The 60,948-nt window shown below is 44.2% G+C and overlaps 1 long non-coding RNA gene across 1 annotated transcript; it reads right to left on the bottom strand.

The window, feature by feature from the left end:
• Positions 1–4,213: 4,213 nt before the first annotated feature.
• Positions 4,214–49,790, bottom strand: LOC310884211. The gene is made up of 3 exons (XR_014574079.1): positions 49,494–49,790; positions 32,964–33,064; positions 4,214–4,790 (listed from the first exon to the last, which is right to left on the bottom strand). It is a non-coding gene; the product is annotated as an uncharacterized lncRNA (long non-coding RNA).
• Between the last annotated feature and the right edge of the window lie 11,158 nt (positions 49,791–60,948).

Here is a 60,948-nt window from a genome sequence, read left to right as displayed (position 1 = left end):
ATTTAAAAAAAAAAAAAATCAGCTATTTAACATGGCTCGTTATTTGGCCTTTACCTTTTTCTGTATAGGGACCTTTTTAACAAGTGTCACATTGGTAGTCAAAAAGCACCGTCTGCTCATATGGGAGACTGAGACTCAGCCAGTGGGAGCCTTTGAATCAAGTCCTATGTGATCTGGCAAATTTACAGAAATTTGATTTTGAGTGACAAAGCAGGAGCTGTTCAGAGATGTGCTCCCAGTTGCTTGAGCTTTCCTACCAGCAAAGATGTCTCTCCACTCATCTACATCTCTGTTCACTCCTTCACTGCTCTGATAGTATAATTTTGCATGCACACATAATACGTTATCATTTCACATTTCTTTAAAAATAAAATCAAACTTTAGAAGAGAAAAAGCACCATAGACCACACTACTTAGGTATATTCCTAAGAAATTCAGGGCCTTCGTGTTTGAAAAAGAAAAGCACAAACTACCATGAATTTAAAATCCCACGAATAACTTGGAAGCTGATCATTCATCTTCAACAAGGAGCCTTCTGCCTCTGGGTTGGGAAAATCCACTTTCTCCCATCCCTTCTGCCCAGCCAGCGAGCACAACAGTTCTCTACTCATCCAGCAAGCAGTGGATGGGATCTTCTCCAGAGCCCAGCACTGCTTGGCTGCATGCAGCAGTGAGGAACACTATAGGAAAGTAATGAAAGCTGTCACAGGAACAAATGAAGGCCACAGTGCTCCTCTTGCTCACCGTGGTCTGCCTTCGCTGCTGCCTGAAAGCCCTGAGGGGACAACAAAAGTCTGTCCACTGGCTTAAGTGCAAGCATTCAGGCAGTGCAGGGGCTTTAAAGTGGATCTAGGTACAGAAGTGGATCCTATCCTAAGCCTTCCTCACTCAGCTTCCACATCATTAAGAAAATGGCAGCAAATTAAACCTACAGGAGCAGAACAAAGGGCTCTGTACCAAGCGTGCGCTCGGCATAGACCTGGCACAGGAGCTTAACAGGCACACGTCTCCTGCCAGGCTTCCTACTCGCCTGGCATCATCCCCTGCTCTGGCGCCACGCATCGGGAACAGGGAAATTGCTGCAGTCATAATCTGAAGGACAACTGGGGGAAACCCTGTGGCCGAGACCAAAATCATGAATGTGTATCCTGGAGAAGCCTTTGGCACGAAGAAAGGGACCCACACCCTGTGGCTACCCCAGTCAAATCTGGATGTCTGGCCATCCTAAAATAATTCCCTCTTCGCCTCACGCCATATATTTAAAATACTTGGAAAGCAAACGCTGCTTAGCATTAACAACTGCAGATAAGGGAAAAGCTGAGGCAGCAACAGATACAGCCTGAAGCATCTGATGAGTGGAAGAAAGATGCTATTGTGCAACAACACTGCCTGTGCCAGTACTTCTGACACCACAGCTTTCTTAAAAATCTCACATCACCTCGCAATACAAGTAGCAGATGCACACACCAAGCTACGGCACGTACATACACCCAGAGGCATCTATATTCCTTTATCAGCTATTTAATAAAGAACAGCTTTTCCTTTGCTACTCCCAGTTGGAACAGATCAAACGCACAGGAAAAAGCAGCCTTTGAGACAATCAAAACATAAGGTGTAATCATCTGTGTTCCCCAACATATATTTAGCTAGCTGGGTGTAGGGCTCACTTGAAAAGCAGAAGGGAGCTGTACTTCTCAGGCAGAAGTACTAAAGCCACCAGACACACTGTTCCCTCTCACGATCTTCCCCAAATCGATTCATCTGCACTATGAAACAGTACACAAAGTCATTAAACCATAAGCATAATGCATTTGCCCCCCAACACTTTTTGCCCCTCAGTTAATGAGTATGGGGAAGAAGAAAGGACCGATACGGGAAGAGCTCACTGGCACCACGATGGAGACAGCAGTCACCTTCACGCTCTGGGCAACTGATGTATTAATGGTGCATTAGGAGTGACAAGTTCAAAGAAACCATGCGATGGCAACAGCCCTCATTTGCCATAATAAGACCAGGAAAATATCCGCTATGATGTTATTAACTGGATCCTGAATCCAATTCTCCATCCTGTGACATGGCTTTTCTGCACCCAGAAGAGCTGTGGGCACCGGGACCCTAACATAGCTTCAATCAGCCAGTGCAAGGTGGCCACAGCCATCTCACAGAGCGAGGCAAAATTTCCACCGTGTCTCCAACTTGTCTTTCATGATTTACAAAAAAAAAAAATCCAGTTATAATTTTCACAACTGGATTAGTTTCAAGCATGTATTTCTTTGAAGTATGCCTCGCCTAACAAGCTACTTCATGGTGAGGATTCAGCATGTAAGCTCTGATTTTCGGTGCTCGGTTAAAGTGGACACTAGTATCAGACGGGATTGCTGTTGGTCCCAGACTGGATGAAACTTCACTTGCAAGTGAAACACGCTTGATTTCTGATGAACATTTTCACACTTGCAAATTGACACGTTTGCTTCCTGCAAGTGATCTCTCACATTAGCTTTTCCCCAAAGGCATTCTTACCAGAAAATGCATTAGCTGAAGCATTTGGGGATTAGACCACAAAGAGGATCACACACAAAAAAAAACCAGCAGAAGCAAACGCAAAATTTAATTTGACAAATATTTACCCAAAAAATGGCACCCAGCCTCAGTGGCAGACATCACACAGCAATTACACTCCTTGCATCCGTGTCTGATTTAGAAAGCTTGCACGGAAGGAAAACGTCCGTATTCTTTTAGGGAAAAAATTGACCTTGTATAAAATCAAACTCATGTAACCAGCCAGCAAAAGCCCAGCAGAGCTCAAGGATGAATTTTGGCAGTTGTGGACTAGAGAAGACCATGTTTAATAAGCACTGACTTGTTAAGTAAGCCTCTGGAAGCAGTCTGAAGGAGAAGTGTGGCATTTTGTTAAAGCCACCAGTCTGAGGGAGCTCACAGATTTATACTTGTCACTACTGACAGCGAAGAACTTCTCAAAGGGTACTTTGAGAAAACTGCTTTATATAATTATAGAGATTTATATCTCCTACAGTTCCAGGAGGTTCATCGCTGTCCTGGAGCTCTCAGCGCAGAGGATTGAACGGAAGAAAAATGTAATGTCTTCCTTGGATGAGGACTGGATGATTATACCCATGCGGTAAATAAGTGACCGGCTTCAGAGTTTGGTTAGGTGAGAAAAAAGCAACCACGCTCTTGAAGGAGGCAGACACTGAGCAAGAGGCTCCCGCCAGCCCATCACCCTGGGGTGCAGGAAAAGCAGCTGAAGTTGGCAACCAGCAGCCAGGTTTTATTTCCAGAGGGCAGATAAAAGAAACTCTTTATAGAAGGCAACGAGCTTGCCAGGACTTCTCATTAATGGTGCACATTTGTGCGGTTAGTCTGCAATAATTTTTATGGTTTGAAAGTATTAAATGTAGTGCGTTGAGGTTTCATGTAGGGGTAAGGGCATCTATAGAAAAGGTCTGCAGCTATAAATCGCAGGAGTCCTAGTCATGGCCATGAATTTCCCCAGTGTTGCATAACATTAATTTTATCATATAAATACCACCCCAACTGAGCTTTCAATGAATCAAATACATGGAAAATAAATGTCAAAGCCCATCTATGTTACTTAGTGCTTACACAGGGCAGAAATAATGAATCCACAGAGACGTAAATCAAGGACTTTTAAAACCAGATTTCTCACTGCCCTATCAGGACTATAAGATGCTGTGTCACTAGCTCCCACAATTTTCTACCAAGTGACAGATATAAGTGTCAGAAATAGAGTGATTTTATTTTTATTTAAAACGCTCTGGTTCCTGAAATCCCCTAGCTGCTGGAAAATTTCATCTTTCTTTAAATATATACTATGTACTATTAAGTTACTAGCTCCTAGGGTTGTGTTGTACAGGTTAGCTCATAAGCACGACAAAGGAGAAGAGAAATACAAGGCTATTTTCTCATAGTCCCATGCTACCCAAGCCAGCCCCAGGACAGCCTCAGCTCACAGCAAACGCTTCACTGCCTGCCCTCAAGCCCAAGACGCACATACGTCTCAGGAAAGCCTTGCACCAAGGACAAGGGCAGGATAAAAGAAACAAGCAAGCTAATGAAAAAGAAAACTGAAAAGGCTGTTTGGGTCTTCCTGATGCAGTGGTTACTCAGAAACATGGCAAGTTCTTGGAGAAAGCCCCATCAGAATGGACCCAAATCAAAACCCTACAAGAAGAAGCTCACTGACTGCAAGGAATTTGAAATACTGGCTTTCAATTACTCTATGTTGATTATGAAATATAGCTGCATACACTAAATTAGTAACACTTTGAATTTAATGTCCGTGCTCTGCCAGAGCAGCAGCTCCTTCCCTGGACAAGGAGCTTTGCTCCAGCTGCAGGGCTTGGTCCCTGCCCCTGCTGGAGGAGGGAGACTGGATAGGTGTCGCATAGGCACACTGGTGAGGTTTCCTCTAACTGGAAATGTTCCTTCTTTTATTCTGAACAGTCTGTCCACGCTTGATGGCATAAACTGCTTTAGAAATTACAGCCTTGGAATGTAAAAGCAGGGCCGGCTGGCTGCTCGCCCTGGCTTTTCCTTGCAGCCTCTTTGCCAAAGGGTATCTGGTGTCAGCAGCAGAAAGAGGGACAGAAGCACAAAGCAGGGACCTTGCTCCAGCAGCCATCCACATGAGCAGGCCCATCTGCTTTGTGCTTCAGGAGGGACAAAGCAGGCGAAGTCCTCCAGTGATTCTTCTGTAACACATACTGCCATCAAATTTCCACTCTACATCTGGATTTCGACCTGACATCCTGTAACAGAGCAACCTGAACTCATTTCTTGATCCATCAGCATATTGAGGTAGACAGCCCGTGGGGTGATTGTGTGTAAGCAACACTCGGAGCTGCTGCCACGGAGAGGGCCTGAAGGAGGGCAGCTCGGACCACAAGCTCGCTCACCACAGCCTGAGCTGCAAGAACGAGCAGGATGCGTGTCGATCCACCCCAAACGGGAACACGGCCAAATGAAGCAGTCTGATCCGAGGCCTGGCCTCCAGATGTTGTCGTGTAAGATAAACAGCTTCACACCAAGATCCAAAAGGCTCCTACAGATCAGCATTTTCCTCCCCTCTGGTCGCTCTGAACCCAGCAAGGGTTAAGAGGGCTAAAACTGCATCCACTTCAATAGTGTTCAAATGCAGTTATCTACTCCATAGTAAGGCCAAAAAAAATTAGCATAGTCCAACTAAATCATGACAAATGGCTGCACTCCTCAGCCCCTGCCAACGGCCCCTCTTTTATGAGCATACCAGCCAGAAAAGAGGTTTTGGCCCCAAACGATATGCAATAATGATCTTGACAGCAGTCCTTGAAGGACATATCTTCTACCTCGCTCCCTATGTTTTTAACATTAAACTTTCTACCAACGTATTTAAGGCCAACAAAGGCTTTAATGGACAAATGCCAAATAAGTTTAAAAGGTTTCATCACATAAAATTACTTCTTAGGCACTAAAGGGAACATACGAGAGATTGGGTGAAGGCAGATGCCAGTGACAAAGCTAGTACTGGAGCTCCATCGTCACAGAAAAATGACCGGGTAGCTGCTGATTTGATGTGTAGCAATTAAAGAGTAATTTACACAGTGCCACTTAGTGACAAGCATAATTATGTTCTGCTCAGGGTACATATCAGATAATAATTGCCTCCAGCTGAGATGGAGTTTGTAACCCACTAAAAGGGACCTCAATGATATAACAAAATGTGGATTTCAGCTGGAAAGTTTATGGCTGACCGGAAGAACACAGGATGTTGCTCACAGCTTGTTGAAGAAAATTGCAATAGCAGCTTGATCCCTTCTTTATAAGTAACTGCATTGATCTATACACAGATCTATAACAAAGATAAAAAGAAACAGAAAATGCATGAAGTTTCTAGGACAGATTATACAGGAGACTGTTCAATTCACAAGGTTCTGTTGCCTAAAGCTCAAAAAAAATAAAAATAAAATCAGCAGTGACAGATATAGTCAGTAGCCAAAGTTTGGTGATGAAGGATGCCACTAACACAGTGGGCATCCTCCACAAAGTTGAGGAACAGCTATGAGAACTGCCTGGAACACACAGGGACACCCCCATTTAGACTTCGCAGTGTCTTGTCTAGGCTATGGCTGCTCCAAATGGTACCAGCTACCACTCCCAGGAGGCTGCTAGAATTAACCTTTATTGGCCCACGTTGAAACAAAGTCCCAGAGTACAAAAACCAGCTCCGTAACCTGGTCTACAGTATTTGCATGAACGCTGAAGTCGTGTATTAAGCTGTGGACAGACCTGAGCGGTAGAGCAAAAGCTCTCAGCTTCTGTGACAAAAACTAGACCATCAAAGTGGCTGTAGCTCTGAACCTATCCCCAAACCTTCTAAATAAAGAGGAGGAATTACAAAATTTAGCAATGTTTTTGAGCACAATGTTTTTCTGTCCCTGACTCCACTGACATCTGGACAGCCCTCAGCTGGGAACTGCTGTGTAGAAGGGCATGGGACTAGGGGTTAGGAACAGAAGTGCCTGTAGCAACATCAGTGGAAGCCAAGAAAGTTTATAATTTGTTGCTGTTTAGTTTAGGAAAGGTTTTTACGGTGTGGACTGCACAACTTAAAGCTAAGTAGGAGCTAGGCCACCCACAGCAATTTGCAGAGGTACCAGGGTCAGTCTGGCTCTGTCACCCAGGACAAGCCCAAGCTTGGAGAAGCATGCAGGGTGGACTGACTACAGAACCTGCTCAGCTCACGGTTGAGCAGATTTCTCCACCCCTCCCCATCAGGAAGCCAGCCAGTCCATTTTTCTGTAAGCATACTGATGTTAAATTCTTACGCCATGGGGTGTACCTGTACAACTGCCAGCTAAGTTGCACCGAGCAGCAAGAAGCATTAAAATAAAGCACAGGTCGTAAAAGCTGAGCTCAGTAGCATTTTGCGTTGCAAGCTAAGCAGCCATATGGCTTCTCTTAGATTTTATCAGCCTGATCAGGGGAACAGCAGTAGTAATAGAGGTAGTTGTGATTAACTACCATGACTCAAATATGCAGTGCAGAAGTGCATCAGTGTGGGATGATAGCTCAATGGCACAGTCAACGTCACGTTAAATGAAAGCTCAAGGAATGTTCTCACACTTATTTATCCTCCTCCTGTGACGTGAGGATGAGATGGCATGAGTCAAATTTTTTCTCCCATTAGTTCTCGTTTTTATCTGGAAAAAGACTCAAAAAAAACTCACTAGACCAACAGGTGGCCCAGTAGGTTATCCCACCAACTCATTCCTCACCATGCCCCTATGCCACAGACCACCCCATAGAGGAGAACAGGACCTGGGGCCATAACTCCTCAGCACCGCCCATGTGGGCAGGGACTGTCCCTTGTCTCCCCTCGCTGGGGGGCTGCTCCAGACAGACAGACAGCCAGCCAGCCAGTCTCCCTCTGCAGGCAGGACCTTGCTGACCCAAGGCAGCCAAACCTCCCCTGCTGGAGATCTTCTGTCTGAGCCTTTCATGTAAATAGCCCTGTCAGGGCAGCCAGATATCACAGCACTCTGCTGGGGCTTGGTAACTCGATGAGGGTACAGTAGGTACTGTGGCGAGACGAGAGGCTTCACCTGGCACTTAAGTTTTGCTTTCCACTTATTTTTGCAAGTAAAGGTCTGCAGAGGTTAGGCTGGGGTGAGGAATTCCTCTGTGGTGGTGGTGATTTCAGGAGGAGTGCAATGACCGCTATAATTAGACCAAGGCTGGTTTGGCAAGGGCGAATATAACGTCCTGTGACCCTTTGTACACTGTACCCATTGTAAAAATAACTTCACGTGTGATTGTAGTTCCAGGAAAAAGTCCTGGTAATGTGCACAGCTCAGTCCCATCCCCAAGCTCTGTGGGGATGAACATCCTGTCCCTGCTTTTCACAATCCTGTCTCCTATCTCTGCTCTCCAGGTCAAATCCCCCAGCCCAACAGATGCTCTCCCTCAGCCATCTGCCCAAGGCAGGCTAACAAGGCTGGCTGGGGAGCTAACCAGGCTTGTCAGCCCACCGTGGGCTCCTCTTCCCTTTCACAATTCCCCCGAGGCAGTCAGAACACTCATCCTCATCCCTCGTGTGCCCAGCCAAGGCAAACCCTTCATCACACACCACCTCAGCTTTTTCCCCAGTTCCAGCCTGATCCAGGAGATGGTAACACACGAGGTCCTAGCATGAGCTCTGGGACCGCTGTGTTTGCTCTTACAGGCATACCCAGACAAAGCACCTTGTTAGCAGTGCTTCAATGCACCAGAAATCCTGTGCACTCTCCACGGAGTGTAATTAATGCATTGCATGAGCTTCCCAGAAGGCATTTATAATTAACCTTTTTTTTTCCCCCTGCTGTATAATGCAAAAATTGACTGTTATTCTCATACGAGCCCAGGAATGCTTATGAAGCCTCCTCAGCCAAAGCAGGGCAGAAGTAATTTAGAAGACAATACAGGCAAGAAGGGTGAACTCTGTTCTCCTTACCCTGAGATACCACACCAAAAGAAAAAAAAAGCCTCAATTTCCAAGCACTACTCAAAGGGTAAGCAGCATGCCAAACCCCCTCCAGCCCACGATGCCAGGACATACAAAAGTAACTGGGAAAAAAATACCTAGGACTGACTGTACTTGTAATTGTTTGTTTCCAAGTTTATAGTGAAAACCTCAAGTTCTTCATGCTTTTACCTCACTACAGAAAATCTTAACTTGATGTCTTGTGAGCCTTCCCTTGCACTTCAGGACACCTGAGGAGTTAAGGGTAAACTGCTGAGCATTTCTTGGAGAACGCATGGATGGAAAGCACACGGTGCCTACTAAGGCTGGAAAAAACCCTTGTGCCAGCCTGCAAAAACGTTGTCAGCCAATTAAGTCTGTGCTACCCACTGCAGGCTTTGAGGACTCTATGACCTGCGGTACATGCACAAATCCCTTTGCTTTGGGTGGATGTGGCAGAGAAGCTGTTCCTACACCCAGTGCAGAGTCCCGAGCCATCACAGGAGGTGAGGGGACATGCCAGGACACAGATCTGCAGTAGGCAAGAAAACACACAGTTCCTTCAGATAAAGTAAAAAATAAGAGCATATAGCAGCGGTGGTTAGAGACAGTATCAATATTGGCTGAAAGTCATGTGGAGAAACCCCCAGAGCAAACCAATATATTCAGCCAGTAAAAGCACTAACATCTGAGATCAAAATATAGCCAGCATACTTAGCAAGCATCTCGCTAGCAGCTATATGAGACTTTATCCCAGCCCCGTTGTATTAGGATAAAATAACATTAAGCATTTTCAGCAGTCCTGCTTCATATAATTTCTTCAAAATAAAAAATATTTAAAATGAACAGCACACAGCAGCCAGGCCAAGAGCCAGCCACAGACAAGGGTAATGTTTGATATCGCTCCAGAAAGCCAAGGGGACTGTGCCATGCTCACGCCTTGCTGCCCTCACTGCTGCTGCTTGCAAATGCCTCTGTGGCCTCAGGAGCCTGTTTGGAGCATCAGAAGTCACACGTGTTTTCTTCCTTGGTGTCTTATGGAAGGTGGTTTTATTCAGAGCCAATTTAGGGGTTAAATTAAACATGACTGATATCATAGTTGTCAGTCATACAGTGCATAGTGAAAGAAACACTGAAGAAAATGCAGAAAATAATCAGTAAGTGGGGCTCCCGGGCTGCTGTGGGACAGGGTTCCCCCTCCTCACGTGCACTCCTCTGAGCTTTGCTCCTGCTCAGGAATCAGGCTGTGCTTTGCCATGTTCCAGCCTGCCAAGGGAAACCCTAAGACCCAAAACCACCAAAAATGGCATGAAGAATAACAACTCCACCATCCATATTTTCTAAAACGAGTGTCCCATTATGCTCCCAGCACTGAAGACTTCTCCATCCCTGGAGCACAACCTCGCTCCCTCACGGAGCAATCCTTTGCCATCGTGTTTTCTACCAGCCAAAGCAACCCACAACGGTCGGTGACATCAGCACAGGAAAGCCAAGCAACTTTTCCAAATTCACTCAACAGGGCAGTGGCAAAGCTGAAATAGGATCCAAAGCCCCAAAACACAGTCCAACGCTCAACGTACAGAGCCACGTGTGCGACCCAGGGCCATAGGGCTGGTGGGGACACCGAGCACAGTACTGCCGAGCCAGGGGAGAGAGGCAGCATCAAGGTAAAGGGTTTAATATTTCATTATCACATCATTCCCCACAGTTTCTAATGTTAAATTAATCCCTGTCTATCCAGATCAGCTAAGATCATCCCCTAGATAAATTAGGTCAGCCATATCCTCCTGAATTAAGAGGGAAAAAAGGAAAAGATATCTGATTGAGTGTTGAACGTTTCTGCCATGACTGATTACTCTATGAATTATTCATCCCAGTGGCAGCTCTGTATTGCTCAACAGAAACATTCCTACAGTCAGGAAAGCACTTCACCAGCACAGCAGGGCAAAATAGGCCAAATCGGAACAAAACTACCGTTCCCCACACCCTGGCCTGCCACGCAGCATCCCTCACAGGGCTGCATCTCGCCTGCCCTTGCCCTGTTCAGCAAGCACTAAGGCATTTGCCTTTGGAAATCTGGCCCCCGGTTTTGAAAAACAGATAAGAAATTTCACTGTGGCTTTTTTTCTTAATGTTACCAAGAGTAGATTGCTGCAACGACCATTGATAAAATGACTCAAAGCCTCTGCATAGATGCAGACTGTCATTTTCTGTGCGTAATAACATGAAGTTCAGTTGACCCTACAAGACCTTAAATGCCTTCTGATATACTTATCTTAAAAAAAATAATTGAGGTTGCTAAGTAATTCTCCGCTGACAAATCTATGTGCCTCTATTGCAGAGAACCCTGAAAACACACACTAAAACTTAAAAGATACCTCTTCATACCCTAAAACTTAAGGAATACCTCTTTTGAATAACACAGACCTGGAGGTCTTACAGCTATCCAGCTTTAACCATTAAACCACCCTCCAGGGCCTGAAACCCAGAAGATTTAAAACAAAAGATTTTATTTAACTATTTGTCAGATGGAAGAGTTACAGATGCTGGATGATACATAAAACCCTTACAGAGAGAGGCTATTTTCTAGTTCTAGAAGATAATAAATTGTGCCATTGGTCTGCCGCTGGGCCTTGCTGGTAATAGATCACACATTTTCATGAAAGTTCAAATAACACAGAAAAACAGCCACACATTAGTCAGGTTGCCAAAATGCATCTTAAATAACACACCAAGAAGTGGCCACAAACTAGTCAGGATGCCAAAACGCATCAAATGTTAAGCGGCCTGTGGTCTTCAGGATGTCAGGGTGAGACAGACTGCTTTATGACAGCTTTTCAAGGGAAATTATAAGGTTTTGCATGCCATTCCTGAAACAGACATGCTGCTGCTAAAGGAAAACAGCATTCAGTTAATAGCGGTCATGATTTGTGGAGCCATTTTACCAAACTCTCTACAAAATAGCCATCTTGAAAAGAATACAAGCGATGTAAAAATTCAGAGTTATGTCTCAAAGGCAACGAAGGCAAGTGTAAAGCTTTATGTTCAGCAGGGAGTTGGCTTCAGTGGTGCTAGCTTATAGGTAACTGCTGCCCAGACCTCTACTCATGGGGAGAAGGTGCCCCAGGAGGAAATATGGGGAGGGGAAAAGGGAAGGGGATGACAAAAAAAAGAAGAGCAAGAAGGCATGGAAGGCCTGCAAGCAAGGTAGTGTTGGGGTCAGGGCACAGCCATATGGCCCTGAGGAACACAGTGGAAACCTAAGCAGACCTGGAGTTTGAACATCAGAGCGGTGACATTCGGCTGGTCCTCAAGGCACCACTTGTACACCAAAGCAAACCCTTTGCAATTGTGACACACCACGGCACATCCACGCTTCACCAGCTGTGATAACACTGCCCCACCAGTGCTCAGCGTGCAACAGGGTCTGTCCATCTGTAACCACGAATAAGTGGAAAGGAGTATGAATAAATGGAAAGGAGTACGGCTGCGCTCTCAGCTGAAAGATGAGTCAAAGGCAAAGAGAAGGATCCAGCTCCAAACACCACCGGTGAGTCAGCGCCGTCAGGATGCTCCAGGGAGCCTCAGCACCACACGCAGCCGGTGGCGATGACGGTGGCTGAGAGCGCCGGAGTGGGGCTCGTACCGCCGTGCTGACCTCCGCGAAATTTGTGATGCAGAGGAAGAGACGAAGGAACAGCTCGTGCCCTCGCCCGCTATTTGCAGCCATTTCACAGTGCCAGAGCAGGAACTTGGTACCCAGCCCATGAGCGCATCATAGGGCTATGCTGTCACTCGGAAGGACTCATGTTACTGTAATTCCTCTGTGTTGAGAAGAGATGGAAAATAAAACCCCATTTTCCCGAAATGATCCTCACTCTCCATACTTGCACAGCATCCGTGGCATGTGGGCACTGCACCAGCTCTAACAGGGTCAAGGATAGGGTCACTCTGGCTCCACAAAAGCCTTCCCCTCCTCCTGGTAAATCAATCCCAGCCTGAGCTGCCAGCAGAATTCAGCCGACACAAACACATGGAGCACCACGGGGGTGGGGGTTAGGGCAGACAAAGCATCGACAGATCGCTTCCAGCAGCCTGGACACACCAGCAGGCGATGGAAGCCCTCCCAACACTTTGCATTTTCCTTTCTGTCACACCTGGAATTTCTCCGGAACCCAAAGGAGGGAAGCAGCAGGCAGACGATCCCTCTGCTGACCTCTGCTGCTTGAACCTACCACAGCGCGCTCCACGGCACACCTTTCCTGCTTAAGTGAGCATCTCCCTTGAAAAAAATCAGAGATGTCATGAAAAGCAGCAAGCAGTAATGGCATGCAATTATCTCCCCCATTTTAGCACAGACACTAGGTAAGTGTACCAGTGTGCGCTGTATTCCTCAGCTCTGTTTTCACTCTTCTCCAAGCTTAGCATGCCCTGGAATTCGTAAAGCCAGAAAACTCTCCCTCTGCATACGTCTGGGCTGAGAATGAGGACCAGGGATAATGGATTTGTCTTGGAGGCTATCGAGCACCACAGGTTGGACACAGGCTCAGGCAGACCCAGACGCAGCAGCAGCAGGGCAGGCACTGAGGAAGAGGCAGAGCCACGGGGCAAAACAGCATTAAGTTGAGAGAGAAAATGAAAAAGTTTAAAGTGAAGAAAACAGGAGTCAGCTAGAGAAGGAAGGTGAGAGCAGTTAATGAGGAAGAAGATGCCCTAACAAGTTACCATAAAATATGGCCCTGTAGCCAGTGACCAATACTCAAGACATTTTCCCGAGGTGGCTGCAGCCCCATAAGGATGGGGTTACAGCTCTGACACACAGGACAGGGGGTCCTGGAGCAACTGAGAACTTCAGGAGAGCGTTATCTGCCGGAGAGATGAAAGCACACAAACCGACAGTGAAAAGGTACAGGAATTCCTGTCGATTTGACAACTCCCAAGCAATTTCAGGTCCATCCTCTACAAAAGCATAAATAAGCTAGAAAGAGAAAACCCATCCCTGATGTGTCTCCTTGAACACCCCAGAGACAGAGGAATAGATTTAGTCCTTTATGTTTATAACTGCCTTGGAATTTATATTCACAACTCTCTGATTCAGCTAATGCTAGGGGGACTGAAGACCACAGCTAAGCTGTAAATTAAGCTTCCCTCTACTGAGCTCCTCACCAACACAACTCCCAGCTGCCAGCCTTACCTAGGCTAGGTCTGCCAGCTCTGGGACATACTAACACTCAGTTTGACAAAAAGGAAAAATTAAAACAAGGATGATCTCATCCTTAATGGCTGCTTTGTGATTCATTCAGGTTATGGTCAGAGTTCCACCAAGCAAAAATGATTTGACAAAATTCTGTTCGCAGCCTTTGTGGCAGGGGCACCCGAAGAGTTCCAACACCATGAGCTGCTGCATGGATGCAGACACCTGAATTTCAGTGCCTCTATGTCCTCCAACACAGGCTGTCCTCTAAAGGGCAAACAAGCCCTCCCGGCAGGATGCACAGCTACTTTAATTCTCTCCAACGCAAAGCTTAATCAAAAAACTATCAAAAAATAATTCCCACTCCCAGCATGGGCTCCTCGCCGCCTCCCCCTGCACTAGGAGAGCCCGTCCTTCTCCAGCTGCAGGCCTCACAGTGCCTTAGTGCAGGGCTGGATAACTGAACAGCTTCAGCTCAGGCTCCTGTGTCCTCCACATAGGAGACCAGCCTCTCCCAACAGATAACCCACTGATGCTGCAGTGATGGTAAGACCTGAGACACCTTGGTGAGTCTCGCAGCGAGAACATGAGAAGTCCAAAACTTCTCCAACCTCCGGGAGCCCCTCCTCACCCAGACACCAGCACCTCCACCATCTGCAATGGCAGTGGTTTCCCCCTCTCTCAGCCCAGACTCTCCAACTTAGCAGGGCATCATATTTATTCATAAATGCAAATCCATTTTTCCCCAGCATGGAGCAAGCTGAGCGCCCTGTCGCCATGGGAACCATTCGGCTGCATTTATATGAATGGACAATTTCACAAGCCGCAGAAAAATCCTTGACATCATCACAGTCAAGGACAGACTCCGGGACTAAACAAACCAAGTTCTTAAACCTCGGTAACAGACACGGGGAGATAAATAGCCACACAGCAGCCACGGGCATACACAATGAACAGAGTCAGGATTTCTACTGATGCTGAGTTTGAGCATCCATAGTCAGATCAGTGGGACACAGCAGGCAGGAGGTTCGTAAGCACAGAAGTTGCCTAGAGAATTGCATTACCAATAGTTTCTTCTCCAGCTAATATCAGGTTTTGGACTATTGTAAGTGGAGGTTGAAATCTTGCCCATCACAGACCTACGCTATCCCACAAAAGCTCTCCGTCACCACAAATGCTTATGCAGTACAATGGGGGATCTTAGGCAGTTTATTTTCATTACTGGGTTGCAGACAGCACTGGACAGTGACCAGGAGAGTGGACCCCAAGCCAGTGAGCACTCGAGTCTGCAACACTGGTGAGAGCAGGGGAGAGCCTTTGGAGGAGAGCCTGACACCGCCGTTCACCTGCACTGGGTCCAGCACTCAGCCCAAATATGAACCCAGGGCCTCAACCCTCTGCACAGTCTGCAAAGAAATCAAGACTGAAAACAGCAAGCACATGCTTCTCTGTGCACATCGCTGGGTCACTAGAGCAGTATTCACCGGGCATGGCAGAACAGAGGTCTCAGTGCTGATGCCTAATGGTCTTGGCAACTAATACATCCAGGAGCTCTATTACAATGAACTCATCTTTAAGGTATCATTGGTAACGTGGTTTCTGCCACCTCAAAATGAGCATCCAGCTCAACCTGTCCTTGCTGGTTCCACAGGGGCCCCAGCTGCCAATTCCCATGGGAACGTAGCTTTACATGGCTGGATTAGGTGGGATGACTCTCACCCCAGCTCTCAGCAGAGCAGACACTGTTGTTATCACATGGCTGTGAAGGGAAGAGCCACACAGATAAATGGCTCACCAGCCAGAAATAAAGACACACCAGCTTTCTGCATTGAGACACTGTCCCATTCTCCTGCCCGGGACTTGAATGATCTTCATGCCAGAGAGAAGGCACTAAGCTTTTTGTAGCAAAGGCTGCTGAGCTTGCAAACTCAGCTGATGTTCTGGTCCTACAGCTGCAGTTAAAACTCTCTGCAGCTTGCACAGCCAGTCTTCACACAGGTGTTGATGTCAGTTAGGGCAAAGTCACCATGAAAGAGTTTACTAGATAGACCCAAAGATCATGCTTCTAGTTCCCAGCTAAACCCCTTCAAAATCCCTCATACTTCGAAATGCTTCTTAGGGTGGGATGCTTCAGGGAGGATGGGCTAAGGAGCCTGGCTGTAAGCAGATTTCAACTCAGTCTGCCAGCTGTTTTCCTCCTTTCACTGATATGTTTTATTGGGCAGCAAAACGATGAGGCTGCTACTTCCTTCAGCTGGGATCTCAACAGCAAGTCTGAAAATGCCATCTTCTGAAACAGAGAATCTCAATGCCACAGATTGCCAGGATTATCAGATTCAGACAGCACTTGCCAAAAAACACACGCAATTTTGGGAGATGTGACTGCTCTAAGCAGCAAAACAGGTTTTAATTCTCCACTAGGAAAAAAAATCCCTATTGAAGAATTTCTGATGGGCAGAGGAATGGGCTTTTTGTTTTCATTCACATCAGCTAAGGATCTTTTGACAGTCATTTTGAATCTGCTCTAGAAAGCTTTTTGTTGTGAGAGGTTTGAACTGGTTGCACTCCAAAGTGCACAAAGAGCAGGCTGCGGCTTTGCCTTGCCAACCAGCACCAACCAACAGGGATCCAAACTCCAGCATCGCTCACGTGCTGCTGCGCTGCTTTCCTCAGTTTACAAAAGAGAAGTTATTTTGTGAAATACTTTATCCTATATACAGGCATTAACAGATTTTAAACTGCTTGTGAATGATTCACTACATTGAAGAAAAGCAAGTCAATTTACAGGCAAAAGTGATTGCTTCCATGGATGTGCAAATACAGAGTAAAGTCACTAAAACTACTTGATACAGGGCAAATTTGCACTCTGAATTAGTACCAGCCTCAGCCACAGTATTGCACTGGTTGTACATCACCAGAAACCTTACATAAACAGAGAGAGCAATGATTTATAAACACAGAGAGCGATGATTTCCTAAACACTTGACCTGAGAGCTACCCTCAGAACTTGTCACAGATCACCACATGCACCAAGCACCGAGCTGATTTGCAGCCCCCTCTCTAGGATGAGACAGACCACAGCCCACACAGATTGGAAACTGCTAGTTCATACCAGAAAAGCTTTTCCTTCTCAAAAGTGAGGTGAAATGAGCAGCTGGTAGCACGCAGTTGCTGAGAGCCAGGCTTGGTGCTCATTCCCATTGCAGGGCATGAAGAGTTAAACTGCTCTCTCCCTGGAGCTTCTGAGCTATGCAAGTGCTGCACCTAACATCAAAATGTTTTCCATCTATATTCTGTACTGCTGTTGCTTGCCACTAGATCAGACCTTAAGGAGCAAAGTAGTCTTAATTTGTCAGGGGGAAAAAGGTGGAATTAACCGAAGGCTTTAATGCATGACGATAACAATTACCAAAACACAATAGCTAATAAACAGCCCTCCGGTAATGAGTTTGATTTGCAACTCCATAAGAGTTTGCCAGCTTAGATTTCCAAATTTTCATTGATTGATTTTTGCATATACCCAGAGACTCCTTCAGCTTCGCCACTGAAGCACAGCAATTTCCTGTCTCCAGCACTTCTGAAGCTCCAGGATTTTATGGAAACAGGGTTTGCAGGGCTTTGGTTTTTAAAGTTTTCCAGGTAGCAGACTGCCAGCTCCTGCAGAGGGGCAATGGAAGGATTTCTGCAGTGATAGCAGAGCCCAGCTTGCTGTCTCAGGGCTGTGATTCCCATTTATTTGAAGAAAAAGTGACAAAATACATCACCCAGTACAAATGGAGTTCAAGGGGATGCTTCACTGGACCAGATTGCCCAGAGAAGCTGTGGATGCCCCATCCCTGAAGGTGTTCAAGGCCAGGTTGCCCTCAGCAATCTGATCTAGTGAGAGGCAGCCCTGCCCATGGCAAGGGGGTTGGAACTAGAAGATCTCTAAGGTCCCTTCCAACCCAAGCCATTCTATCAATCTATGAAATTGTGCCTGTGGTAAATTTGATCTATACATAAGTCCATCTCCATCAAGCTGCAAGACAGATTTCTTTAGCCCACATCCACCATGTGCAGAGGAGAACAGTCAAGGCCAAACCCTGAGAAGAGGGGTCTGGGACTCCTCTGTGTTCCTTTGGGACCCTAGCTCAGAGGCTGTTTGCAATGATTGTTCCCTGCGATCCTGAATGCTAGACAGTCTAGCACTGCTGCCAGGACTGCCACTCTGCTGCTGACAGCACAAAAACATTTTTATGGTTACAATAAGCAGAGATCCTCTTAGTAAGTAGCATCAAATCCAAAGATTTTGAAGGGTTCACCAAGCAGCTTTAACCACTCTCTGCCTCTAACTATTTTATTCCTGCAGTGGAAAATACAACGGCCTCTGCACAGAGCTCCACAGCAGAACCAGACACTGCTAATCACAGATTTACTGCATGCTCACCAATATATGGTCTCAGCTAAGACAGTCTCACTGATCTACAGTTTATCTGTCCCAAACAGATGATACCGAGTCCAATAACGTGCATAAAAGCCTTTATTATCAGCATTTGTATAACAATGGAGTCGTGAGGCACCATTGTGTTCAGGCACTGCTCAATTACACTGAAATGATGACAGCAGCTGCCCTAGGAGGATGCGCAATCAGAGGGGAGGAGAAAAGGAGCTGGTGCGTGCCCAGGTGGGAGCCGCAGCACTGAGACTCACTGGCAAAGGACATTCATGGTGGAGAGATGATGCTCTCCCATGCTCCATCATAATGACCAGCCAGGATACACTCCATGTCCACAGAACCCTTGCTATCAAACAACGCATTCACACAGGTGAAAAGCCAAATGCATTGCACAATTATCTTGCAATAAGCTACACTGGAAGATTTCTTCGCTATTTGTTAAAAAGCATGCAGACAGCCTTTGAATGCAACTGGGTTCCTGTATTTCCCTTTCAGAGCTCCCTGCATCTGAAAGAAAAACCCAGAGAGAGGCAGGGGTAACCACAGAGCAGGTTGCAGCAACTGGAAATAGCAGTGCTACCCCACTGACCTGCTAAGTTCACTCCTCACCAATACCACAAACAGGAGCTGATTAGCAGCCTCAATCCCAACCAAGCCAAAAGCTAGACAGCATGTGAGAAATTCATGCTGTGTCTTTGCTTTTAGCAAACTTTTACACTGAGAGCTTTGAGATCACAGTAGTCTGACCTGCTTCTGCAACCACTTTGCTCCCACATGGGGACAGTCCCTGGGGAATCACTTTCTCGTAGCTCGGGCTCATAAATGACCCAGGGGCAGAGGAGAAGTCTCTCAAAAAATAACACTATACAAATGATGAAACAGCTGACATGAATCAGATCCCAGAACAGCCAGAGATCTTGAGAGGGGAAATGTGTAGGTTAAAGGGCTTTCCTTTGAAGACTACTTAAAACAGGGATGATTTCCTTCCAAATCATTCATCCATTATTTTCAACTACTACTTTGCATCTATTCCACTTAATAGGCCAATTCTTCCTCTCTCACACATCCCTTAGGGAAGTCATAACCTTCTGTCTGCAGTTTTGCAGTCTGCTTCCCTGCAAACAATAACAGCTACAAATCCAGATTTATGACTTGGCTAAGAGAAGGGAGCTAAAGAAAGCAGACAAGGAACAACTTGGTCAAACAAGATATAGCTTAATCAGTCAAAGTGCCAAGGGAAATACTGAGAAAGTGGAGAACAATGGGAGCAGGGAGGAAAGGAAGATTTAAGTGGGCCCTGCTCAGAACCATGTGCTGATCTGCAACGCTTCAGTAGCACTGGAGAGAGCTACAAACACATCCAGTGCACCTCTAATGTGGCCCAGTCCAATGGTTTAAATGCCACGTTGTGAAATTCCCCACCAGGAGAAAACACAGCAGTTTTGGGCAAGAGACCCACATACTTCTTACAAAAATCAATGCTCTTCCACCCAAAGCAGTGCTCTTCCACTGTGACTCTAGAAGACAGACAGACTTAGGAAGTTTCATTGCCCACGGTGTTTTTCCTATGCCATCTGTCTGTCCATCCTTTGGAGATTGGACCAACCTCCCTTCCTTGACTAGATAGATATGAAGCAGGCGTCTCGCATGCTTGAAACTACATGGGATAAGTTCAGCCTGCCATGGGAATTTGGGGCCTGGATAAAGCAAATCTAGTGCTTTCTGGCTAATGACATTGCCTGCCACGCTTCACAAGGTTACAGGAAGAGAAAAAACATTCCGCATTTTCATGCGGGGATGTCAGAATTCCTATGGTGGAAAAGGCCACAGGCACATTTAATCTTGTTGAGCAGCAAGATTGCAAACTCATATCTCATTTATGCAAAGTGCCTGGGAATGCTCCTCTGACCCCAGCTGACTTCTCTTGATTAACAGCCCATGTCACTTTTATTTTGGTTACTGTGAACACAGTTGTTATTCCATGCCCTGATGCAACATTCACCAAGATTCAAGGAATCAAACTAGCCTGGGAGGTCACGCACACTAGAAAAAAATAATAATACCAGTTTAACATTCACCAGATGAAGGATAAAAAAAGAAAAATTACTCGGGCGGCACTTTGGAGAGAGGGAAAAGAAAACCGTCATAACACATGACATAACCAAAACTCCAGACTGGACAGCATCAGCTTACCACAAGCTCCAGTTAGACTTTTCCAGTTAAACTAAGCACAGTGTGACATGAGCTGCTGGTGCCAGGAGGGCAGCGACTAGGCACAGAGCTGCGCAGCCCTGGCAGCTGCAATCTCTTTCTCTCAAAATAGCTCCTGGAGCAAGAGTTCCAAGATGATGTGGAGATGGTACACAAAGATAAAATGCAACGTTGGACTAGATCCCAGGGATCTTTTCAGCTCTGTGATTACAGCATGAATCCCATAGAATATTTATCATGGTTGAAAATGAATTACATCTGAAATTACTTAATTGGTTTTCCCCAGGGAATAAAAGTCTCATCCCTTTCCTGTGCTACACAAGGATCCAAAAATAGGACACATTCAGAGCTCTTCATTTCAGACTATTAGCCTGTAGAAGCCCACAGGGACATTGACTTAAATAACTGTCCCAATAAAAATAGTCCAGGCACTTGCAGCAGTGTGGAGGCTGAGCAGACCCAGAGCTTCCCTCTGCTGCAGGATGCTCTCCATCTCCACCGCCAGAACTTACACAGAGCAGTTTTAGCCTACTTGTGCCATTCGCGGCCGAGATGGACACAGCAGTATAGCATCAATCAGAGCATTAGAGGAGCAAAGCAATGCTCTGAATGCAAAGGAAACCAAAACCCACAACATTTCAGAGGGATAGGGGAACTCAAGCCAAGCTAAACCATATTTGCATTCCTGGAGTACAAGTTAGGTACAGGGCATTGAGAGCAAAGACAACTAACAAAAGATAATTAGTCCAGAGACTGGCAAAAAATATATCCACCTGTATGCGAGCTCTGGTTAAGCAGAGACCTCTGAACCATAATCTTTGATTGAGCATTAGTGGTTTGGGCTCAGACCCAGTATCTTCTGTCCAAGACCTGATTAAATATGAATCAGCAACAGCTCATGGCAAAGCCAGCCAACTCCAAAACCCTTCTGACAAGCTACCAGTCCAGGAGGAAAGCAGACTGGGGAGAGGTGCAGTACAACAGGCAGGGCTGGGGATCTCGGGAGGATACTTTCAAATTGTTTAATTACAGGAGGAACTGATGAAGATAGAAATTCATTTGCACTGAAGCTGCAAGGTTTCAGTCAGCAAGCTAAGCTGAAGTCCCATGCAGGGACAGAGCCTTACAAGAAACTTTCCTCTAGCATTTTTCTTGAATTCCCACCTTCTACCTACCTGTTGCTTTCTACCCTTCCTGCTTTCTGCTCTTTGCCTTGTTCTTCCTTTGTCCTGAAGTGACTTTCCAGGTGTCGGTTTGGCTGATTTGTAGCTGAGCTTTAACTGTGTTGTTTCTGCTTTGTGACTGCTCCCTGAATCACTACTCTAAGAAAGAGGAGCACTGGCCAGAGCCTTTCAGTGCCATTCATTTCTTAACACACAAGCTGAGATTTTGTACCCTGGGGAGATCTCGCTCTGTATGTCTCTGACCTTTAAAACTACATCACAGAGTATTTCTGCTGGGGTGGTCCGAGACGAGCACAGCCTCATGCCGTTGATCTGCCATGGAGCTGCATTTGGCAGCTCACCTCCAGTAGAGGTCACAGACCACAGAACAGCCTGTCCACACCTGCAGGCCCTCTGCTATGCAGGATTAAGCTCATTCCTTTCAGCAAGTCATTGTGTCAACCCTCCCAAAGAAACCCAGAGGCAGCCATGGCACGAGGCCTCCACCTCCCCCCAGGCCCAACCCTGCAGGTAGGCCAGGCCCAGCCTCAGCCCCTGCCACAGGCACCACTCCACAGCCATTTTCTGCGGAGCCCAAGTTTATTTTTCCAAGAGGCCTTACCCTGCAGGTGTATTTCTAGCAGACTATTTAACAGCTTAGTATCTTTCCTGCCCCACTGGCCTGTTGGTTCACCTCCTGAAGCCCAGCTTGGGACCCCTCTTCACACATGCTGTTAACTTTAACAGTTTTCTTAGCAAATTTTATGGTCGTGACCTTGAGCAGACTCATCACAGCTCCCAGCACTTTATCGCTCCTTGCTGCGCAAGCTATATGAGCCAGCTATGCAAGGGAGTATTTAACCAAGTAACTGGAGCCACAGTTCTCCGCATGGGCAACCTGGCAGAGCAAAGAGCATTTTTCTTGGTCACAAATACCTGGCTAACAAATCAGTTACCATCTTACAGCTCTGCCTTACCTCACTTACTGTCAGCAGCATCTGCTTTGTGTAAAGCTAGCAGAATGTGACCCTGTGTATTTCCCATTCCTGCCCTCTTCTTCTCATTTCCATTAAAGGCTCACATGGTACTTGGATTTATACTTTTTGCTATACTTCTGGTCTCGCAGTGCATCCTTCACATAAATGACAGACTCCATAGATCTACATCATCTGAAGCATATAACTATTTTCATAGCCTATTTCTTGATAAGCACTGCACATAAAGTCCAGAGGAGATTTTTCAGTCTATTCCTACCAGTTGTTTTTTGCCCGTAGATTTCCAAGCACTTTATAAACCAGCAATACAGAGCAGTCAGTGTGATTTTATGGCTGGGGTCAGTGAAACAAAAAGCAGTTACTTGCAGACTTTCAAGGTCTGAGAAGTCGCTTTCTGCATGCTGCATTAAGATATTTGATGTTAAATGTTACAATAGCTAAGACTACAAAAGCAAAGCACTCTGATTTGCTACCACTAGCACACACCTGGAGCCACTTGCTGCCCTCACCTCCATGCACAGTGTGGCATTCCAAGGTGGCTCCTCAGTCTCCTTGCTCTATACATCCCCAGTAAATCCATGTAGACTCATACAGCTCAGATGCCACACAATTCCTTCCGTCTAGGTGACTATTAAACTAACATTTCATCAGCATTCGAGACAGTTCTGAACCCTTCTTCTTCACATACTGTGCCTTCTCTAAAACCTCTCCAGCCACCTCCCCCTGATCTTCTACGCCTGACCTTGGCTGCTTGATCAGGGATTTCGAAGCAAGTTTCATCCTCCTGTACTCATGAATTAGCTGTTTGTTACACATGCCCTCCTGAGCCCTTCATTATTAGTATCCTTGCTTTTTTTGGCCTTGCAATTTTCTCTTTTTTTTTTCCTTCTCTTCTTCATTTCGCTTCCCTAGACTTTGATGTATTCCTCCTCCTCCTCCTCCTGGAGTATCCTATTGCAATCCACAGGGCTAGTGGTCAAAGAAGTTAAAATGCACCCTTTTTGCTACAGTACTGGGAACACTGCCCAGTATTTATGGGTATTTTTTTTGCTCCTAGGAGACACAAATACAGAGAAGCTAAACACACTGAGCTCTGCAAGGGAGGAAATCCATCACAGTTCAGAAAATATAGAAATGCAGCTCTCTCCAGAACTGTTATCCATGTTCCTAATTGGACTTAACGCTTATAATCACTGTGTGTGTTGAAGGGCCCCATTAACCTACCAGACGATAATTATGCCAAGTCACCTTCATCCTTTTCATTTATTACATCCTTAGAGATAACCAAGTAAATTAGAAAAAAAGTTACAAAGGACAATAAGAAAGCTGGAGACATACAATTGAGCTGACGACAGTCAAGGACTGCAGAAAAAGAAGTCGAACAATGCCAGAAGTCCCCCTGCTTCATGAGGGTTTGAGAAGGGGCTGGGAGCTGGGCTGAAACATCACATTCAACCACAGAGGCCAGCAAAGCCCATGCACACATGGCATGGGGACTCACGTGCTGTTCTCCGTGCACAAAAAGAGATGGCATATGTCAGTTCAGCCAAACTGGCCCAGCTCTACGCATGCAGGACACGATGCCAGTTCAGCTTAGAACAGTTTACTGAATTTTGACATAGCCAGTTATGACCTGGCACGAGTCCACAGCAGAGGATGGAGATAAAAACTGAGTTAAAGGGCAGAAGTGAGATATCAAGCTCGTCACAGACCAGCAACCTCCAGCTCTCAGATGAAATGTCTGATGCAAGTGGTCTTTTCTGGAAATAGGCCCAATCCAAAAACTCAGCAACAAGCTCCCTTTCTTCCATTAATTCTGTTGAAGTTGATTCATGGCTTTAATGTACGGGAGGCTGTGCAGAAGGCTGGGCTCTGCCTACACTGCACATACAGTAGACTCTACAGCACTCATGCTGCTGCTGCCCTGTCGACCCTCTGAACACAGTCTGTCCTGCCTAAACTTCTGTCTTAAAGAAAACTGTAAAAACAGTCGAGATTTTAACTTAATGTACCTGGGCACTGTAGGCTCAAAGCACCACAGAAAACACTTCCCTGCTTTTTGCTGCAGACCAATCTCCTGCAACACCCACTTGCTGTTCAGGTCCAAGGTCCTATTATGTCACTTCTCCCAGTTATATGTTCACACAAAATAAGATGGCACTATACATTGACATAGATGCACTGAACTGCTAAGTAATAGATGGGTGATGAGCAAAAACAGTTCAAACAACAGAAAACTAAAGGCAGGTAGAAAGAGAGAAATTTGCCTTTTTTAAAATATATGTGTATATATTATATATAAATATTTTATATATATATTATATATACACACACGCATATATATATGTATGCAAACACCGATGTGGCCATGAAAATTAAGTCTTAAGTGGAAGATTTTACAGGCCTCAATTATCTGGGCTCCCTAGCAGGGCACAGAGAGGCAAGAGGAATAGGCAGGTTATCAAAACCACTGAGATCACCGGCTGTTACACAAGGTTACACCAGGTACCTGGCAAGCTCAGGTTTCCTGCAACAGTTGCCAGTGATTTCTTAAGTTCCTTCTTAAGTGCCAATGAGGTGCAATAATCCTGTCTTGCTCGCATAGTTAATGCTTCTCTGGTATCCCAAACCTAGACAGCAGTGCTTATGTGGATAACTGAGGATGCAGTGCCAAAAGGGAGCAATTTCTCAGAATCAGAGGGGGTAGGGGGGCACAGAAGAGATCTGTTTTCTGTTTGCTTACAATTTCAATTGCATATTAAATCTAAGATTCAAAATTTCTGCCCAACTAAGGATGCTTTTTCTAATAGCTCCCAGATCTGCCTCCTCTTCCAGCTATCTGGGTCCCTTCCTAACAGACAATTCCTTCCATGAGGAAGGAATTTCTAGCAGCATCACTGACAACTAGCTGCAGTTTCTCCACACAGGAGAAGGCAATGTCATGCACAACTGTCATTTCCTATATCACACTCCACATTTCAATGAGGCATAAAAGTTGTCAGCAACATTATCAAATGCATTTCTAATCTCATGACTCTTAAAAAGATTAGAAAGTATTTGAATGACCAAAGAGAAAAATCCACCTTCTCTTCCTGCTTTTTTAGTCAAAAAAAAAAAGAGCACAATGAAAGCCTAGCCTACACATCCTTCTACTTTTAAATACTGACTTCAGGCACTCCTTGAAACCCAGAAGCCAGGCTTTCTCTGTGAGCAGTGATTTTCCCCATGTAAACCAAAGAAACAGTAAATTTCATGGATTTTCTTCCTTACCTGTAGACACATTGAGGCAAATCCCTTCACAAGGTGCCACCCTGTGACAATATGCATCATTCCAGCCTTCCCCTGCAGGCTCATGGGTTCTGGAGCTCCCGTGGGCTTTCTTAGAAAATTTCTTATTTGCACAATCAAAGCTGTTGACATTTGGCCTTCAGTTTCTTTGCTCTCTGATTAATATTAAACAGTGTTTTGTCTGCATTATAAAAGCAACCATTATGATAAGCTCATGAATGCACTTCCTGACTTCTTTTTTAATTAAAAGACTTATAGACACAGTTCTTTAATTTCACTGTAGTAAGTTTAATGGATGAGCACCATAAATGACTAAGAACGAAACAAACCACTCTAACTCAGCCACAGCCATTATAAGACAAAAATAGTCCTCTGATGTTTGGATAGAAAGGACACCAAATGATGTTAACACCTACACCTTACTTGGCTAACTAAGGGTCATAACAGTACTTATGTACAGCCTGACATTGCTTCCTTTAAAGAGAAAATAAACCAGTAAAACTCCATTCTCCCATGAGGTCACCTTCCAATTCAGTCTGATGTGCCAATCACTGTACACTGGAGCTAGATATATCCCAGAAATTTACCATATCTTAGCAACAGATTGAACTCTGCCATATCTTACAGTCTCAAGTTGCACCAGGGAGGATAACATTGGACATTGGGAAGAGTGTATTCATTGAGAGGGTGGTCAAGCATTGTAACGGGCTGCCCAAGGAAGTGGAACTCTCCATCCCTAAAGGTATTTAAGAGACGTGAATATGGCACTAAGGTACCTGGTTCAGCGATGGAACTCAATAGATCACATTGATGGTTGGGCTTGATGACCTTGAAAGTCTTTCCCAACCTCAGTGAATCTATGATTCTATTCTATCTTACTTCCCATCTAATGCCAAAGTTACATGCCTGTCTGCAGCATCAATTTCCTTCCTCCATGCACACCTTTGGGCAATATTGAGCAGCCAAGTGTAATTAACAATTGTTGAATGTTTTCCCTTCCCTCATAACCTCCAGCATTTTGAAGTCTTACAGTTAAGCTGGTTCCCTGAGTAGCACACAGTCTTCATCTCTCAGGGGGATAGCCATGATGATTGTGTAAAACTAGGCCAAATCTAGGTTAGCTAGGTTAGAAAGCAGAAGTGTAGGAGCCTGTCTGAAGCATTTGAGAACACTTAACTGCTACAACAGATAAATGAGACAATACTTTTTCTGAAATAACTGTTCACCTCAAATGGTGGCAGTCCCCCAGTGAGGGACCACTTCCATCTGGCAACCCAGAAAAATACATTTCTGTATAGCCTGAATGGCCACTGCAATCCCCCATTATTTCTAAGCAAAGGATTAGGAGGAGCTCTAACTGAAATGAAAGAAAAAACACTGCTCATCTCTTACCACAGATGGTACCCACAACTCCCATTTGAGCCATTCTGCAGTTCAAAAAAAAAAACACTCTGCAAAAGCCATTTAATGACTCAAATCTGCATGTGTCCAGCTGGGGGAAGGAAAGATTCACAGATCTCTCGGTTTACAACCAGGGGTACCTGCTGTTTGTGGGCACGTTATCAGAGCCAGGGCATTAGGACCATATGGCATGGGGAAGGCACTGCTGGAATGATTCATACTGAGCTAATGAAGTAGCAGGCCATCCGTGAGGACTCCGTTATAGGGAAACTTTCAAATGAAAAAAAATGACAATTTTTACAATGGAAAGTAATTCTTCAACCCGTAACTAAATGAAGTTGTCGTCACTTTGTGTCAAAGAGGGTGAACTCACCAGAGGAATGAAAAGACGCATGGAGCCAGAAGGTGTTGCTACATTACAGAAAAATTAGTCAAGGCCCATGTCCTAGCTATAGGCAGGTATCTTCTATAGCAGCTTTCCACAGCTGGGCTTTTGCTTCCTCCATTTCAAAGCCAGGACAGATGTGAGGTCATTTCAAACCTTTCAGTGGCTCAGGGCAGAGACCACAAGTGTTCCTGGGCCTCTGATCTCTCCCTCAGGAGGAATATTTTGGTACTGAAATAGCACATACTGTTTCTGTTCCACACCCCCGGTACTGTCAAGAACAAAATGATTTGACAATTATATATATTGGACCTTAAAGATCTTAATTTGTATTATTATCAAGGGCCTGTTAGTGCCTATTATTAAAAAAATAGTACCTCATTAAAGGCATAAATGAGAGTTGTGAAATAAAGCATTTCCATCAAACAGCTGAAAAATAGCACGCTCCTACAATAGGGGATTGATGCCTAGAATCTAACAGGCTAAAATGTATTTGTGAATGGCCACGTTTGTGGATGCAGTTTTTCAAAGCACAGGAAGGGACAGATGCCAACATCAGATCCAGATCTCAGCTGCTCAAGTCCTTACTGGAGGTGGATTTGAATCACTGTCCCATAGGTAAATACCACTCATTCCCACTGATTTTGCTCTTCAGTGTGGCTAACAGGTACCAGTGTTCACTGAGCAAGTGCAACAAATACCACACAGCATCAGACATACTGTAGTTCTCTAAGTGTTTAGTAACCACTACAAGACAAAAACATGGCTGGTATTTCTGGCTTGTAATTTTATGTCCTAACATCTAATTAGTGTCTGCTAAGAACACGTATAGTCAGGGAAGACTGATTTAAGTGCATAGCAAATGATTGCAATGTCCTAGACAAAAGTGATTTTATCATAAACCACAAGCAAATTACTTTTAAAATGTCGCTATTCTAGACTTTTTTTTACCGTTGGAGAATACATACAATGGGTGGAGCAGCTGCAGTGAGTGCATTTGCTCTGGACTTGCATCAGTTTCACCAAGACAAAAGTATTTCCCTGATGCCTGTTGTTGAAAACATCAAGCAATATCTATTGGTTTATTCTCCGGCCTGAATTTTGAATAGCAAGTGCATAAACTTTACATTAGGTGGTGACAGTGAATACCTAACAACAACCCAAAGCTCCTTGCAGGAAGGCCTTCATGGTTCACTTGAGTGACCACTGATGGACATCCAAGTTTAAGCAACGGTCTTAAAACCAACTTGCAGTGTGTGCTCTTCATTGTTCTTTCCCACTGCCTCCAATACCTTATTATTCATAGCAAGAACAAACCCTGGACTGTTCATGAGATTTTTTGAAATATGTTTTGATTTTTTCAATGATTTTAAGTCACCTGAAAGCCAGGGCTACTTTCCATAAGGAAGGATGCCCCAAGTCCCCATGTAATTTGCTGCCACCTTATATGCCAGGGACGCCTGCAAGGTGAGAGTGAGATGTGCTGAAAGCAGTTGAACACAGGTCAGGGACCTCACTGGGAGCAGATATGCCTCTTCCTGAAGTGAAAGCTGACAGCAAGACTTTTTATAGCTGGGATCCTCAGGCAACCAGGGCACAGGGTTGAACTTGGCTCAGATGCTTGCTGACTGCTTTTAACCAGGCTATTTGCTCAGCTTTCCAATGCCTGGAAGGGCCCTGTGCTCAGTTGGTAATTTCACACAGACTCACTACAGCAGAGTAAGGACTTGGGAAGCAGATGAAGTTTATGCTGCTCAACCAAGTAGTAAGAGGTGGAAAAACAACTCTTAAAACTGAATAATCTGAATAAAGTCCATTTACATGTAGATTCTGTGCTCCCATCCTCTGGAGAATTACTGGAGAAAGAAAGGAAATTTGCTTCTGTTTGTTTGAAAAGGCAGGTCTATTGACGGTGATAAAAAAATGCAATTGCCAGCATTTACCCAGGTAACTAATGCATTCATTGTAGAACAAGATTTTAGTTTAAAAGGCAGAGGGCTAATCTGCAGGATTCAAAATGAGAATGGGATGAGCCAGGACTCAGGCTGGCCCTAACTGTTTCAAAAGGGGCCATAGGACACTACAGCACGTTACCATCGCTACTACAGGGAGCTTGCATCATCTTTCGTGGTTTGCTGGTTTTCTAACCAAAACATGCTCAAACTGATATCTTTCAGAGTTCAGTCTAGTTCTGTATGAGTTTTCAAAGCTCTTGAATAGCTCTGAACTATTCCTCCAGCAGAGGAATGCTTAAGCCAGTTCTCGGTTTCCTACATCTCAGGAGAGATTAAATTTTATCCACAGCTTAGAGTTCATGGCCCCCAGACCCTCAGGGCAATTGTACCCTTTTGTTGCAATTCCTGTTTTCATGGATTGCCATACAGTTGCTTACTCCTGGACAAAAAGTACCCAATTTCTCTTTTGCTGCTCTCTAGCACTTGCCCTGGCTCTGCCTGCCTTGTCTCCAGGCAGCATTGACCTGATTTCTCACCTTGCCAGGGCTGCCATTCATCCCCCCAGTTGCAATGAAGTGGTCCTCAGACACCAGCTCAGATTTGGCAGGTGGAAGAAGATGCAGCAGCTTGCAAAGGCACCACAACAGATGTTTGGCAGAAGGACATCAGCAACTCCCTGGGAAAACAAGCTCTCCCCCCTCCATCTGCATAGCGTTGCTTAAGAATATTCACAGCAAAAGGGAAAAATAAAATTACCCTTCCAGAAAGAGGTGTGACCAGCGTGGACATTGGAGCACAGGCTCAGCTCACCCTCTTTCCCCAGGAGAATAACAAGCACGAGAATTGGCAGCCCTCACCCATACCCATCCTCTTCTGGCACTGAGTGAGCGAGCTCACTGCTAATTGCCTGCTGCAGATTACACTTGACAGAGGCTAGCAACGCACTTCATTCCTCACAAATATATTTCCCCAGTGCTTCCCTGTAGGACTTGGCACTTTCTGACTAAGGCAATGAGAAGTAAATACCTCAGTGTGCACTCTCCTCCCCTCACTGAGGAGCCTCAGCTCAGCACCTCACCTTCTGCAGCTCCCCCAAGTCCTTATCCAAAAACCCAAACACTTCCCTTCCTTAAGGATGCTGTCTCCAGGACATAGAAGCTGTTAACAGTGATGGGCTTCTTGCTTCTTTTTGCCTTTAATGTCAAAGACTTCCACATAAAGCTTCTCTCCAGCTACCACTGCAGAAGTCTCAGGTGTTGAACACCACATATAACTGCAAGTGTAATGCCAGCCTGTTAGTTCTGCTGCTGGTGGAAACAAATGGCCTAATAACACCCAGCTCTTTACCCAGAGTTATTTTCCTAAAAGGAAGCCTGGGGAAGACTCGTTCATTAGTGTTTGCTGACCATTTGGAAAACAAATGAGCTATTTGATAAGAAATGCTGCCTTTCCAATGTCTCATGTCATTATCAGATGCCTCATTGTCATTAGATCAGCCTGACTAATGGGAATCTAAATCCTAATTAGGGACTGGAGATGTGGCTTTCACACACACACAATCATAAAATTAACGCTAGTTAAAATGGTGTGAAAGCACTTTCCATGTGAAAGTGTAGTTCTTTTAGAAATTACATCAGACAGTATTCAGCAGGACAGGGCATCTTCTTGGTTCCTTGAGCCCCGTAAGTCAGCAGCCAAGGAGCTGCAGAGCTGTGTACAACTGGAAGAGGAGCGCTTAAACAAGCATTGCTAAAGTCTTACAAATAAGGGCAGCTGAAGTCTTTAAAGGGAAACAAAATTCTGTATTTCCCCCTTTGAACCAGGAGCTCTGTACTACTGTTATTTCTGTATCAGCGTATGCCGGGTAGCTCAGCTGCATCCTATTTAAAATTCCCAAGAACTTGGCTGGAGGTCAATGGCAGCACAACTGTGCAATTGTACTTTGCAATGGTAACACAGGCTGCTGAATTGCTCCCATACATCGATAAAGTTATTGAGACATCTGTACATTGCAGTACAGGAACATTTCAGCTCCACTGGTCCAAGCTCCAAGCAGACAACTATCAAAGCGGGACAAGTTTTGCATATCTGGAACATCTGCAGATGGAGTCTCTAAATGAGGATGGGTCTCTCTTCAGAGCAGAGCTAGGAAGGTTCTGCCTTCTCTTTCCAAGTGCCAAAAACACATTCTTCCTCATTTCCAGCTCTTATCTGTTTATTTGTGGAGCCCATAATTGTGTTCATTATTGCTGTTACAGGATACTGTACCAATAGACTAGCACGTTTGGAGTTTTTATGACTTATTTCTCTTACCAATGTCTGCAGTCTTTGCTCCAATGTTTTTGACAATGCCCCTATTTCTTTAAAATTGGGTGCTATTAAATCTTCTGTTTTGGTTCCTGATCAGAAAAGTTTCCAGCAATACAATCACCTGTGAGAAACCAATAAAGGTCCTAGCTATAATGCAATCGTGAACTTAGAAGTTCAGTTTACCCTTAAGTCAGAACAATTAGCAGCATACAGCCTTCTTGCAGAGCAGTGATGCAAGGCTTCTCAGAAGCCACATATCGTGAATGCAATCAATAGGTTACACTTGGAAGTCCGTTGTGCACCATGAACAGCAGTTTAGACAAACTCAGTCAACAGCCAGCCTGAGTAATATGGCGGCTTTGGTTAAGCCGCTTGGCAGGCTCTAACAGAAGCATCAGTTTAACACCCTGAAAGACTTGTGAGCAAGGACGGGTTGGGAAATGCTGCACAGCAGAGCTGTGAGCAAGGACTGTTTAGCTAATGAAGAGCAGCAGAACAGCCCATAGTCCAGCCTCGCTCAGCTCACTGCAGACTTCAGGTTCCTCTTTACACGTATCTTAATAAAATCGTCTAAAGTACAAAAGTCACCTCTAGCTTTGTCCCCATACTTCTTGATCAGCACAAGAAGTGACAGAACAAGTTATTTATATAGAGATCTGACAACATCCTCCCCTGTGCTCATTAACAGCTACCAGTAAAGGCACTCAGATCGACTCCCATCTAGTCTGTTACCCTTCATTCATTTCAGAATATATATTTTTTCTATGACAAGCACAGGATCCTGTTCAGGAACCTTTATTGCGCTGCTACTCAACTACTTTTCCTAGTACAAGGGCAAAGAGGCAAACTAATTATGACACCTTGTAAATTGTAAAGACAGGTTCTCATCAACCAAGGAGGAATTACTGCATGCACAAAGTGCTGAGCAGCAGGAAATGAAATGTGTTTTAAGTCACCTTTCAGAATAGGATCACTATTGTTAAGGGAAACTGCCACATCATCATGAGGATCGTTTGAGAGCAGTGGCTGCACAAGCCTAGTCAGAAAATAGGACTAGCAGAGAGAATCCTCCTGCCACCACTATTATACCTCCAAGTCAAATACCTACCAACCAGGCATGGCAAAGAAATTGTCTCTGCATGTGACTCCTGCATACCAGTGGATACAGATGATACTGAAGCACACACCCAGGGCTGTGGTGATTCAGACCTGGGGAAAGATGTGAAACCAGAAAAGTCAAACAAGGATGCAAAAGCTCCTCCACTCAGAGACAAGGAAAAAAAACAGAAGAAACTGGGATATGGACTGCAACAGCAGCAACCCTGAAATCCTTCAGGAGGCAGAGTCTTAGCAGAGAAGGTTTAAAAAAAAATGATGGCAGAACCAATTAGACCCAAAGAAGTGTTATTAAACACATGCAGATCTGGACAGAAAGTAAGAGAAACGGGCTTGAATCTCAGCTGGATCACAGCCCTCTCGGATGGTAACAGGAGAGCATGTGACTGGAAAACACTTCAAGGTTTTCTAGTCTGATGGTGATCAGCCTCACGCTAGGACTAGGCGAGAGCACTGCTAATACATACCTGAAGATAGGCTTGAGATCAGGATCTGAGGTTAAACTTAGGGCTGCTCATAGCACCAGCAACCACTGTAGCACTAGACAGTTCTGCAGCGCCCTAGGGTTACCCATGCTCAGTGACCAGCGCTGAACCTTTTTTTTTTTTGCAAGAGCAGATAAAACTGCTAAACATAAAATAGAAAGCACCTACAGCATTATGATGGAAGCCACATTCTGTGCATGTTACATTATGAAATTCTGTTCTGATAAGCAATTCAGATAGTGAGATTATCACACAGCAGAGAAAAAGGGATCAACTGCTTTAAGACCAGAAATACAACTGTTCTATTTTTTCCTTTATTATTTGCTGCTTAACTTAACACATCATTTTGACACATTCTCTGTCAAGACCAGCACCTCAGCCCTGCAAACCAGGAAAGACCTAGGTTCTTTGTTTTCCTGTGACCTAAAAAGTCATATCCTTCCCATTGCAAGGTGATTCCAAAGCTCATTTTGGATGCATCATTTCTCAGGCTCCACGTGACAAAAACAATTACTGTAAGAGTTCCACTGACACACACAAGACTACCCACTCTCACCCAGCCATTTTATAGTGCAAAAAGTACTGTAGTTAAAATGTTTTACCCCTAAAAGTCAACGGGACACATGAACAGGTATTTTTCCTGAAAAACTACTCTTTGAGGACTCACAAGCTTCATGCTGTTACTGGAGTCTGTATATTTTTCACCTTTCATTAGCTCCAGACTTAAAAATAAATAAATTCCAGGAGATGAACAAAAGAAAAGAAAGCACAACTTTTGAGACCAGAGTGGCGGGTTGCCAGAGTGTTGAAGCTTTAATTAGTGGTCTTTTCCTAGCAGAACAGGAAAGAGAGAAAATAGCTGTAGCACAGCAGTGGCACAGTCATGATTACCACACAATAGCTAAGAATAATTGCAAAGTTCCCACATATATTATAACCTTGGAAAACGTCTGCATTGCCGTGTTACTTTAAGGCACGCTATTTAAAACACTGCTCTCCATCAGCATTGCTAGCAGAACTTAAAGCCAGCTTTAACTTCCAGGTTTGACCTTCTTTGTGACTAGATATGGTTTTAAGTCATGGTAAGCATCAAGAGCAATTCATAAAATTCCAGGAAAATGAGCACTGCTGGGGAATTCATAAATGGGCACATATAAAGAATAGGTTTAAATGGTTTTGTTTGTCCCACCCCCTCAGTTGGGCAATGAACACAAGCACACGTACATCCTCAGCAAGCATCTCTCATGTGGTAGTATAATGATTTCAGAATCGTTTCCAGCCCTTTTATTGTAGAATCGGTGCATGATTAGAGTTGATGCAAAACAGAGCTTGGCAACCTTTTATCAGCTCAAACGCTCCAGGGAGCCTCAGCATGAAATAGTCACCAAGAAATATATCTGCAATGACACCCAGCAACTGCAATCTGCATCCGAAATGGTCCTTTATCTCCTTTTGAACTCAAAACATCAAACATGACTATTACTACAATAGCATAGTAATTGGTTCAGAGTTCTCTCTATTGGTTCTGCCCCACCTCACACCAAAATTATTAGCTATGACCCATCAGGAAGTCCTAAGAAGGCATCAAAGCAAGTGGTGGATACTGCCAGCTGAACTAGAAGTCACGTCTGCAAGAGAGGTGAGGCCAAGGGAATAAATCTAAGTTAATAAGGGAGGAATGAATTACACAAGTAATCTTCCCCTCAGCTTGCATCAAGCTTATTTCACCTAAGACCAGAGCAGAGCTTAGATATGGAAAGCTTTATTAAAATCACCTCACGGTCTCTTCAGGTTAAGCAGATTTTTAGCAAACACCAGGTATGGAACCTCTAAGACATTCTGTAAAGATTATCTTTATTTCTTTTTCATCCTTTCCGAGCAATAAATACAGCTTAGGGTCAACGTGCAATTAATACAAACTATCCCATATGATCCTTTGGAGCAAAGCATTAATTTTATTTTTAAACTGAAGAAGAAATCTTGCCTGATATATTTTAAGATCAGGAAGCAGAAAAAAAATCATCTTCACTGTGGCACTTTGACTTTTGAAATAAGGCTATTAGCTGAGTTTTCAAAGTGTTGATATACACAGCTTCCCATTCACACCAGTCTTTGTAAGGGAGGTTCTTTTGTGCCTTTGCAGCACTGGTTCTTTTTCAACCTCTTCCAGTCAAAAATAAAAAACAGCTTTTCATCCACTTTTTTATGCGTAGGTAACAACATAGATGTGGAATGCAACATTTAGAGATCCTTTCACAGTCCTCATATTACAGAAATAAGAGCATTCTTAAAGTCCAGTGACCAAAAAAATGAACATTGAGCAAGTTTAGCTTCTTGAAATAAAAATGAGTCTTTCACTTTTTAAAAAGTAATACTTCCAAGCAGACAACTTGAAATAGCTTCCCTACAACAAAGGACAATAACAGGGAGTTGTGTTATGTTCTTCTTGCCCTAGAAATGGAGCCCCAAGTCTTCATTACTTTTAATTCTGATGGAGTATTAGAAGAAAGGTACATTTAAGAAAAGCTACTAAAATTGAGTTTTTGTTTATAGCCTAATTATGTTTGTTCACTAAAGATGCATCCCCACTTACACGCAAGAAAACTTCCAAGATTTATAGACAGGTCTATGCAAGACTGTCCACCGAAGGAGGCTGTGCTCTCAGAAACAGCTACATTTAGGGCAGGCTTTCCAAGGCAGCTGAAGAAAGCCTGGAGCCCAATCCCACAGGTGCCACCCTTATCAAGATGGGCTTATTTGCAAAGGCCTGGGTTTCTTACAGCAGCACATACCCATCCTCACCCTGGGGGTTTTCAAAGCAACTACCCTTCTAGTAGAGAAAAGCTGTCTTTCTGTTCCCATTCAGAAGGATCCTTGAAATGTTGAAAGGTAAAAGAAGAGACCAGTCCTGCTTTTTCACAATGAAAGCAAATGCTAAACCAGGCTCCATTTCTCCTGAGTTTGCAAGGCCAGAAAAACATGTGCAGCAAGGGTCAGACATTTCTCAGTGCTGAAAGCATATTCCTCTATCTAAAAGTCTCAGTTAGCAATGAGGAAAAAAAAATTCAGGTCCCATTTTCCCCCACCACCACTTTCCACCCACACAAGATTTCCCACATAAGCTGGGTAATTGTTGCCCAAAATGGCAACGAATGCTCTGCAATTATCATTAGAGTTAATTAAAGCCTCTATGCAGTAGGCAGCTTTGAATTGCTATTTACACTCAAGTCTCTGAACATGCTGCAGGTAATTGAAAGAGAAGCCTCAGCCCAATATTGTTGATTTTTTTACTGGTAAGGGTTCAATAATTTGATTTCGGTTATCGCATATTCTAAAAATAGACAATGAGTTTCCTCAGAAAGCCTGAGTCTCCCCTTCATCACACTCCACTAAGCTACTTTCACATTTCTGTGGCCTCTACTATACTGATACTTGGAAGTTCTTAAAGAATTGAGTCAAAATGGGGACAATATACTAAAAAAACCCATGTGTTTCAGGCTGGCTTTCTGCATTTCAGACTGCTCACAACAGGCACCTCAGCAAGGGGGTTGCACCCCAGCACATGAAAATGAGGGGCACAGAACTGGGCAATTCACTTGCACAGTCCCACAAACCCACCTGAAGAACTCCAAGGCTGTAATAACTCACCAGCTCTTCCAGGCAGAAGAAAAAATGCAGCACAGCCCAGCTCTTCTGCACTTTCTTGCTGACGGGCACATTAAGTACTGTGGTGCCAGTCCCTTCCCCCCGCACACTGTCTAACCTAACAGAAGTTATTTGGACAATCAGTCAAGAGTTATTTCCCTGTTAATGTTCCCCTTTTCTTTCCCGAGCTCTTTGCAGGTGTGATTTCCAGCCAGTATTCTCGAGTGTACCTCCAAATGTACCCCTGCTTGGGCAGAGGTCTCATTTTTGTGCTCCCACTCTGGACAATCAACTTGAGGCAACCAATTTTTGCAAGTTGCAAATATCCCCAGTTTCCATTTAAGCACAGAAAAACAAGAAGTGTTCCAAACCTCCCACCATTGGGGTAAAATATTTATCATGGACATTTAGAGATGCAAGACTTAGCTAGAAGAAAGCAACCATAATTCTCAACTGCTGGCCCTGGCTTCTGATCTGCTCAGAAATTTAAAGCTCCCACCTCCCTTCAGCTTACCAGGGCATGTGCTGAAGACACTCTACCCTATGAGAATTGGTGGTTTGGTTCACAGAGTGACCCATGCTGGAGGAAAGTCCCCCAGTCATCTAATTTCTGTCCTGTGTTGAGCCTGGTCCCTGCGCTGCCTTGGTCCTCCCACCACACGGGCTGAGAACACCGTCAAACTTGTAATAGACACCTCCACAGTTTAAATGCCCCAGCTATCGTTTTTAAAAGCCCACAAAACTGAAGTACGCTTTCAAGTTTTGCCTCCCAACTTCTAATCCTGTTCTGGTCACAAAGGGGAGTGGGACCAGCTTCCAAAGCATCGCTTGAGAGCACTTACATTTTCTCCAGGGATTCAGTCATGGCTCACTGTTTTCCATCTTCAGCTCCTCTGCTCCTGTTATCCCCAGAGAGCACACTTAAGAGCTCAGCAAGAAAACTTCCCCTTCAACAGCTCCTCAGAAGCACAGCTGCCTCTGAATTAGCCCTTCTTCTAATTCATGGTCATGAGCTCCATAAATATATCACATTATCTAGATCATTGGCTTTATGCCTCCCTTTAAAAAAATAAAAAAATACTATTATCTTTTTCTTCTCCTGGTAAAGCAGCAAAGGTTACCAGTACACCAAAATTTTGCTACCAGCATTGGAAACCTGAGCAGCTCCTGCAAAAACATCCAAGATCAGTCAGCCAGCAATGAACAAAGCCACTTGCTCTGCTCGGTTTTAAAGCATGCTTTTTGAAGTCTGACGATGCCAATGTGCTACTGCGCACACATCTATTTGTGCACTGGAAGGGGTCCTGCCAAAGGAGAACAAGTCATTTAACAAACGCACGATTCCTCTGACTCCATCGGGACGTCTCTCTTCTGGGCGTCCTGCCTTAACCCCCTCAAAACTCAAGCATACAAGTGCACAAGGAAGTCGCACTGCGCTGTATGTTATTTAACCTGGAAGAAGTGGAATTGCCACAGCCTCACTGCTGTCACCCAAATCAACCATTTTGAAAGCAGTTTTTATGAAATTCGGGGAAGAGCGCAATAAAGCTGGTGTCACCACCTTATGAGGAGATTAAAAGCAGTGCCAAACATGGGTCTTGTCTTCTGCTTAAACTAACCTCCCACCTCACCCTGCAGGTGTCTGTGGCAGAGCACCCACAAAAATAGATCCCCCAAGCACATACGGAAGGTTTAAGAGCTCTTGCAATCCTGAGGCAGCCCAGGGTGCTTGGCAGAAGGCTGCCCTCAGCGCTGGAGCTCCAGGCATTAGAAACTACCAGAAAAGCTTTACCAGGACAAAAATAACAGGCTAAAACATGGAGCATCCAGGCCAGGAAGGTCTGACCAAGTTAGCCCAGGCAATCCCGAGCACACAAGTTCCTATGGGAGTTTTACAGCCCTACCTACACCAAGCTCCGGCAGTGTAATGCGCTGAGGAGCGAACACACAAAATTTACCCCGCTTTCTGAACTGGAAAAAGGAGGGAGGAAGCTTTGCGCTTCGCCTTCAGCCATTAAGAGAACAAAAGCCTCTGATGTTCTCTGTGGCTGTGTTGATCTCTCCCTCTGCCACAAAGCTCATCTTCCAAGGAGAAGCTACAGGGAGCGACAAAAACAAATGAATTGGAAAAGAGCTCAGATGAAACATTACCTGGAGTCAGAAAGCACTCCTCCAGTAATATCAAACCTCACATGCTGAGGAAAACCAAACGGCCTTTAATAAATAGCAGGTCTTAGTCCAGCAATACATAATCAGGCAGATTAGTGAAAAACTGATTAGACAGAAGTCCCACGACATGGTCTAGTGACCACATCTGGACATGGTCACTGAAACCAGAGGGCTGAATTGTGTTAAGCAAAATCTTCCCCCACCCACCCACTCCGTGCCTTTAATCAGAGGAGGAAGAAAAGCTGTTTGAAAAGCACTCTGACAGGTGTGAGGAAGATAAGCTAGAGGCAGATCACACAGACAACAGCATTTAGAAAAGAGGAGATTGTGGATTATCACCATGAATACACAGGAGCTCCATTCTGTATAGCAGAGCATGTCGTTATTAGTAATACTACTTATCCCTCTTACAGCATTTTAAGCTTTCAAAGTGCTATACAACTACTAATCACTAAGCGAAGGTGCCAAAGCATCCCCTCCATGTCCTGCTGATTGCACAGACTGAAAGCACAGTAAGTACAACATACACAATGGGAAACACAAGCCTGAACAATCACCGCAGTTAATAATATTACAAAAAAAGATTGTATTCTAAAGGGAAAGGTATCAGTCAGTGTGCATTCATTAGTAAACTATTCTTGTCTAATGCTGTGGAAGCAGCACCACACTTGGAGCAACAGATACTGCTAGGAGGAATTGGAGCAGATGGGAAATGGAGATGAAGACAAACATCCACCAGAGAAGACTTGGGAAACCTTTGCAGATATACTGGGGAGCAAAAGGTGAAGCCAGGGCAAAGATTTAAGAGCAGAAAGGGGGGAAATCCAGTAAGCAACTGGCCATCAGAAGGGCTGATCAGGACACAAGCTCATTTCTTGGCAATAGGAGTGAGGAACAAATTACATTAATTTCACGTAATGAGAGGAAACTTGCCAAATTTGTTGAACACTGGTTAGGAAGATTAAGTGAATTAATCCTGCCTTGTTCTTGAATACTTGAGCTGTCCAGCAGCACTTGCTACAGAAGTGCTCAGCAGAATGCACAAAAAGGCCAAGTCTGTAATAGTACAGAATGATCCTTCATGCAGTGACACGGAGGATAACCAGGATCTCCGCTGTACAAATGTTAATTACTGCAGCTGCTGAACACCTCCAGGAAAGGACTGCAGGATCCCACCCACTCTGTTCAGGGTCACTGGATTTTGAAGCACAGGTGCTCTGCATCAAGGCAAACTCTGTCCTAAGCACCCATCCATAACTGGTGCTATTAAAAACACATCACGCTTGACCATCTTAGACCATCTCTTCTACTGAAACAGTACCATAAAACCCAGCTTTCTGATCTCAGCTTCGAGTCAAATATAAATAGAAAAGAAAATCTATTTATTGACAAATACCTCTCTATTTCTGATGCAAAAAAGGACACAGAGAACCACTGCTCTGTTCCTAGAACACAATTATAGCAGAAGCTAGATGAGCTCCCTGAAAAAGTGCAGAACAAACTCAAGTGTGCTTTTCACACAAATCCTATATGGTCCCTTCATTTCCCTGCCAGGTAATAGCTGCGTTGTCTCCAAGGCAACTGGGTTTTTAACTTCCTCAGTTTACAGAAGAGGAACTCAGCACTGTGTTAAATGAAATTATCTTAAAGTTCATTCCCGGTTTACCGTTTCACCAGTTAATACAGAACACACTACAGGCGCCAGTAGAAGATCGTCTGGTCCATTGTGAATGGGGGAATACATCAAGCAGTGAAGAGGTCCCAAGCTTTTCCTTCTCCAAAGCCCTGGAGAAGCATCCTGTGGGCAACCCAGCCCTCAGCAAGAAAAACTTAAAATAAAGTGCAATTCATCATAAGTAGCCAAGATTTTCATACCTATTTACTGATTCACAGTACTTTTTTATGCATCAAATACTCAAATGGTCTGTTTAAACAGCTTGACTCACAAAACCTATTCAGAGATTCAGATGCATACTATCCAACCAAATAAGACTTCATGAGATTTGTACTTCTGGCTCCTTCTAGAAGTTTTGACCATTTCCCCCCCCCCCCCCCTTTTCAGCTGAAGAAAATAAGCAGAATCCTAGCAAAAGAGGGGAGAAAAGAAGTGATGGATGACAGAAATAATTCTGGAAACGCTGAAGTCTCACCCTTTGTCATCTGCCTGGTATCAGAGTTTCAGCCCCAGCCGACAAATAGACACAGCCTAATTCTGATACCTTCGAGACACCACATTTGAGTTTGGGCCATCAAAATTGGGATTCATTTAGCAAGGAAGACTCTCCAGCTGGCATTTTCTTCATTCACATTGCTGTTTTTGAAAGATTTACTTTAGGAGACCAAGTCCAGTGCGTATCAGTGTCACTGGAAACATCACCACGATCCTCAGTAGCACCTGATTATGCTTTAGCTCCTTTTCCCACACAACACTTGAAGTGAACAATGCACAGCAGAATTGGCTTACACTGCAAGAGAAAGTCATAGGAAACATCACAGGAAGCTGCCTCTTCCCCATTCATTCCGTAGAAAACTTGGTCAAAGGCTGCCAAAGTTTTACTAAATTAATATTCTTATTTTTCTATTTTATCTCCTTGTGTTTGATCAGAACTACTGCCTCAGGAAATTCCCTGGTTTAAATTATCATTCTTAAAACTGATATTTCCCAAATCTCTTCTCATCAGATATCTGGCATTTATGCACTTTATATGCCTCTCTGGGACAGCAGAAATACGCTTTCTCTTCTCTAAAATCTAACCACTTCTTTGCAACAGACTGTAATACTACTGGTTTCCTCCAGTGAACTTGGGATATGTTTTGGATGTTTAAAATTCAAGGGAACAGCTGTCAAGTGAGATGATAATTGTGCTGTCAGTGTACACAACGAGAATTAGTGAAATTACCCTCCAACAAATGCATGCTATATGATCTCCTAAGTCAAAAAATAGGTTTCCTTATCACTTAGAAATGGAGACAAGAATTGCAATAAGAAACATTTATCTGAAAGATGCAGTGAACCAAATGCATTCCTGGAAGGCGTGGTAAAACACATATTTAAGATAGAGCAGCTGAGGCCATCTGACACCACGGCAGCACAGTGGCATCACTTCCAGACTTCAGATCATTTGAGAAAGACTCCAGGGAGCAACCGCAATTTTGCGGCCTTCAGAAGAGTTTGTGGCACTGAAAGTACCATCAAAGAGGAGCTGGCTTGCATTGATATCTTTCTGGATTTCAGGATGAGAAGGAAGGACAGACAGTCCTAGCCAGCCATGAGTGGGAAGCAGCAATTGCCACAAGCAAGGATGCGCTTGGGAAATGCCACCCCTCCTGCCTGCTCTAATGGTGCCCAGTGGGAGCTGAGAAATTGCCACAAAAATAAAAACATGCAACCTCCCAGTGCACAAAACAAGACACACTTCTTCTTAGCAGTCCTCAAAATAGTCTTGAGTTTTGTGGTGGGACAGGGAAGAGATTGCAATAGCCTATGCTGCTGGTGGCCAGAGATGCTTCAGACACAAAGCTCTCCATGTGCAAATCCCAGAAGCAGAGATCTGAATACTGTGCTTCTCCACCCTGCCTGCTCCAATCAGCATTAATGCCCCTGAAACTTCAGAACGAGATTGCAGACATCTAAAGAGCCTGCACGTCTATTAAGCTGAAAACTGGGTATTGTTAGACTCCTCTCCTTTTCCGTTCCAAGTCTTTTGGTACAGAGTCATCCTGGCTCATAAGAGCAGATGCCATAAATCAAAAGGAGTCCAAATCCCTCAAAGCTTCAGGACTGATCTCTTGAGCAATACCTTGAAGGTCACAAGAACTTTCAGGATCAATCCTGAAAAGCAGTTGCAGGGACAAGCAGGGATGTCCTAGACTCATAGAACAAGGTGGACACAGCACCGAGCCAGGAGGACTGAAATATAAAGATCATAGCAATTCATTAAAAAAAATAAACCACTCAAATAAGTAAACAAACATTTTGGAACACAGTCCAGCTTCAAACAAGTGACTTACCAGCTGCAACTGGAAAAAAATAAACAGCAATTTCCACATTCTGTAGAAAACCTTAATAAGTCAAAAACAAGAAAAGCATAAAAATTGGGAAATGGCACGTGAAATTGTTGCATTTGTCCTGTGGATTTTCCCAACAGCAATTGTACACAGCTGAATGCTCCCATTGCCCACCCAGGAGCAAATCCTTCCATGCCTCAGGCAACTTTCATGCTGATATATTCCTCATTACTTCTCATAACAGAAAGGCAGAAATCAAGCCCCACCTTTCAGTTATTAAACAGCCATTAATTATCATTTCTGCTGCACTTCAATTGCTTCCTCTTCTATTGAAATCACAAGCCTGAAGATTTTGTCCCTCCATCACAACCAGTCAGTAATGAGCAAAGAACCATGGAGCCATTGGAGGCTTTGTAAACTGAAATTATTCCATATTTTCCCAAGATACACTAAGTCTCAAGAAAGAACTTCTTAATTACAGGAACTTTAGGAAGGAAAACCACACCACCTTCCACCAAGGGACACATGGACTGGCAGCTGGGGCAAGGCAAATTGCAAGTTAGAAATAGGAGCCAGGATGAGAAGCAGCAAAACAAGACAGAAATCCTCATTCTGTGTTTTTTTTTTATAGGGAGGTTTAGATATCCAAATGAGTTCTGAGAAGTATTTGCCTTTTCATAGTTTCACGGGGGAAAAAAAAAGAATTCTCTATCTGAAAAAAAAAGCAAATGCCAGTCAATGATAGAGCTACACCTTGAGAAGCTTACAGTCAGAACAAGGAGCCTTACACAGTCCAAATGCCACTGGCCTTATTTAGTCAAAATTTAAACCAAAATCAGTGAGTCCTGCCCGGTCAGACACAAGCTTTAGCTCAATATATGCAACTTTATCTATCTCAATGAAAATAAAGCTGCTCACATTTTTGAGCAAAACTGCCTTTTGCTAGGAAGTTGGATTTGAATCCAGGTTAATTTTTTTTTCCACAAAGATGCCTGTACTGACTTTATGAGCTGTGGTTTCTCATAGTGGTTTTTGGAGTAAGACAACCCTTCCTGCCAGAGAAAGGGTGAGGAGGAAGGAAAAAAAAAGAAATAAGATCATTTTCCAACCACCAATAAAGCAGAGAAACAGAAAGCTGTAAGTGAACAGCTGGAAAGTTAATAATTGTGTCTTTCACTGCATCTCATGGTTTAATTAACCTAGATTTTATCATGTCAGCCTCAAGAACGTTGACAAGGAGTAGTGACAAGTTACTCAGAAGGCTACTTGACAGGACAAACTTCCTTTGCCCACACCAGCCATGAGACTGTGCAGCAGATACAAGAGGCAGAAGAAACCATAACGTCCAGTACAGTTTTTTAATTATTTGTTTTGAAAAAAAGAAAAACCACCTCCACACTCCACAGGCTCCTCTCCCCATTATAGCCAGGTCCACCTGAGGCCACACAGAGGAGGTGAGATCATTGCCTATACAACCAGAGGTTTATACCATAAGGTGCAAGACATTCCTGTGCCTGGTACTACTGATGCTGTTCCATGACTGCCCCAGTTGGTTCAGTCAGTGCTCACAGACAGCAGAAAGAAAAGGGCACGTATCAGAGTCTGATCCCCAAACAACTCTACCCAAAGCTCCTCCAGCTGCTGACTCTGCTGTGCTCCAGCTCCTCTTTGAAGAGGCAAACTGCCCAGCTCCAGCTCACCCCATGCAGGCAGCGTTTCACAGCAGCAGCTGCTCCAAGGCTGGTTCCTACTACTCTGCACCAACCCCATGGCACTTACCAGCAGCAGAAAATTAAGATGTGCATTGTCTAAGCAATTGACCAGAAGCCTCCTAAGCAAATATTTTAGCTGAATTACTAACAAGATCATTTTGTTTCTCCTAAACATCACATTTTGATCACTTAACAAGGTCATTTTCCTTATTAAAGTTTCCTGCAACACAGCTAAGGTGCTCTGTGAAGACACAGCTTGATGTTATACAGTGAATAAATATTACACTCACAGAGCTGATCTTTTATCAACTCAGTTGTCAATTACTGCTATGTTTTGCTGCCTTAGGAATTCCACTCACCCCCACACCTTGCCCCCCTGCCCCCAACAGGCCTTTCTATTCAGTAGACTCATTTCTGAGTTCTGCAATAACACTTTAGATCTTGAAGAATAAAAAATTTTTTCATCTTCGCAAGTCTGATCTTTTACCAAAAACACGATGTAGACAACAGATAGAAAAACTGACAAATTGATAAAATGCAAAGAACGTGGGACTGTAGCAGCAGCTTATTCCCAAGTAAAAAAATCCTTTAAGGTCTGGCCAGATTAATTACCCTACTGTAGTCATCAGTAACTTCCCACTCATTATTACAGGCTTTTGGTATAGTCAGATGTTAAGAAAAACTATAGTAGGAAAGCACACAGCATTAACCCACCCTTTTTATTGCCATTTCCATGGAACAAGAAAGAAAAAGGAGGATGGATAGCTGGGAGAGACCACGAGTTAGGGGAAATGCTGCAGAGCAGGGTGGGCACAACCCAGACCCTCCCCAGAAAAAATAAATCAGCTTCTCGAGAAGTTCAGAGCAGCATGTGCTGATGGTTGCACACCACCTGGGCTTCACATCAGCAAGGGGAAAACAGCATGTGGGTTTGGATTATATCTTAGCCAGAGCTGCATAGCTTTGAAGCTTACACTCCAAAAGAGGGGTATGTTCCTGTAATTCATCTGGCTGTTCCTGCAGAACATTTGGGTTGGTTTGCCTTTTTGTGTGTCTTCTTTCCAATTTTCCTTTCCTCTTCCTTACTGCTGCTCACTATAAGTGTCCCAACAGGTGGCATTACAAACTGAAACCTGCAGTCTTTCATCCACATGACTACCTGGCCAGGGAAAAGCAATCTTCAGAAGAATTTATTACTCCTGTCCCTTATCAGGGGAAAGCAGGTGCAAGAGAAGCATTCATAATCACTGAGGGACCCTCAATTTGGAAAATTGCTGCTTATTGCATAGCATAATCATGAACCCTTACATCTTAGATTTGTTTGCTGGAGCTACTCACATACATTTAGGGTATTTTAGGGTGTTACAGCAACATAAGAGCAGAAATTATATATACACACATGCCCGTTTGCACATTCGGGTGTGTGTATACGCGTATATCTACACAAATAAAACATTTGCTCTGGAAATTCCTAGGCTGAGCAGTGGATCAGTACATTCAAATGACACTTTTATTTGTGCTAAATCACCCATAGCATTAAGAAGAAATATATTTAAGACTGTATAAATCACATATCAAAGATTACCAGCCTTGTAAGAGTTGCAGGAGCATCTTCATTATGAAACCTGGAAAATCCTCACCATTAAAGCCCCCAGAGACCCCCAAACCTGCTGAGAACAGGCAGATGAAGCAGCAGAGGCAGATAAGGGCTGGCTCTCACAGTAACCTTCTCCCTGTGCCCAAAGTACACAAGCACTTTGAAGGACAGACCGAAGCTCTGGACAAGATCCTGCCATAGATTTTCCTGAGACTCAAAGCCACAGACATTTTCTTCCTAGCAGCTTTTTGCTAAAAAAAAAAAGTTCCCTTTCGTAACTGCTCCTTGCCTTTTCAACCTATAGGGAATACTGGCAGAAAAAGCTTTCCTACTTTGTGCAGGGGAAGCTGATGATGTTAAAAATTCATGGCACGTTTTCAAGTCTTCATAAACCCTTGCTTTCAGATGGATCTTGGTTCTCTATCAATAAAGCCAAAAAACTTCCTTTTCAAATCAGTCTTCCTCTTCACTTTCCCTTCTCCTTGATACAAATTTAGAGAAGTAACCACAGGCAGCTGCTGGCACCAGTCCTTTGCAGGGAAAAGAGCTACTTCCATAAAACAAATAAATTGCTACCTGCATCTTTCTTTAATACATCTCAACGGTCCCATCCGTCAGACATCACTTCAAACACAAGTCCAGTCCTGTGCCGCTGCAGCTGGAGTCATAGTTTATTTGAATACACACACCTGAAGTCAGAACAGCCTTTCTTCATCACCTCATGCCTATCTCCTTTCCCATGTGATGTTTCCCCCTTATTTCGTCCCATTAACATTTTAACACAGAGCACTGATCAGCCGAAGCAGTCATCCCAGTGGCAGACAAAAATCATATGCATTCCAGCCAGAGGAGATACACTTCAGTATAAGTCACGTAACCACAGTATGATTATATTTAAATACCTTTAATTTATTACAAAAATACTTTGATCAGCCAACAGAGGTCCTCCAGCCCTGACAGGGAGCATAGAGAACTGCACATCGCAGGATCGAAGAAGAGCCATATGGCACATGAAACAGATGCTAACGAAGAGCTGCAAAACAAGGGGGAAATGGACAAAAACACCACCTTTAGGGTTATTCCCCAGTAGCCATATACTAATCCTACTCTCTAATTAGCAGACAATTCAACCTTGATAACAAACAATGCAACACTTCAAATACTTGCTGCTTGTTCTCCCAGGAGGGAGTCTACAGGGCCTGGAGATTAAGTTAGTGTTTGAAGATTAAAAAAAAAAAAAAAAGAAGTGCAGAGACAAATTGGAAGAAATCCAGAAAAGAGAAGAAAAAGAGACTGAAGACCTAACCTGACAGGAAAACAAACAAAAATACCTGGCAGAGCTAAAAAGGAGGTTTGAAAAGGGAAGTGAAGTGTTTCGATGACAGAGGGGCTTAATGGATTAGGTGCTCCTTCTGGGAACACAAGCTTTAGCCTGACTGGTTAACACACCTTACCCACAACTCCATTAAAGACAGAATCAAGCCTTTAGAAGAATAAAGGAAATCAAAATATTTGACAACAGGAAACCAATAAGGCAAGGAACTACAAGAAATCCCCATTTGTTTTCCAGTCCCTGCTGCTTTTCTTTCCAGAACACCTCTAGAGGCAACTCCCCATGTTCAAGTCAACCGAAGTCTTTCAGTACACAGGCAGAACCCTTTGGGCTCTCAGCTTCGTGGCACTGGATCATCTCTGAAATAAAGATCAGAGCCACCTGCAGTGTGGCAAAGCCCCCCTGATGTCATACCTAATGCATGGGTGTTCACTGGGACTTGATACATCTCTACACATCCCCATCTTTATGGGAATAAACCTGATTCTAGGGAAAAAAAATATTAATTTTGCAGTGATGAGTCTCAGGTGGAAATTGTTTAAGTGTTTTTTGTAGTTTTTTGTAATTAAATATGTAGAAGAAAGCTGTGCAACAAAGCATTACCACAGAAAGCAATAAAACAGAAGAAAAGCTATCTTCCACACCCTGATGCTAATTTAAGAGCAAATGGTTTAGGGAAGTGTTACAGCGCATATGAAAAAAAGAGGCTCTGAACAAAGCTCTATCACAGATTAAACAGCACAGCACAAGAAGAAATGTCTATAATGTCAGAAATTCCAGTATTAACCAACCTGGTAGAAATTTGCAAGCTTTTCTAGGATTAATGACCTATTCCATTCGTGAAGTCCCCAGATTCAAAGCAGTTCACATACCAGATGAAAAACAACCAACAGCAATAGTATCATATCAAGTCCCCATTCTCCCCAGACCTCCTTTCTAATATGCTTAGATGGCTCCCATCATTCTTACTCTAATATCTGGTGGCAGAGTTGTACTGTACTAATTAAATAAAATCAATAAAATCAATAAATCACAGTATGACTTAATCAACATGATGCTATGAGTAAAAAACCCACCAGAAATATCAGACAAGTTCCACAGATTCACCCTTCTCCCTGCAGAATACAGAGAAAATGGGAACTCAAAGCATTCTTTGAATGCTAGCAGACTTGGGCTGCTACGGACCAAAGGCAGACACCCCATGAACAGCCTCAATTCCCTTTGCTCAGTTCTTCACACTGCATTTTCTTGCTATGTGACCAAAACTAAAGAGAACCATGGTCCCAAGAGGAGGAACAACAGCTAGGTAGAGATTTCAGTAGCATCAGAAGAACCAGCAAAAGGATACTTGGGGGAAACAGCTCTGCAAAGCCCTGGGGCAAGCAGCAGGGGTATGAAGCAAGCTGAGCTTCTCTTTTTCATTCTCCTTCCTTAAAACCAGTTGAGTTAGGGATTCAGACATGTCTCATCCTGAAACCTTTTTACAGGATCTACATGGGGGCTTTTACTTGCTGATCAGTATCTAAACATAGTAAAAATAACAATTCTGTATTATTATTTCAGATCCTCTTACCGATGAGCAACGTGCATTCATCCTAATGATCTCAACATCTCGCTATTGTGGCTGTTTAGCACACAAGATTGTTCGCAAGAACTAGGCTTCATTTTCCTGTTCATTATTGCAGGGCTCCTCAGACGCACCAGGCTCCTGGCAGCGCTTTGTTGTGCCGTTACAAGAAGAGAAAACAGCTCATCATTTATTCTTGAAGAAAAAAAACACCATCACCGAGACTTTTTTGGTCACAGCAGCAGCCCAGAAAGCTGTCAGAAGCAACCTTTTGTCTCTTAGTTAATCTGCACTAGGAAACAGGGAAGGGAGGGCAAAAGCCTAAAGTTGTTTCTAATAAATGGATGAGCACCCACCTCTCAGCTGAGAGATGCTTCCCCTCCTCAGCAACACGTGCTGCCCAGGACAGCGTGCTGGTCCCCAGCCTGGTCTGATTAACACCAATCCAGCACTGCAGGTGTTTCACAATGTGATTAATTAGGCATATAGGGTTGAACTCCTGGTGCACTCTAGAGAGAACATTAGTTGGCATCACCTGTGATGCTCCCAATTGCGTCTCTGTCTCCTAATAGAGCCTCTTCTGTTCTTAACAGCCCAGCTATTAGGAAGCCAAAGATGCAGTAATTATTTAGGGTCCAATCAGCAAGAAAATCTGATTAGTTACATAGATGCAGGCTGTGCTTTTTACAGAGGCCAGGAGGGGAGGGGAAAGTTAAAAAAAAAAAAAAAGGCATTATTCAAGGAACATCTGCGTGTTCCTCAAACACCTCTCTGAAGGGCCTTTCTGACCAAGTGTGTGATTCACAGAGATTGAGGTCATTAACTGCTTCCCATAAAAGAGCCAGCACAGGAACTTGGGGCCATAAATTAATGGATCTCCCTTTGGGAACATGATTACTTCAGCATAGGAGAAGGGGAGAGGAAAAGCAAGGGTTTACACTGGTGTTTTCCTCCAGAAGAGGACGAGCTGGGAAGAGCCACGAGCTGACGTGTTTGCAAGTGAGCAGAGGAGCTGCGCGCACCTTGTGTCCTGCAGCACCCAGGGCTTTCAGTCAAGCAGTTCCATACTTCAGTTTCCCCAGTTTATAAAACAATGCTAAATATACTTCTCTGTATTTAGAATTTTTCCTGATATACCTAAGAGAAGGGATAAACCTAAAGTTTTAAACTTAAGGGGAACGTGTCTCTCACTTTTGGTAGATGAGTGTATTTAGAGCCATTTCGTACTTTACAAAAAAACATCTCTCTAACTAAGCAAGGCGCCCTCTAACAAGTTCTGCTCTGCTACATCTCCAATTTTTCTATGCACGAATATAAGTTTTTGCCTATTCCTGTTATCTGAACTGAGGGATAGGGCTTCAGTGAGTCTTTTGAATTTATTCATCTCATTTTACTCTTTGCGTGCTATTCTTAGCTTAAGGGCTTGCGGGGTCACTTGGAGCCTTTAACCTCTCCCTTTCTGTTCCTGTATCCCACTGACAGGCCCCACTCCCAAACCTGCATTTGTCATTCTTCCCCAGCACCAGCCCATAACTCAGACTCATGCAGCAGCCCCGTTAACCTGCTGTTGTTTCTGTTACTGATGGAAATGAAAGGGCCACAGTTTCACTTGGTCTGTGCCCAAAAGCTGCAGCTGGATCCACTTCTGCGTGGAGGTGGAGATCCACGGTAGGCTATCATCTTGAGACTACGCTGAGATTCACAGTGGCTGCTCCTGGTTCTTTCTCCAGCCCCTTTCAAGCTCCTCATAAAACAGGCACGGACAGGGAGCAGCCCCTACCCGAAGGGCACTTGCCTGTCCTTTTCCATTCTGACTACTTGCCACTAGTGGTTCATTAGCAGAATTTAGCAAGGTTTGTTTGGGTTTTGTTTTGTTTTTTAACACATGAAGGCACTTCGTAAGAAGGTGTACCTTTTGACACTCATAAGCTTTTTATCCCTGTAAGCTATTTCAAGTACTAAAATCACACTATCCCCTTAAAGGAGTTTGGATCCTTAAAATCAGAGGTAGTAACAAGAAGAAAAAGGAAAAAAAAAAAAAAAGAAAAAAAAAATGGAAGCCAATTTAAACTATCAGAGCTGCTTTTTCTTTTGGTTCATTATTCAAAGAAGGCTTGGAGGCCTCAGGATCTGAAGTCCTGCACAGACAGACTTCAGACTTGGAATTCAAACTAATAAGTTAAACCAACTCTCACAGACATGTAGACCTTGGGAGAGGACTGTACTTTAAAAAAAAAAAATCAGAAGTGAAGTATAGTAAGGCAAATTCTCAGGGGAGAATGGCTCCTCTGTCTTCAAAGCCAATTTACGAGAAACGAAAGACTGGCTCGTTGTTTTCGCCAATTCACATTTTCATCTTTTACTGTCCCCCAACTCAGACTAATTATTCTCTTCAACAGGTTGTTAAAAACCTTCCTGTTTCCTGTTGCAATTATTGTTGTATGCTTTGATAACTATCTTCTAAGCAAATTGGACGCCCTGAGCTATTTGTGCCCTGACAGCCTGCGAGTCCTGCGTGGGGACAGGACGCGTTTTTCCAAGAACCGTAATGAACTTCTCAGCAAGCAGCACCATGGCAATGAACATGAGGAACGCACTCCACGCACCCTCCAAAGCAAAAAGTGGCACTGCTCCCAGCGTCTAATGGTCAGCTCTGACCTTGGAGCTATTATAAGGGGAAACCATCAGTAGTTTGTCAGTGTAAGCAGAAAACTTAGCAAATAAACACGTTCATTGACCTGTAATTCAGAGATAAGACCTAGCAGCAAAGCGTGGGATGCTAATAGCTTTGTCCTCAATTTGTGTTGCAAAGCAATCCTAGCTGACATGGATTTAACTCCTCTCTGACAGGAAGGAGAAGCCGGGGGAGGTCCCTGCCCCACCACAACTCCCGGTCCTGGCCCCATGCACACCCTACACCCACTCATGCCATCCCTCCTTTGGACCCAGCGCCTTCACGTGCCCACGTGTGCTATCATGTATGTGCATGTGCCACTACATCTGTCAGTGACTCGATTCCTTGAGGATGGATTAAGGCAACAGGATGAATGTCTTCCCACAAGCCTGTTTTCAATTAAACTTTGGCAGTTTTTGACCATGCAGCAACTGCCACAATGCTCACAGTGGGCTTCGTTGTTCTGCATCTGGGAAGACCGAAGGAAGGGGACTGGACAGAAGAATTCGTGCTTTCAGCAGATTATTGAATTACTTGGGCATAAAGGTGCCAGCACTACTGCAACATGCTGGAATGTGAAGCTCTCCTGCTAAGTTCAACCCTGGCAAGATTTTGTGCTCCTCTGGAGTTCAGGAACAGAACCTTGCCCAGAGAACGAGTCTGATTTAACCAAAAGCCTCCCAGGTGATCAGGGGCAGTGGAGAGATTAGAGGATAGCAATGCAGCTGAAAAGCCTGCTGGTGAAAGCCCTTCCAGTGGAAATGAGAAAGAGTCAGCCAATTAAAAAATAAAAATAAAAAAATCACACTTTTCAACTTTTTTTCATTTTTATTCATCAAAGAAATGCTACTGCTCCAGAGCAAAATAATATAATAATAATTGGGGACGGAGCTCTGCAGCATGCAAATGTAGATGGGAAGGGGGGCGAAGAACTCCTCTCCCCAGGAATAAGAGAAGGAAGCTGCAGCTCCTCCACCAGGCTGGGGCAGGGGCCAGGAGCAGGGTGACCATCCCTGGCGTGCTGGGGGAAGCTGCTGGTGGCCCCAGCCCACGCCATTCCAAAAACTGCCTGGGAGCACGGCGCAGAAACCAAGTTTTGCCAACAATAGAGGATCTCACTGAGTCAAAATAAGAAGTACTTAAGCACTACGTTAGAATTAAAGTTGCTTTTATCTTGCAAATATAAACCCTTCGGAAGGGAGACAATATAAACACATGGGGAGATGCTGGTCGGGAAGTGCTAGCAAGAGGAATTATTTATATTAATTTTTGCTATGAAAACTCCAGATGTTTCATTTTCCCCACTGCTTCACCTGCTTTCAAAATGAGACAGGAAAGCAGCCGACAGACCTGACATGCCTGTGCCTTTCATGGCAGGCAGCCGTCCCCACGCAAACTACCATTCACTCTCTCCACTTGCATCATGTATTTATTTTGGGTGCATTGCAGCCCCCATCCAGGGCTTAGTGCATTGGTATGAGGCTGATGGACAACATCACAAAGGCTCCAGCAGGTTAAAAATCTTCAGACCGGCACTGCTAAATACAAGAGGATGAGGGACCAATCCCTGACTCCAAATTGGCACCTGCTGCTGTAGCCCCTGCTGCCTGGGGCTGTCCCCAAGACTTGCTGAGAACCCCAAAGAGCACCAGGCTGTGAAATAACAACAGAGCCCCGGCCAGATGTGTGTGCACAAATAAACACATGAAGAGAGAGCGAGCACACGTGGCCGCTGCAGATGTCAGGTGCTGCGAGGGGACGGGTGCATCCAGGGATGCAAATATGGTTTTGGCACCTGCAGCGGTGACTTCAGTTTGGGCTGTGGCTAAGGCACTTCACCACTTTGCACCCCAAATATAAAATGGAAAAAAAAAAGAAAAAGCCACTGCTTTCTCACACAAGGAGACTGTTGGGAAAAAAAAAAGCAATACTCCTTTTGATGCAGAATACTACAGAGTTGGGAAACATATAATTACCTTTAAAGGCGTATGTTTTGAGGCTGAAATGGGTTTTCAGAAATATTGGTGTGGAAAAGAAAAAAAGCTGCTGTATGCCACGATCCTTGTCTGCTTCCCAGCAAGAGGCAATGCCAACAAACCTCCCAAAAGCATCGCCCAGGGCACAGCCTGTGCCACGACATGCTCTGCAAGCGCTCCCTTTGGTCAAACAGCATCCTGTAGCCTTTGTAGCCATGCATACAAATTGTATTTTTTGATCATAAAAAGCCTAGCAAAAGATGAAAATATATGCAAATATAACCCACTGCCACGTAAACCTTCAGGATGGAAGAGTTAACCCCAAGTCTTTCAGAAACAAGCAGAGGAAAATCAGGAGTTTCGGTCCAAGGGAACGCCCCACGGCTCAGGTGGTCGCTCGCAGACCACAAATAACCCTGAGCACCATCCAAGGAGAGCAGTCTGCAAAAAGCAGCTTCTCCTCAGGTCTCTGGCAGCAGTGCTGTGGAAAAAGCTGGCAGAGCAGATCCTTGCCTTGCCAGGTCTTAGTCACTGCCCCCTTCAGCCTCAGGAACACAAAGGTCACCCAAACACTATTTCATAAAGAAGGAGCAAAGCGCCAAGCCCAAAGCCGTGCCATATTTCATTGCGTTAGGGGGAACGTATTTACCTTCTTGGTTTGTTTAGGTTTTTGTTTATTTGGTTGGTTTTGGAGGGTTTTTTGTTTGTTTGGGTTTGGTTTTTTGTTCTTATAATCAGGACAAAACTGAGTCCAAATAAAAATAGAGAAGATGCATCAAGCCCTGCCTTGAATTTAATTGATTAATGCAATCACCTCAAAGTATTATATATACATCAGCCTAAAGTGGAGGCCGCTATAGAATGACTCATTTAAATTAAATATGGCAACTTCAATATTTTTAATGCCCTTTTATTTTTTTTAACTCCCTAACAAATTCTCCAAGATGTCAACAGCTGAGGCACTTTGATTTAGGAGAAGCAGCAGCTGAGCAGCAGCTTTTGTCTAACCTTTACAATCCTGTCTGCCTGTGACAATGCAGTGAGCTGGCCTTACAAACCGCAGCAGCTCTGGGAGGCACGGGGAAATGACAATTAGTCACCTTTTACACCGGGTCAGCAGACACCTTTCCTCAACCCAAGCACAGCTGATTTCAGCGGCTGCAAAAACAACCCCTGATGCTTGCTGTCTCTGTTTTGAGGCTGATTCTGCCCATAGTCACATCTGGTGAAGGATGGCAGGTCCCGTGGAAGCCCTCCCTGATCCCTCCTGGGGCACTGAGTAACAGAGCAGAGCACGTGTTGTCCCCAGGAGAAGGCACAATAATGTCGGAACAGTTGGGAAGAGAATGAAAAAAGATGAAGATTAATGATGGATACCAGCAGATAAGGTCTCCTCGCCCTAACGCACGTTATGCTCCCTTCTTTCCAAGCTTCTCTAATTCAAGAGGAATTTCACTAAGGAACCAGCAATCCATTTCAAAGTCATGAACTGGCACCGGGTGAACGGTGACATTTTGCAACTTTGCATATTGAAACAACCTATTTAAAAAGCTCTGTGCTAACCATCAGTCAGGAAACAAATTAAATGAGAAGCAAAGCAGCATGCAGGAACTGGGGGGATGTTGATGCCGCTGCAAAGTTAAAAGCAGGAGAGCTCCTGCTGCGGCCGGTCTGCCAGAAACACCCGCGTTATATCACTGCGGTTTGGGAGCCGACAGCCTGAGGAAGGGTTCAATCACGCATCACCTAGCTGAGGTCTGTGAGCGTGAAATCGCTCCCCTGCTCATGTCCTTCTTAATAAAGAGCCTGTCCAAAGGCAACATTTCACAGAATGGATCGTTCTTATTAAAGAGCCGTCACTGCATCTGGCAGATATGTTAGACCGAAGCAACAGGGAAGACTTTTAAAAATAAATCCCTCATAAAACACCATCCTCCACCACCACCCCCAAGAATAAGGGCAAACACCAAGCACCAAAGGACACTGTTCCTTGAAAGCCCAGCACCGTGCAGCTGCTGCAGGGTAAGTGGCTTTTGTTGAAGAACAGAAGTTTCTAGGGAAGATGGACATTCAAACACATTTTAGAATTATTCTCATAGGAAACAAGACATCCAAATATGGAAGTGATGCTGATTTGGATTCAGACGTTGTAATCTTATGTCATTTACATTTACTCTTTCCAAACAGCTCTATTTGATTTTTTTTTTCCCCTGAGTGCAAGCGGTCAGCTCACAGGGCAGCAGACAAGAGCAGCATGGTGCCAATTGCTGGTCAATAGGGACAGGGTGGCAATTAAGGACTTTAATTGGCTAAACAGGAAAGAATTAAAAAAAAAAAAAAAAACAACTATTGCCAGGAGAGAGGAAACACAGTGCTTCTATATTTTTTCAACATTATCTTTCTTTCTTGTCCTAATGCCCATTCCACTTAGTCTCCATTCGGTGCTTCCCCCAGCAGCTGCAGGGACGTGCTGGTGTAATGTTAGGCTTGTGCTACCTCTTGCCCAGAATAGATAAGGTCTCTTCCCTGCAGCCTGCGTTGACTAAAGCTGTGCAAGAGACATTTGAGATAAGTGGTTCTGAATCAAGTGGGCAGGGAACATTCAGAGAGAGGACCAAAAATATGCCTGTCTTCCCAGAGGGCTCTGAGCTGGTCGCAGATTAAAGCAGAGTTGAACTACAGCTTCACAGCTTCATCCACTAAAGAAAAGTGACTTGGGGGGGGGGGGGGGGGGGGGGGGGGGGGAAAATAACAATGTAGAGATTGGTTCAAAAACTTTTTTTTTATATATAATTTATAGCAAATCCATTTGGGCAGAACAGCTTCTCAGCTGCTCCTCTAGCACTTGAGGGCACTAAGGGCTCTGCACAAAGAGGCCCCCAGAAATCTCAGAAACCCCACAGCATGCGAGTGAAACCAATGGCCTTAAACGCCACGCAGAAAGCTCTTCCACTGTCTGACCCAATCCCCGCCAGAAGAAAAGTGATTTAGCATGACCATGAGAGAGCCACCTCGACTTTGGGATTGTGAGGAGCTAAACCACAGCTATGGGGCTACGGCAGGGGAAGGAGGTGGTTTCTGGCACAGCACCATCCTCTCCCTCCACCCCGCTCCTCTCCCCCCTCACCTAACTGGCTAGACACAGGCAGACTGTGGAATTCCTCCTGGCTGTCCTGCTCCAGCCACACCGCCCAGATGGGATTTGCAAAGCCCTTGCCTGGTTTAAGGAGGTTTTGAGGCCAGAAAGGTGGTGTTTTCGTGGCAACACAACTACTAGGCAATAGCAATGTTGCTGTTAACCCTACTGAAGTTAATGCAGCTGAAGAGGGCTTCCTCTCCTGCTCAGTCAGTAAAACACCAGTATCTTATTTCCAATAATATAGGAGTTTTAAGATAGATTTGCCATCCTGCAGAGAAAGGACCCTTCTTTTCCCAGTTGAAGAGAAACCTGCAGAGCAACTGCTCAATGAGAGGCAGCGTGCAGAGGTAAGAGAGAGATGGTTTTCAGAAGAGGCGTTAAAGTGCGCTAGCTTGGCAACCCCAGCCATCACATTCCTTCCTACCTGCAATAGTTTCCTTCTCTGAACCCCAGGCTGATGCCTTCCAGCCACATCCTTTCCTCTTGCCATCACTGAAGTCAGTGTTATTAACACGAATGCAGGGCACATTTCAAGACCAGAGTCCGGAAAACAGAGTCCTTATCTTAGTCCCAGTGTTGATGCTGTTGATGATGAAGATCAGTTTACCTTGCATAGCAAATAGTCCATAGTAAGGCAAGCGAATTTCAAGGCTCCCAACCAACCCTATGAATAATACATTCAGTAAAAGCATTAATTCACAAGTTTAGATATCAGGAAATTGCACTCTGCTCACATAACACATGGCCATAAAGAGAAGTGCCAATACTCAGGTAATAAAACTCACTGACTATTTGAAAACAGCTGCACAAACCACTGTTTGAACTACTTTTCTTCAAGTATTTTTCCTTCTATGGAAATAATCTTGCTTCTGGTGGTGATGGCTCTCTTCTAGACTATTGCATTTCAAGGCTTTGCAAGCTGGAAGAGGATCCTGCATTTGCACAAGGGCACCTGCCCCACGCCCTCGCTGCTGCACAGCACTGGGCATTGCACTGGGGTACTACACGGGCACATAACAGCACAGAGCAGAAAAGCATCATTCTCATCCTGCACGACAGAGATGACTTCAGTAGGCACAAGCCCCAAGGAAGAGGGCGCAGGGAGTTTGGGGGGAAAACTCAGTCTGAGACCTCGGTTGAGCAGGAGGAAACCAGAGGCAACAGGGAGCAGCCTTAGGAGTCCAAACGTGGGAATCCCCAAAATTCGTAGTGTTAAACTCATTTCAGCCAAGGATCCTGCCCTGTGATGGAACCATGGTAACGCATTTTACAAGTTGGTATGAAATCTAGCTCCCAGCGTGCTTGGGAACATGCAGCAGTTTTTCTTTAAAGACCGACCTTGCCATTCAGCAAACCATTCCAGCGAACTCAACGCCTTCCCAAGCTGCCCACACAGATTCATCTCCCCAATTACAGAGATTTTTCACATCACCCCACTTCTCCTGAGTTAACAATGACACTCAGTGGCCAGGAGGATTCCCTGCAGTCTATACTCATGGTACAGCATCCAACAGTTAATAAATACCCTTTATATATACACACAGCAAATGTCTTCCATGAGTTTCAGGATTCTAAGGCAGGGCTCAAATTATACAGAAAGACCACGGAAGGCCAGGCTTAAGAGAAAGGTGAAAGAAAACCACAACCTTTTTTTTCCAATTTGTGCAGTGACCTGGGAAATATTTTCCATCAATCCACATCCAGGCAATAAAAAAAGCAGACCAGAGGAGGCAAAGGCAGATCTAGACCAAATTATTAAACAGGCTCATTCAGACACTTGTAGTCAAAGCAAATCACACTGATACCATACCAGTCCTAACCACGAGCTGTACAGTTGCATATTTATAACATAAAACTTCTGTTCTGTTATCCTCCCCCACCGCCAAGGATGGATGCAAAACAACCACACGCGGTACAGCCTGCAAGCCTGCCTCGAGAGCTTTGTCCTCCTCTTTCCTTAGCACAACAGAATTTTTATCTCCACTTCAGTTCTGGTAAGCTGGAGCCTGATGGATAACCCAAAGAGGATCAAAAGAAAACGCTACTGTGCATGGACAGATAGTTGATGAATAATTTGAGTCTATTGTCAAACAGCATTTAATCAGGAGGTTTGAAGGATTCCTGTACGTCTCTCCAGCAATACAAATCACACTGGTATGATGCCTTTCGGCTTTGATTTAGACACTCTACTATTCTTCCAATGAATAAAACATTTGATTTGCAGCATTCCTCCACTTCAAGAAAACAAGAAGTAATTAGATATCATGCTTTGGCCATTGCAACATTAGGTATTGCCTAGAATCGGTTTCTCATAGTAATTCTCCTCTTCCCTAAAGCGTTGTGCTTATTATCTTTCAGGAAACAGTTTTACTTTTTTCTTTTCTTTCTTTCTCTCAGTATATCAATTCTGGATTGCACCTTAGGCAGAAGCAAAAAAGCAGGAATTATTCTTTCAATTTATTTTACAATGTATAACGTGTAATTTTAAGTGCATGCATACACTGACAGAATCTTAAAATATATATTTTACTCCTTCTAACAGTAGCAATTCTGCCCGTTTAAGATTGCTTGCTTCTTTTCTGAACTAGAATACCAATACAACACAATGGAAAAGGGTTTCCATCCTATTTATTTGCAAAAGGAAATCATTTAAATGTTACACAGGGTTGTTGGTTTTATTCTTTTCATTGTAGGATAACTGTATTTCCATCATTCCACTGAGAACATCAGTAAGATATAGCTTATCATTAAACATTATTACAGCTGCCAAGTCAAGCACTCAAAAGACAGGAAATGCAAGAAATCAAGTTTGTCTCCCAGCAGGTACACCTTATGATACTAACTTTATAACAGGATCTGTTTCTGAGTGCTCTGAATTTCTTACGCTCAGAACTGTGCCCACTGCACATAACGTCAGCCCCCTGTATGCCTTTTGGCAATGCCTGCATCCCTCCATTGCCTGACCTCACTGCATCAAGGGAGTTTTTGGGAACGTCCACCACAGACTACAGCTGAAGGACCTGGAACATCAGCAAATAAAACACCAGACTGTCAAAAGTCTGGTGTCTTATTTTGAGAGTACTCAAAATAAGGAGCATGTGGCTGATCACCATTCATGAAACCCATCATTTAAGCAAATCCTCCAGTACCACATTGAAAGTTGATGATAATTTGGAGGGAACTGAGCTAGAGCAGGGACTCCTTGCAGTGGAGGACCCTTGAGTCTTCTACAAGGATGCCCCATGTAACATCTAGCCCTGGATAAGAGCTACAAAATGATCAAATACACTTAAGAACAGAATTTTAGAGCCATCAATGGCTGTGGCTGAAGAAGCCGCATCTCGTTTGTGAACACTCAGTATAAACAGCACAGTTCAGCACTGAAGAGCAAATCACATCCCCTCGCAGCCACTGGGCCTTTCTTAGCGCTAAAGGTGCTTTATAATTAGCTCCATCTCTTTGAGATGAATAACAACCTAGAAAATCACACCCTTAATCCCCCTCCTTCCTTGCCATTTACCATTCTAATGACTGAAGAATAAATTAAAGTGTGCCAGTGTAAGGAAGCATGAGAGAAACGGGACTCTAGCTCCTATGAAATATTAATCAGATTCACTGACCAAAAAAAACATTTCTGATTATTAAACAGACATTTAAATTATAACTCAGAAT

This window comes from Anser anser (assembly GCF_964211835.1).
Source record: "Anser anser genome assembly, chromosome: 19".
NCBI lineage: Eukaryota > Metazoa > Chordata > Aves > Anseriformes > Anatidae > Anser > Anser anser.
The sequence above is the reverse complement of the archived record's forward strand: the minus strand, read 5'-3'. Positions and strand labels throughout refer to the sequence as shown.